Source organism: Dendronephthya gigantea, unplaced genomic scaffold (assembly GCF_004324835.1).
Source record: "Dendronephthya gigantea isolate DGI-Jeju-01 unplaced genomic scaffold, DenGig_1.0 000088F, whole genome shotgun sequence".
Lineage (NCBI taxonomy): Eukaryota > Metazoa > Cnidaria > Anthozoa > Malacalcyonacea > Nephtheidae > Dendronephthya > Dendronephthya gigantea.
The window spans coordinates 577,976-650,064 of NW_021163098.1; the positions used below are offsets into that span (position 1 = coordinate 577,976).

The following is a 72,089-nucleotide window of genomic DNA, read 5'->3' on the forward strand; positions in this document are numbered from 1 at the left end:
AGGAAAATTTCCTGGGACACCGGCGCACACTGTAGGAAACAGCTAAGCTAAGCCTCAATCGTGACTGTCAGCTGAGTTGCTCCTCAATTGAGTGTGCTATGTCGTATTCTGCGTTTTCTGGCAGGCGTGCTATCGGCGTCAGATATTAAACATGTTGAATAATTTTGTGCACGAGTGAACATTTCCTGAGTGATTTTCATAACTTAAGTGGGAGCAAAGAACTCAATAGTTGCTGAATTAATACTGGCGGGTTTACTGACAAACTGATTAGCGGGTTTTGGGCCTGATGATCCCTGTCTACACGACGTACGGTGTTCTGAATAACCCATTAACTCATTTTTTGGTGCCGACGGGAACGGATGCATTTAAGGCCTGTTTCAGACGTCGAACTTTTTATGTGCTTATAACCTAGTATTAATCAGCTAAAGTATTTGTTTAAGTTCATTTGCATTTGCGTCTGAAACGGGTCTAACTAAAAATCACATATAACAAAAATCTTTTCTGTTTTAGAGTTAACAACGTTCCCTTGCGGGTATTAAGGGGTTTTCTGGTTGGAGTCAGCTAACAGACAGTGGATTGCTTGTGAGCAGATTGAAGCTAATTATATCCTAATGTCTGAGATTATGATTTAACATTGTGTCAATAAGTCAAATTTTGTTCTGCATGATCGATCGAGCTTTATTTCTCCCTAGCAATGTTTGTCTCACATACAAATGTAAATATTATACATCAAAGTCATCAAGCCATATTACTTCAAGTTTTATTAGACTTTGTACCCCGTTAATCCATTGCTGTAATGTCATTACTGAAAAGATTAGCTTGAAAAACCCGCCAATATTACTTCGAGTGTTATATAAGTTTATTATGAATATTATATATTTTTAAAAGTTGATGCTAAGACTATTAAACAATGTTCACAATAACTTTATATGATGATGCATATAAATTGTGATCAAACCTTAATGCTTTCTGAGACACTTGAACTGATATTGTATGTCGTGCTTTGTCGTTGCGTAGAGAAGCACACACTTCCAATATCCGATATTTGATAAGTTGATTCTTATCAGAAGGAAAAATTGCTATCGAAGTTACATAATTTAACTGCAAAATGGAAGAGCCAGTAGCATAGGGTAATTAAGGTTGATTAAATAATATACCTGTCATGATTATACGACAAACTTTGATATTGTTTCAATTTATTCAATGTAACAACAATAAAGCTGACAAGAATAGATTGTATGAACAAGTCAATCGTAGTGCCGAGCAAAGGGTGTGTAATACAGCTACAATGATGTAGTTAATAAGTTACTTCAGCTTTGTAAGGCTTTTTAACGGTGTGGCCCCCCCGAAAAAATTTGGCCTCCGAGGGCCAAATATCCTAGCAAATATACGCCCCCATTCGGAAATTTGGCCCACCTCTAAAAAACATAGTGTACCTCAACATTTTAGAGCTAGAGAACCGTTAAGTGTATAAAAGTTTTAAGTGTCTAAAGTCTGTCTAGCTGTATTCTTGTTTGTGTTCCAACTTACAAATAACACTGACGGATTTTATATGGCGCATGTAACCTTGTTTTCGTGTTTGCCGATTGTTTTTAAACGTTTTTATGCAAATTCGTATTAATTACTCCCTAAATGTTAGCCGGACGCACATGCACATTAGCACCTTCGCCAACGCATGTTGTCATCGCTTGCTCTTTGTTATTCTGACAAATTTTATAGTAGGATCAGAAGTGGGGAAAGTTCTAAAGTTATTTCTCCTATTTATGTGTTATGATGTGCAAACTAACAAACTCATTGCTTTATCTATTATATAGCATGATGGAAAATTAATTTAGATATATAAGCATAGTTCACTATACCAAGTCTAAGTGGTTTTACCAAGTCTAGATAGATAGTTTATCAAAGCAATTACATTGGAGCTTATAATCGCTGAATTGCATTAGTTTTAAAGAATTGGAATGAACACTGCACGGGTAGCAGCGCTTTCATTGTTATAAATGTGAACTGAGTCATATAAGAAGCCGATAAACTTATGAAAGCACCGCTCTATAGCTAGGTTGATAATCAATAAATTTTCATTGCCTTGGTGTAAACGTTCATATAAGAACTATGCAATGTTTATGGATGTTTATGCATGCATGCGTATAAAAGCGGAAGGAAATATCGTTGTTCTTAAAATGTCGATATCTTGTTAGATCTTGCCAAAAATAATCGCCACACGGGAGTCGGTGAATTCCAGTCCTACAAATCAATCTAATAATTATTCTCTTCAACAAACTTTAAGTAAGCGAGGTCTTGTGATAGCATGTCTAAATATTAATAGCTTAGTTGCGCATATTGATCAACTTAGGATCTTCCTCGACACTTATAAAATTGATATACTAGCAATCAATGAATCTAAATTGGATTACACAATAACTTCAAATCAGATTCATGTCCCAGGTTATGATATCGCCAGACGAGATCGTTCTATTAACGGCCGTCATGGTGGTGGAGTTTGTATTTACATCAAAAGTAATTTAAACTTCCGATTACGAGACGATTTACATAGTGAGAACCTAGAACTACTTGCGATTGAGATTCGTAAACCGCGTTCAAAGCCATTTTTGGTAGTAACTTGGTATAGACCTCCAAATTCCCCAACGACAGCTTTTACTGCTTTTCAAGATATAATGGATAACATTGATGCTGATGGAAGTGAATTCTATTTATTAGGGGACTTCAACTGTGATGTCATGTCTGCGAACCCCGATTGCAATACCAAAAATCTTCTTAATATATGTAATATCTACAATCTATCCCAGATTATATCGAAGCCTACTAGAGTTACTAATACAACGGAATCACTTATCGATTTATGTCTTACTAACTATCCTGATAAGGTCAAAGACTCGGGGACTCATTCCCTGGGTATAAGTGATCATTCTCTCATCTATCTAATACGAAAATCTAATTGGCAAGCAGTTGGTGTAAATCATTCGGTAACTAAGAGGCAATTTAAAAATTTCAACGACGATGAATTTCTGAATGACTTACGCGAAATTAACTGGTCTGATATTCGCTCATTTGATAACCCTAATAATATGTGGATAGCTTGGCTTTCTAGATTCTCGGTTGTATTAGATATTCATGCACCAATTAAGACAAAAAGGCTTAGATGCAATAAATCGCAGTGGATTAACTCCACAGTAATTAGCAAAATACGTGAAAGGGATTCCTTAAAAAAACGATTTGATAAAAATCCCAATGACGTAATTTGGATTAAATATAAAAAATCTCGAAATAAAGTTACTAAGCTCATCAAGAACACTAAGCGCAAACATTTTATGGATCGTATTAACTCGGCTAAAAGTGATCCTAAAAAAACTTGGAAACTCATTAATGAGCTGTCTTCGCGCAAAGTCCACGACTCCACAAATGTAAAATGTATTAGGCAAAAAGATGTAGAGATAACAAACTCTCACGACATAGCTAATGCATTTAATTCGTACTTTACCACGATAGGAGTAAGTCTTGCAAACGAAATACCTTCCTCTGATATAGATCCTATTTATTATATCAATTCTACCAACAGTTCATTCTCCTTTACCGTTTTAAACGTGGAGACTGTAACTGAAACTCTTAAATCTATTAATTCTAACAAAGCAACCGGCCCGGATAATATTCCTGGTAGGGTTTTGAAGATTGCTTCTGATATTTTGTCTCCTTCTCTAACTGCCATCTTCAACCGCTCACTTAATATGGGAATCTACCCAGACGATTGGAAGATGGCTAGAGTGCTGCCTATTTTTAAAAGTGGCGAGAAAGATAATCTTAACAATTATCGACCGATTTCAATTATCTCTATAATTGCTAAGGTCTTTGGTAGACTCGTACATGATCAATTCTATAGTTATCTATCAGCTAATAATTTAATTAATACTTATCAATCTGGTTTTAGACCATCACATAGCACTCTAACCTCCTTGCTAGAAACAACGAATGAGTGGTGTGTCAATATAGACAGGGGTCTTCTTAATGGCGTAGTTTTTATCGATCTAAAGAAAGCCTTCGATACTATTGATCATGCAATTCTATTGGAAAAACTTAGAGTCTATGGTGTTGACGATCCCGCGCTAGCGTGGTTTCGATCTTATTTAACTGATCGAAAGCAAAAGTGCTTCGTCAACGGCAAATACTCGTCTAGCTCTTCCATATCTAAGGGCGTTCCCCAAGGCTCTATCATAGGGCCTCTCTTGTTCTTGGTGTATATCAATGACCTACCGAATTGCTTGAACGAGGGTTTTCCTAGAATGTTCGCTGATGACACCAATATAAGTTTCAAGAGTAATAATCTTTTTGAGCTCGAAAACCTCATGAATTTTGATCTCTTAAACCTAAAACGGTGGTTAATATTATTATTATTATTAGTTTATTAAAATCGTATCGCAGTACAAACTGAATTACACGATTATCGTTACATAGGGTATTAAATATTGTAAAGTGTTACAGAATATTAATAATTTATAAAATAATCATCAATATAGTCTACATAGGTAGGCCTAATTGAGAAGTTATATATACAACGGTAAAATGACTTATTTACATACTTAGCTAGATTAAAATGGAATTTGAATATTGTAGTTCAATATTATTTTTTAAATATTATACTTAACTGTAACAAAGTTACGAAACCGCTCAGTGCATATAAGCGGTGGAGATCGAATATTGTTTTGATTTCGTAGATAATAATCATGAGCGGGTTCTTGAGATTCTACTTTAACAATAGATTCTAATGGATTACAAAAGTGTGTCTTGGATTCCCTTAACCTATGAACGAACAGTTTGCAAGCCACGTCTCTACGATTTATCAATTTATCAAGTCCTGTAACAACAAGCGCATCAGCATATGACAACGTCGGGTAAATAATTTTGAGAGCACGCCGTTGGATAGATTCAATTTCATCTGACAATGCGGATGACAAGGTAGCCCACGATGGCGATGCATACTCCAGTAGCGAACGGACGAAGGAACAATATACCATGGACAGGTCGGATTGTTTTAAACCAGCTTTCCGTAATTTGCGAAGAGAATATAATCGTGAATTAGCCTTTTTAATTATATAATCAACGTGGGTATTCCATGTAAGATCATTAGACAAATGAACGCCGAGTAACTTGAATGTAGACACAAGCTCTATAGGAACGCCTGCAACGTAGATAGGACTGAAGGAGGTATGGTTATATTTCAAGAAGCTTATAATCATCTCCTTACATTTTTTTGGATTGAGTTCCATTCCTCTTTTCATGGCGAACAGGGAAATCTCATTTACAATTATGGGTAGAAAACTAGGCGAACCCCGCGGAATGATCTCAAAAGCTGTCGAATCGTCTACAAATTTGATACGGCCCTGCCAGTTATTTAGAAGCTGGTTGACGAGAATTGCAAACAAAATGGGTCCAAGTTTGGTACCTTGCGGTAAACCACCATTAGTTTTCTTCCATGAGGAATAGCAATTGTCAATTTTTACACGTTGTTCGCGGCCAGTAAGAAAATCCTTGATCCACCGAACAATAGAAGGATGGACATCGAGACGCTTTAATTCTTCAATTATAATATTATGGTCAACCAGGTCAAAACCTTTTCTAAAATCTGCAAAGAATATTCTAATAGAGCACTGGCCTGACTCGAGAGCTGCTAAGACTGAGTGTAATAGGTAGACCAAGGCATGGGTTGTGGATTTTCTGGAAGGGAAAATTTGTTTAGGGTCCATTTTGTTAGCAACTTGCGACAACAAGGATTTAAGGGTAAAACCTTCTAAAACCTTTGCCACTTGGGATGTTAGAGAAATTGGACGCAGATCGTTCTCGAGGGTTGCTGGGGGTGACACTTTCGGAACTGGAATAACGACAGCACGCTTTAGTTGATGTGGAAAAATTCCTTGTTGTATTGATATGAATTGTATATATCAGCCAGAACAGGAGCAAATTCGATAGCAAACATTTTGAGCAGTATATTAGGAATTCTATCTGGTCCTGTGGACTTATTGGTCTTAATCTGACGAAGGGATGACAAAACAATCCCAGGATTGACGAGGAACTGGTGTGGTACGTCGGGGTCGATGGAGCTGGTATCACGTGTAAGCGGGGAAAGTGAGAGGTAAGGTTGACCAGGAAATCATTAAATGACTCAGCCAGATGTGTTACAGAAGGGTTGTCATCACCTATTAACTGTTGGTGCCATGTATTAGTAGACGACAAACCACCCAAGCTTTTAACTTCTCTCACCACTTAGATGGATTACCGTCTTTCAGTTTTTCTACTGATTTCCCAATAATATTTAGCCCGTGCAATTTTAACATCATGTTGGACTAAATTTCGCCAATATTTAAAGGCTCTTCGACGTCTTCCATATTTGAAAAATGCTTTTTGACGTTTTGGATATTGCAACTTTTAAGGCAGGGGTCATCCACTGTTTGTCTGACTTTTTAATTTTAGTTTTCTTAACTGGAAAAAGTAATCAACTGCGAAAGTAATCATTTCATCAAATTTAGCATATTTCTTCACGAGTCTGAAGTTGATAAAACATCAGACCAATGTCGGCAGTAATCCATTGACCAAAAAGTCGTAAATTGCTATCTCTAAGATCCCTTTTCAGCACAGATTTGTTCGCTTGAATAGGTGTTTATTTAAGTAAGGTTTAATTAGGATGGTGTTATGATCACTAAGACCAAGAGGGGCAGTTTAGAAACATCCAAGGTAGACTTCTTTGCATTAGTTAGACACCAATCCAATATAGCGTTTTCTCTAGTACCCACGCGTATTATTTGAGAGAGACCTGTTAGCCTCTTAACACGATTAACGTCGAAGCCAGTGCTGGTTGGATTGAAATCACCTGTAATCAAAACAATGGCATCGGGGTGGTCTCTAAGAAATATGTCGACGTTACTTTGGATATGATTGTATAAATCCCAGTTCTCAGATGCACCAGATGATGTCGTGTGGTATATAGCAGCCACAAGAATAATTGAGATGGATCTGGGTAGTCGTTTAGGTCTTAACGACAACCACAAGGATTCAATATTGGGGTCCTCAAACTTTTTAAGTCTCGTACAGGAGATTTCACAGCTGACATAAATACAGACACCGCCACCACTCGAAAATTCACGGTCATTACGAAATAAAAAGAAATTAGGTAATAATAAGGCGGAATCAGGTATATTCGGCGACAACCACGTTTCGGTAATACAAATAATATTAGCCTCATTCAATTTCGCAACCTGTTCGAGTTCATCAATTTTAGGGGCTAAGGAACGAGCATTTGATAACAATAGCTTAGGCAAATATAATTTAGACGATTCAACATCCTGTCTTGGGGTGGTGGAAGTAGACATGTTAGGGAGACACATAGTATCATGGGGTGGTGTAGAGCTAGGCATCTTACCATTACCGACCGTGGAGGGTTTTAGTAATGAGGAGGCCTTGTAGGGATTCCCATTAGTGGAAGGGGATGGTAGGGGTAGTCCATACAAGGGTGGAAGATAGGTGGCCTCGTACCGTTGAATGGAGGAAATCCTATTTGCGGTGGAATATATGGGTAGTTCATGTGGGCCCGAAAAAAAGGGGGACTCATTCTTGATGAAGACCAGGTGGGGAAAGATGACATTGGATTAATAGACAGAGGTGCTGTACTATGTGGTTGAGAGAATTTATTGCGCCGATGTGGGTCTAATTGATGGAAAAAATCACACTTTGAACCTTTTAGACAATGGCCTTTTCTGCGAAGGAAGGGACATGGTGTCAAATGTTTCGGTAGGGGAGCAGTAGTGGTAGCCAACTGAGTAGGTACATTTAAGTTGTTTTTTCTAGTTGCGTTGCGACTCGGTATAAACTCAGTAGCCATAGACACACTTTCTTCAGTCGAGTTTGGACTCTCGATTACGTTTTCCAAAAGAGGATCTGGGTTAGTCTGAATTTGTACCGCAGTGTTTTTGATCTTGGGTTCAATAGAATTAGTTGCTTCAATAATTTCTATTGTCTCAAATGTGTTTTGTTCATTATCAGATATATGCAATTCAAATTCGTGAAGCGATTCATGTAGGCTCTTAACAGCGTGAGACTTGTTTTTCGTTTTGGTTCAATGTAGGACTTCCCGTGAAAATCAGCACAAGTCTCAGCAATGAGATCAACAGTTTCTGACAACGCCTGAATAGCCTCATTACTAGCACTTTGACTCGACTTAAGATCTTTGATATCGCGACAAACATCTACGCATTTGCATAAACAAGGTTGCAGATCGGCCGCCGTCTGACATGAAAAGTCTGAGATATTTGTGTCTTTATTAGTGTCGTTAGGTCTACTTACAGCATTTAAACTTCCCACAATTTTGGAACATATAAGCTGTGTGATATCACTCGCTTCGGGGCCATCTATGTAGAGCAAACATTTAGATCTTCGCCAAGAAATCGAAGTATTAGATGATTTAAATACTTTCTTGTCGCCGCCTGGTTGATCCCATACTCCAATTAACTTTAAGTCTTCAGATACAAACTTCTTTAATAGATCGTATTCTCCCGTCCAGGCAAGACACGCATTGTCTGACAACGACATATTACAACTCAGACCAAGGTATATATTATAGATGAGTTATAAACTTGTAAAATCGGTATAAAAACTGTAAAATGCAGGAGCTCAAAAGTACACGTCTTGCTTCTATGAGTTAATGACACGCCAAGTTAAGTTTAAATATTGCTAAAACAGAATTCATGGTCATCGGTTCTCGACAACGGTTAGCAACCTTTGATGATCATGACTTTTGTGTAACTGTGGATAATGAACCAATCGAACAAGTTGAGTCCGCCAAAACTTTAGGTTTGACCGTGGATGAACATCTTACATGGACTAACCATGTTGACGTGATTACTAAAAAAGTTTCGTCTGCAATTAGTGCACTCAAACGTACTAGAGGGCTAATGAATCAGGAAACCGCAATTAAGATCTACCAAGGTTTTATTGAACCTTATTTTTCCTACTGCGCCCCAGTATGGGACGGACTCGGAGTTACTTTAAGTGATCGAGTTCAGAGACTACAAAATAGAGCAGCACGCGTCATAACATGTTCTTCATATGATGTATCATCCAATGTCCTTCTTCATAAGCTAAAGTGGAATAATTTATCACTCAAACGTCAAAAACAGAAGGCCATACTCATGTACAAAATTCTTAATGGTCAAACACCTCAATACCTACAAGAGATGATCGTCTCTAGAAGGGGGCAGTATGCTCTTAGGAATTCCTATGGCAAGTTGTTTATTCCTAAACCTAACACTGATTACTTAAAGCGCTCCTTCTCTTATAGCGGAGCATTTCTTTGGAACAGCTTGCCTGAATCCTCTAGATTATCGCCATCTCTAACCTCTTTTAAAAGTAGACTGGAATCTCTATATTCTAGTTCAACCGACTCCCACACGGCAACCAGGTAGAACAGTACTCCCACGATACTCTCTTTATTTATATATAAATTAGACTGTAAATATTTAAATATCAAATGTACTGATGGTTTTACTTCCGTGTTTAAATAAAGTGTATGTATGTATGTATGTATGTATGTATGAATGCAGTCCAATCTAGTGAAAGGGCTAACGCAATAAGTATAGCCTACCCAATAAGGGATATACTGACTGCGAAATATCCAACCTTGCATGTGGATAGTTGATCCGACTTTTTTAAATTAACTATAATTATAGCTATATCTCTAAAAGTAATATCATTCACGTGCATGCCATGATTAAAAATAATTCACCCTGGCAAATTCTAGCCGGTTCTCGCGGCATAATATAATCGGAATAATTTTTTAATCTTATACAAAATCATTATGCACTTTTTTATACTGGCCAAGTGTAAGGCTTTCGATAGCTTCCCTAACATCGGACATATCGATGGATTGCTGCTTGCGATCCTGCAAGAATTGTTGACCACAATCACACTTGTGTTTAAACAGCTCACCCAGAATCTTGCTTGTCTTGAACCTGGTTATGTACAACGAATTTTTATTCTTTCGCTAGGATATAGATACGTTCTCTGACCTAAAAAGCTTTTCCTCTCCACCGGGATGGGATTAGGAAAAAACAATTAAAATTCTCAGCAACAAATTGTTTAAGGATTCAAAATCACCAGTCCATACAAAGCATAAATTCGTGTTCGGTTTTGTTGAAGTTGCCATTAAGACCCCGTTTACACTAGAACGAAAGTTTTCGGATTTGTAGAATTATCCAGATTCATTAATTGTTACACACATGTATCGGATTCATCAGGTGTTTACACTACACTTTAGTTGTCTCTGTATGCGGATTTATCCGTTTACACTCACATTACTTGTTCTTGGAGCATTGTTTGGTCGTCATATTGAATTTCTTCGGATTCAGCGTGCAAAGCGTTTACACAAGAAAATTTTCCGGATTCAAATGTTTCTGGGTACGAAGTTTCCACAAACTTTTACGGATTCAAAGTTTCCGGATACGGCTTAAAACCGAGTACATTTTCTATCGGATTCGTTGCTGCGTGTGTAAACAGCAACATGAATCCGGTACTAAAACATTCCGCTTTCGTGATGAATCCGAAAACTTTGGTTCTAGTGTAAACGGGTCTAAGAGCGTTCGCAACAACGCTATGTTTCTTAAGGCCAGTTTCCACTCAGGAAAATTCTCCTTTGGATCGGACAGGACAGGAAAGTTTTCTTTGTATAAACGCCGCCTGAGAACTCAACGACAAAGGAAATTTTCCAATCCGTTCCGATCCAGAGGAGATTTTTCCTGGTGTTTAGTTTAGTTTACTCTAGACGGAGCTCAAAAATAGACGTCTGCACCGCATCACAGCACCATAAACTTCACAATCAAAATTGCAGTCAAAACATTACAAGAACTAAACAAGCCATACAGGAGCACATGCCGGTTGTCCAAGCCGGACTTTCCGTCGGGTCTTTGAATTACAATGAAATGGATTTTCTTGTGAACAGTAGTGCCACTTCACCAGGCCACCCGGCGGTGCTGTATTTTTATTCAGTTACTGACTGCCGCTAACCAGCTGATTAATTTCTGATTTTCTGGAAAATACAATCGACTGGCTGTGAATATGGTAATGTTATGCGTAATAAAATATCCGTATAATAAGACTTGAGCGGTGGCCCTACTGTTCATTCCCTAAACTGTGGCTATGGCATTAATGTTTCTGGCAATGAAAGGGTGAAATTGCATGACCAAAGCCCTGTTTACACGGCTAAAATGGGTACCCGTGCCCAATATTATTAGTGCTCAGGCTTCCAAAACAAAAGCCGGGCACGGATGAAATGCGTACTCATGGGGCCGTGGACAAATCTTTGCCTCTTGTTTTATTCCGAACAAAGAGCTTCTAATTCATTACGAATTAAATCTAGGTCGTTTTCATAGTTCACGGGACACCTGATGTATATACATACACCTTCATCATTTTCCAGGCAAAGCCAATCAGAATGCCTAAATTTTTAATACTTGATGTAAAATGGAAGATAATGTACTTTTTTACTGGTCACAATTTATGCATTCTGATTGGGTTAGTAAAAATGTGAACAAACTTGCTGATTGGTCTAAAACGAAATTCCCATTCGTTGCATGCACGACAGTATTTTACGATCAGAACGAATGGAAAACACTAATTCACCAACGCGTATAATGTTTACATAAAAAATCTTTTCTGTTCAAAAAGGAGCAGCTTTTCACTAAAAATGTAAAAAATGTTTCTGCCTTTAAAGCACGTCGTGTAGATGAAAACTATTCGTCAATTAGGGAAAGTTTGGGTTGCGGTTCGTAATTCACTATTTGCTTCAGAAATGAATGGTTCATTGCTTCGTGTGCGTAAGGTCTATCCGTAAGTTTGTGACTGATCAACAATGCGACAAATTGTCGTGCATTACGGTCTTTAAGTTTCTTCAAATTCACCGGATTTCCTCTGCCGATATTCCTCATTCGATCCACTTTTTCTCCAAACGGATGCTCGCCTTTAGTTAATATGAAAAAGGCAATCATACCTGCAACTTGAATATCAGATTTTTTCTTAAAATCACATATTCCCCCATGATTGATTGCCTCAATCACTTCCACACCCATCCAACCATTGGTTCCTTTCGGATCAGTGTGAAATGTGGTTTCTTCTTCATTTAGTACCCGACTCAATCCAAAATCTGTCAATCTCATGTGACCGTTGACATCGACAAGGACATTTGATGGCTTGAGATCTCGGTGCAAAATTCCCTGATTATGAAGAAATTCTAAACCAGTTAAGATTTCTTTCACCATTCGCTGACCGTGTAGCCCTAAAAATTGGACACTTCGTGTTCGAACGTATTCTCTTAACGTTTCCTCACAGAGATCAACAATCAAATACATAAAGGTGTCATCCTTAAGAAAAGTTCGATAACTAACTACAAAAGATGAATCAATTAAACTCAGAATCCGTTTTTCGTTTTCAGCAGCTGTCTGAGACGCTTGTATTAACATCCTCTTTACGGCAACTTCGGTCCCATCTTCTAGAATCCCAACATATACAAATGTTCCCATAGAACCAGCTCCCAACAACAAGGTTTTATTTGGGGAAAATAACTTTAATGGATACCCAACCTACAAAATCGATACAAAAAACTTTAAAATGTTTAGTATGTATAAAGAGAGTAAAAAATCCCTATAATTTTGGAATATAGCCATTAAAATTATTTCTAAATTATTAAAAAAGAAGTATTTGAACCGTCATTACATTTATTCCAAATTTTTAATGCTACCTATAGTATGTTATATAACATTAATATTGTTGCATATTTCTAAAACCAACAAATTACATTTTATTTGAATATAATCTTGGTATTTCGTTTTGCAAAGGAAAAATCCCATTATGGAATTCTTATATTATTGCACCATCGCGGTACTTAAAAGTCAATTTAAACTGAAGTTGTCAATTTTCGTGGTAAAAAACACAAATTGAAATTATTCAGCTAATTCTAGCTTCGAAAAAATCGTACTAGGAAAATGACGACACATAGTTATAATGCAATTGCAAATGGTCGTTTAGGAACAAGTTTAGTTAGAAATATAGTTAGTGTGATTCTGTTTGGAATACCGGGTCGGTTGTGCAAAGGTTAGATAGTGCTGACCGCAGATAGCAAATTTTTGCAACCATCGTAAAAATACTTAAAAAGCAAGGGATAAGGAAAAAATAAAATGTAAAACCAAAATTTGAGAATACTAAGGTTTTTTTAGCATGGGTATACCGAAAAGTGAGCAATCTTAAGTTGATTGAAAAAACACTACCCATTGGATGCGATACCCAGCTTTTGTATGACTGAACATCAACTTGAAACATGCTGGTTTACTGTACCTGTGTCAATTCTTTATCGACCAGTGACTTTAAAAATCGAATTTTCTCGCGATGTTTCAAGGACTTCTTCAACTCGAACTTCAAAATTCGAATAATTTCACTATTTTGACATTTCAAACTGGTCTCTCTTCTTATATCAACGTTGAACTTTATTAATGTTCGAACAACTGCAGTATTTCCTAACTTGCAAGCTATACGCAAAGGAGAAACGGAATCCATGTCGTACCCATCTATGTCTTTAACAGCTTCGCCTTGTAGAAGGTAATCAACGATTAAGTGATCTCCGTTCTTACAGGCCAAAAATAAAATAGTGTTTCCGCCATGGGTGTTTTCACATGTCACTTCAGCACCGCCTTGAACCAAACATTTGACAATATCCACTGAATTAGAGATCACAGCAAAATGAAGTGCTGTTCTATTACTTGTGTCCCTAGTGTTGACATCTACACCCTGTTTAACTAGATATTTAGCAACTTCTAATGCACCTGATCGCACAGCACAGTGAAGAGCAGTCTTGTTCTCCATGTCCGTGGCATTTATATCAGCACCATGATCAACTAAACATGTTACAAATTCTAATGAACCAGGCTTAGCAGCATAGTGTAAAGCAGTCCCATTCTTCCAATCTTTACCATTCACATCAGCACCATGTTGAAGTAAATATTGGACAATTTCAAATGAGTTTGATTTAACGGCATAGTGAAGGGCATTTCTATTTTTTCTATCCTTGCAAGTTTTAATCGCACCATGATCAAATAAATACTTGACAATATTCAATGAACAGGACATAGCGGCAAAATGAACAGCAGTTTTACTCTCCCCGTCTTTACAATTCACATCAGCACCATGTTCAACTAAATATCTTACAATATCCAATGAATCAAGTTTAGCAGCATCATGAAGAGCAACTCCGTCCATCCAACCTTCACAATTTACGTCGGCACCGTTTTCGATTAAGAAAATTACTACTTCCAACGAATTTGATCTGACAGCATAGTGAAGAGGAATGCTCTTTCTCTTGTCTTGAGGATTTATATCCGCACCGTGTTCAACTAAATACTTTACAATTTCCAACGAGCCAAGCTTGGTCGCATCGTGAAGGGCGGTTCCGTTCATCGAATCTTTACAATTTACACATGCACCATGTGTCACTAAATATTTAACGATTTTCAACGATTTTGATTTAGCGGCATAGTGAAGAGCTGATTTTCCCCAAGTGTTTACACAATTCACGTCAGCACCATACCTAACTAAGCACTTGACAATTACGAATGAGCACGAAATGACAGCATAATGAAGAGGAGTTTTACATTCCCAATCTTTTGAATTTACATCAGCACCATGTTCAACAAAAAACTCACAATCTTCTATTGAGGAACGCTCAGCGGCATAATGAAGAATTGTTTTCTTGTATGTATTCATCGCTTTCATTTATATACGCGAAAGAGGTATCCAATCATTCTACTTCCGGAATAATCACTCTTTCAGGTGCTTCGAATAGTTCTGACATAGTTTCGTATCTATATATGAAATAGAAATCTGATATTTCATTTGCTGCAAGTTTCCACCATCGCCACGAATATTGCAATATTCATCTCTGAAGTGCCGAATATTCGATGAGAAGGACGGTTCTTGTATGGGTCACCATTTTCATATATACAGTATACTAAACTTACAGCTGCTTGGCCAAAATATGACAGGAATTTATGGATGGTGGAAGGGCGTGGGAAAGGAGGGGGGGGGGGGTAGCGACGTTACAGTCGAGAATAAGTGTGTTGGGACTTAGCATCCCAAAAATACACGAAAGATTTTGATGCCAACATGCAAAAAATTTCATTCTTAATCATTTTTATAGCCGGGAAGACAAAACGATTATATTTATTAATTTTTTTAAATTCACCGTTTGCAAAATAAAATATGATCTGCCGCCCTATTATTGCGAGGGAGCCATGCAACATCTAAGGCAGGTTTTCCAGGTTTTTAGAGCGAGTTCAATTCTTCAACTAATTTTGGAAAAATGGTGTCACAGCCCATAACTCCCCCTAATATACTATGCGCCCCACCCGAATTGCAGAGCTTGCAATTTCTATCCTTTTGACCATGAAAAAAAATTCATGGAGAAGCGGATGCAATTCCTAGTGTTTAGTGCGTGGTTGAAACATATGTTAAAATTATTAAAAAAATACGAACAAAAAATCTACTAATAATCGTGCAGTTATAGCTCTCCAGAAGGTAATGGTTTTGCTTGTTTCTGCTCTCGCCTCTCTGTACCTTAAAACAGAAGCATAGACTATGTGGACTACATTTTTTAATGTAGCCCCTAAAATAAAATATGTTTCACCACCCCTCAAACCCCCCTATGCTTATACAGTTCACAGCATGCTCATATGCAGGTTCCAGGAATTGAAATTATGGGTCAAGTCCCAAAGCAAGGTATCAATGTATCAATTGTTTCGATAAAATTAGTAAGTGTCACAAAGCACTGAGTTTAAAAAGTAACCAATCAATATAATTTTTTGTGTGAGAGCTATAAGCTTTAATTGGCCCTTATAAATTTTAAATATCAGCAAACAAGTGCTTTTAAACATAGAATTGGAGCCATGCATGTCCATCAGTGGTAAAAATCCATTTTGTTGTACATACAGTAAGTAATAATAGAAGAAATTGCTAATTAAAAAAACAACAAGAACCGATTTTACAAATGTAAATAATAAAGATCTATTTATCCTGTGGAAATATAAGAGAGTATAACATGGATTTACATGGTTTACTTGGAAACGTGTCACTGTCATATGTAATAATTGTGGCAACATCCATATTGGATTTGGAGTTGAGTGGAATTAAAAAATATTGCAGATTTAAATCAGAAATTAATTCATATTCTACAGGTAAATTACAGTTAATTAAAGCAAGACTGGCAAATTACACTATATGTACTTTATTACATAAAATTATTACTTGGTTTATATAGATTTTATTGCCAAGAGAAGTGCTTGTCATGTAAGGGTTGCTAAAGCTATTGACATCACCAATGGAATAATTAATGTGGCACAGAGCCTTGATTTTCCATGAATAGCATCAGGGGCATTCATGCATGTTGTTCTATTCACAAAATGAGGACTTGATCAAAGAGTAAATAAAACTATTTCTGAATATATGATTACTTGTCAACATGCCATAGTGTAGTTAATTTTACATAATTTTTTCATAGGAACCAAGGTATGCTGATGGTCTTTGTCTGTTTGCAATTACTGTAATTGATCTAATTTGCCCTTAAAATATAGTTGAACAGATATTGAAGCTTTGTCATTACATAGTGTTGCACCATAAATTGCTTGCAACCAAAATATGAAGTCCTGCTACTGGTTATACTGTATCACATAGTGGTCCTGCCTTAGCTGAGTTAAAAAGGCTGGGACTTGACCATCCCTAAACAATGTTCCTGCCCAAGTTATAGACTAGCTGTCACTAGCTATATTTATTACAGCAGGGATACAAATAATCAGCCTAAAAATAAAATATGTAAGGAAAGCCGGTCCATTTTGCCCATTAGCTTATTTTGAAAGCAATTGTTTGTCAGAATTAAGTAATGAATATACACCAGGGTTGATATCCTGGGCCCTAGCTGTGCGCATCAGTAAAATTGCAACGTGGGAGCCTGGAAGGTGCTCAAGCTGTAGAATCAAACATAAACAAATTACCCCAAACAAATTTATTGGGATTGATAAGCCAATTGGCATAGTAATACAACAACACTGGTACAGCTTCCGCACAAAGTGAAAGATCTGCATATTATAACTATTGGTTTTAATTCTCACCTTTCGTATTCACGATCTCCAACACATTTAGTTCATGTAAAAATTTGTATTGATACATTCACTTCGAATTTCGACATTTATATTTCAGCCAAGCAGGATATATGTACAGCAACTTGCTCAACTTGCTACAACTAACAAGTCGACTCTTTAAACCCACACGCGAGCTTGAGCGACCGAGCGTAGCGAGGAAAAGGAACGCGCGGAAGCGCGTAGTAGAACCAAGCGTAGCGAGGGAACGGAACGCTTCCGCGCGTTCCCTTCCCTCGCTTTCGCGACCTCGCTACGCTCGGTCGCTCAAGCTCGCGTATGGGTTTAAAGAGTCGACTTGTAGCAAGTCTAAGCAAAGTATTGTGTTGAGAACACTGGTTGAGAACAGCATCACAACAGCATTCATGTATGTATATTTCACTTGACATTAATCATTTTAATAATTATATTATATATATTCCTAAATATTTAGACATCATTTACGTGGGCAGCGGACGCGCTAAAAATTGAAGATGTGTAAGGTTTGGTTTGATATCGTTGATATTTAGAAAGAAGTAAAGGGAATTGTAGTTTTATTTTTTATAGATAACTTTGACTGCATCGACTTTGTCTTATTCCACAAAGCAGTGACTTGAACTTATTTTTCCGCTTCTACGTTATGGATTTCTGGCGAAATCATGATCATCCACCTCGTATTCCTCTAACTATCCGGCTTCGCTCTTATCAGATATTTTGATTTCTTTTCCGTTTGTACAATGAATGTTGAACTGTTGCTGCTGGTCTAAGCTTCTTCGGTATCGCTTCGATTTATTAACATTGTGGCGTTGTCGATAGAGTCTTCGAGAATTCAGCATTCAACCATGTCGTTTTATCAGCTAAAGGTCGACACAGACCGGACGCGATGCGGCAACGCGACGCGAATTTCGAGTTTTCAGAAGCATATAAATTAAATTCTGGAAGCAAAATTTGGAAACAATGGACGCTAGAGCAGTCAAAATGTTTTATTGTTATGTAATCTACAAGAATATTATGATAGTTTAAAATTTATTTGATTCTGAAAAATTAAAAACGTTGAAAATTCGCGCCGCGTTGCCAATTCGCGTCCGGTCTATGTGGGCCTTAAGCCGGTTTTCCACTAGCGATATTTTTCGCGCGAATCGACATTTTACTTTTGTTCCCGAGCTCTCAACTGCAACCATCTAGAACTAATTTCTCAAGTACAAAGGAATAAAGTCGCTTCGCGCGAAAAGTATCGCTGGTGGAAAACCGGCTTTAAAGGTTTGACATGTGTGACGTCATAACGTGTGATACGACTTTTTTTAGCGTAATAAATAATCGTATCCCACTTCGACGTCACATCAATGGCGAAGACATCAACGTCTCAAAGGAGCGGGAATGTGAAATCACTGTTGATAGAATAAACATGGTTTGGAGACCTAAAACTACAATTAACATATTTATCATGTCAAGGTTGTGGAGCTCAGCAAGACAAATGCTATTGGTTAGTTTGGCTAATATACAATAGACTCGTGACGAGAAAGGAACCGTTTTTTGCATAAAGCTGGACAATAACATAGGTAATGAGTTTTTTTATATATTAACTTTATTTCCATATTTGCCTCAAGAGCAAAAGCAATTCCATATTTGCCTCAAGAGCAAAAGCTCATCAAGGAGGCTCACATTGTTTAGAATTACTAATTTTTGAAAAAAATATATTTGCAAAGATACAAGCACAATCATCAAAAACCAAGAAGACAAACACAGAGACAATTTAGTCATAAGGCTAGGAGAAACGACAAGTGTCCAGAATATACCGTTGAACTAAACTAAATATCATACAATTTTTTTCATAACTCAATTGGGAAGATCCTTTCAACATGCACTTAACTTTCTCATTGTCACCAATCGCTAGCCAAAATTGACCACAGACTTGTGCAGCTGAGGTAAGAAGTTTAATACGTCGAGCAGCAAAACGGGAACATGATAATAGACAATGCTTTACAGATTCACTTTCTGAACCACACGCACATAAAGGAGAATTACAACAATTAATAGTATATAAATAGTCATTCAGGGCACAGCAACCCAATCTTAGTCTTGTATGTAAGACAGAAGCTTCTCTGGTAATGAGTTGTATTGTACTTTTATTTAGTTTCCAAACCATGTATATATTCCGTTAACTGTGGTGAAATCGACACAAATTAAAGCGAACAAATTAAATTTGTAATGTTCATTCTTTTAAATAAATGATAAAACAATTATTGAATTCGGTTTTCACATGATAATGATGATATGAAAAATTATCAAGCCTCGGTTTGTCATTATATATCAACCTCAGCCTTCGGCTTCGGTTGATAATCACAAACTTTGGCTTGATAATTCTTCATATCATGTTCTACCTCATTCAATAATTGTTAATGGCCGATTGCTGTTGAACTTCGTGGCCGTGGGATGTCCTGTTTTCTTGGAAGATTAATTTAGTATTCCATGTAAAAATGAACTTCCTTTTGGAAGGAAGTCACATGACGTACGAAAGACAAGATGTCATTATTACAAATCCTGTTTGTATATATGAAGTCCACCGAAAAAACATTTTATCATGTCTTTGAATCCTGTCTACTAGAGGGATCGCTAAGATATTCAGGTATATAAGAGTTAATATATTTTTTCAAAGAAAATCATTCATTATGTATAATTCGTAGGCTGCGTGAGACAAGATCTACAAAATACAACTCACAATAAAATAAACACAATGACTTCGCTCGCATTCACATCAGTATATCATTACTAATATGATATGAGGCGACTCTTTATGTTGCACTGAGGTAGATGTTTAGTACAGCTTGCATATTCCAATATGGCAAAAGCATTGTACATGCAATAGCACAATTTTTATCCGTTTGTTTTAATCTAACCGTTTTCGAAACGAACGTCGTAGATTTTAGAAAGCCAATATCGTTTATTTGAATGTGACGATGAGGAAGGCTCGTCAAGTGAGGAATAATTTAAGCGGATAAACTCTGCAAAAGCCAAGATGCAGTGATTACGAGGCAGTGGTATTCGACTCTCCAACTAAATTTATTCAGAAAGGGACTATTAATTTATAACGTTCGCCATAATAGTGTATTCTATCGAATAGACTAACTATTCTTCTATAGCATAATATAGCCTATAGTGGTAGAAACGATCAAACTCGGATGCTTATTCCTAGTCGTCTATAGTTAATAGCCTAAAAGCAGCTAGGAGGTGTATGTCTGTAAGGTTCAAATTTGAAACATATCATTCAATATTTTGTGATAATATATCATTAATTAGAAAGATTAAGATACCCCGGTTTTGGTATACGGGTACGGGTAGGCTTAATTTTTTCATTGGAATTCGTTTTTTTACACGTTCCATGATACAAGTTATGCTTGCCTCAAGAGTTTAAAGTCTATTGGAAAAGAGTTGTCAATTTAATATTTGAAAATATTGAGAAACACTGATGATACAATTTTTTGTACAAAATTTTAGGCTATTTTTACATTTCAAAACTTTAATTTCCTTTTTTCATTTTCAAACTTTTATTTCACATCAGTTTACAATTTCGATTTTAATGAGTGCGGTGACAAGTACGGAAATGCCTTAATTGCTTCCTGTAGTCTGGAAAAATGGCCAACGCGTGGCCTAGTATACCTAGTGTTATTTCTGACGAGATTGAAAATGATAACAACCTGACTATTAGAGAACATTTACGGTATCATAATGCAGGAAGGTATAAATTGTTAAATGCCATAAATTAAATTTCCAGTAACGAAAAAAAAATCCAATAAATTGAATCTAACAAGAGCAGGCACTATATCTTTCACATATCCAGCTTTTACAGTTCATACCTACCTGCATGAATTATGATAATTCACATGCATTATTCCGTAATTATGATAAATGTAGTCTAATTATCATTGTTGTGATTAAGAGCAGGGCCACGAGTTGGCAATTTTTCAAGACCACTTGGAGGATATCAAATATTTTACGTACTTGTCACCGCACTCATTAAAATCGAAAATGCAAAAGTGTAAAATAAGAGTTTGAAAATGAAAAAAAGGAAATTAAAACTTTGAAATGTAAAAATGTGAAATGAAAGATCGAAATTGCAAAAACGTAACAATCTAAAATCGTTGGGCTTCCGTACTTAGCCAAGCCTTTGAATTATATTAAATATTAATACTCAAGCCTCATCTATAAAAGACCTTGTTTCTGAGGACCTTGCAACTTCGATATGGATCCCTCGGAAACCATTGCGGACGTTAAATAGTTCAAAGTAGTCGATTTCTTTATATGTAAACGGCGGTTTCGATGAAGTCATCGGGTTTTCGAAAATATATAGATGTGGCCAGACGTTTCAATCGCGCAATTTATTTTCAATGAAAAGAAATAGTCCGGTTGTAAGTTTTTCTTTCTGTTTTATCTTCTTGTATTGAAATCATACAATGTTGACGGCACACAAATAGAAGTATTGTATCACATAAACCATTTTTACATGTTCATGACAATTACGACTAAATGGAAACCAGGCAAAGAATAGTTCTTACGGTACGTCTCTCCTATCTTTGCTGTACCAGTGAGAAAACGTTCTTCAGGCCTGACAGCTGGTGGTTGAGGTTCACCATAAGAATAAAAGTTTAGCTATTTTACTTATGCTGAACCAAATACAATTCTTTTAGGTTCAACTCCAAGACAAATTTCTTTAACGCAGGTATGAATATTCTGTCTACGTATGCAGTATAGCTTTATTATCTACTATTTCTAATGTATATTATGAAAACTTTATTTACGTGGCAGAATTTTTTAAATCTTTGGCAAAAGTATGGGGAATCTTGGAAATCCTGCATGGGCAAAGTTGTATCGAATTTTACCAAACTTTGGGCACTTTTTTGCTAAAATTGCTTAAATTTTAAATTGAATCTCGAATTTTGTATTCGTAACTTGCAGGTTTCATCCCCTTGCCCTCCAAAACTTTCGTCCCTATCTTATAATAAGCTCATATTTCATTTTATTTTCATTTAGAAAAGAGACCAAGCAATTCATTATGGATGAACCTGGCCCAAGTCATGCAGGTTATAGCAATGGTATGAAATTATGTTGTAGTGCTATCAGAATTTACAAACGTAGCAGGAAGAGGTACAGTTGCGAAAAGCGGCAACAATTGAAAGTTTGCGAAATCACGACAGCAAGCTTTTTATGTCACGCAAAATTCGAAATCAAGAAGGCGTCGCTAGATGAACTTAAATTCGCGTTTTGGGTTTTCTTGAGGCTCCTTTGCTGCATTTTCAACGTAATCTGAAGCAATTTTTCAACAAATTGCAGTGCAGCCCTATACAAATTAGAAAAGCATCTTCACCCCACTTCCAGTTGCCTCTGCTGTACATGTAGTCAACGCAGCTTTCTCCCCATTTCCGGGGTCTGTGGATATTTGCATGCTCCGCGCTTTTGAGGAACCCTCTGTATATCATTATTTGTGAAGCACTTGTTGTTATTCTCATTAAATGTTATGTTCAATCATTCAGACTCCGTCCACACGATGCCGGAAAAATTTGAAAACGCAAGAATATTCTTACGCGTATCGTCCACACGTATCCGGCGTTTTCGCCCATTGAAAACGAAAGAATCTGAAAACGCTCTCCAGAGTGGAAGAATTTCAAAACGACGGCTAAGCGGATACGTGTGGACGGCTTTGCCGGATAAATTTGAAAACGATGACGTCACGTATCAAGTCGTTTTCATATTAATTTATAATGAGGTTTGTTTCAAGTCTGGTGGCTTATGCTCAACTTTATATTACTGTATTAGTCTCAAATAAGCCTTATTTAGGTTATTTTCATGGTGATAAAATCTTCGGCAATTCTTGTAGCATTTGCGGAAGTGTTTTACCACAGAAAATGTCCAAAATGCCGGAGTATGGTTCAGTGGCGTAACTAGAACGATAATTGGGTGGGTGAATATTCATATATCCAGTTCTGCCCTACGGATTTCTTTTGTAATTGCAATAGCTTACAATAGAAATCTGTCGGGCAGGACTAAATATATGAATATTCACCCCCCCCCATTATCGTTCTAGTTACGCCCCTGGTATGGTTATACACAATTTCTTATACACGACATGCATTTAATAGATACTCAACAACAATATTTATGAGTTTGGGCTTGTCGTCTGCCCAAAAAAGGTCCTCATTCTTGTTTTTTACTTTGGATTTGGTAGATTTTGCTTTGAATTCGACATCAACCTTGACACGCGGGTGGAAAACATGAAGGTGTATTGCGGGATCAAACAACTTTAGCGTTTTCGGGTCGTTTTTGTGTTTATATACGTGTGGACGAGGAAAAATATTTTATCGGATAAATATTTTTGCGTTTCCAAATTCTTCCGGCATCGTGTATAGACAGGGCCTCATTCATGGCCAGGGACGTAGCCGGGGGAAGAGTTGTGGTAGCGTCGTAGTAGCTACTCTCCCCCCAAACTGAAAAATTTATTGTTATTATAAACTTACTTTGAAATGAAATAATTTAAATTAGGAAGATTTATTTCTACTTTGAGTACTTTGAGTATGGTAGTTTTATTCATTCCGGGCTGAAACTCCGTGTTGACTGATGTTGTCATGCAAAACAAGCTGAAATTCTAGCCTCACGGCTACCGCCACCTCTTCCCCTCTTTAAGGTCTGGCTACATCCCTGTTCATGGCTACCATTAACTTAAAATACAGAAACTGAATGAGAGATCCTGTAAATTTGGCAACTGGATGTTATAGTGTAGGATGTCAATTGGGACCATGGTTCTGTATCCTTCATCTGCCATTTTTTATATTTCATTGGCGAATTTATTAAATTCAAATTCAAATTCAAATAAAGGCACATCAAGAGTCGATCCTGCGAAAATTTGATTATTGTGTGTATCTATAATTTATAGGTTTAGCAGGATTGCTGCAAATGAGATATGGAGATAAATATTTCTTACACTCCACTACAGAAGGTAAATCATTAATAATTAAACCATTGCTTTCATAAAATAATTTACAATCGCAAAAGGGTTTAAACAACTGATTATATTAAACTTAATAGGCTTTCATCATATGCTTGATACACTGAAAAATCAAGGAAAAAGAAGAGATCATATTCCAGAGGTACCGAAATATTAATGGCTTTTTACAACAAGGACTGCGTTGCTTTTTCTATAATTAAATTAATACTTTTTCGCATAAGGCGTAACATCAGATAGCTATTGTGTATTTTACGGCATTAATCGTCATTAACAAGTCTGTATAATTATGGATTTTTATCATCGGTAGGCGGTGGGGTTAAAAAAGGAGGTTTCATCAGTTTTATAGCAGAAACAAGCGTTGGAAGCTAAAAAGCTTCTAATGAAAAAAAAGGAAAATTCGAGTAATAAAGGGCGTTTTCAGAGATAACTGGCTAGAAGCCATCCCCGGCCACACCCCCAAATTCAGAGGGGACACCCCCAAATTCAGATGTTGTAACAACGCAGTTATAACTAGGGCATCATAAGTATATAATTGCAAATTAAGATATAATGAGATTAATAACTCGTGCATTTGATTGGTGGAAACTTCCATCATAACATTTCAACAAATTATAAAGTTATCCATATCAAATGGCGTCAATCGAGCGTTAATTGAACAGGACAATATATTCATATATTCTGCTATCCCTGGATAATTTTTTTTGAAAACAATTTCATTTTCAATGGAAATCAGCCTGGCACAACAGAATAATTATATGAATATGGCCCCCTCAATTAACGTTCAATTGACGCCCATGTCCTTATATGTTCTTCGCTAATTAGGTGATACTATTTGAAAGTTCTTATTGGCAGTGCCGGCTTTGTATGAAAAGACTGAGGTTCGATATGTAATGTTTATTCACTGCGTTTTCCTACGTATCTAATTGCTTTCTTAGTATGCTTCAGTTAATTTTTTGAAAATATTTTCCTCATTACACTTATAATTTAGCCTATAGCTATTAAAGTAATAAAGTAATCCTTAAAATTTTTTATACAAAAAAATATAGCTAACATCTAAAAAATATACATCCTTAGTAATGGAACTATGTGCACAGGAGCTAGCTATGATGTAATAACTGTGACCCACCGAACACTCGTCTGATATACTTGTATGTTCCCTTCATCGTAAGGTTTATTTTCCAGTTTAGTTCTAAGCAGCTCTTGGAGATATCAAAACGAGCATTGAAGAACGGAGAGATAAATATTGCAGAACAATATGCTGGAAGAGCAATACGAAAAGAGAAATATGAAGATGCATCAAAAGAGAGAAACCCAGAACCTTATTATCATTTAGCTGAAGTCCTTCGAGAGAAAGCATCAGACGAAACCGTGGAGTTACTTCAAAGACAAAAATTCTTACTGCAGGCTGCATCGCTTTACAACTTCGTAAGAAATTGTTTTAATAAAAGTACTGTCGAAAGTGAATTTGCGACGACTCATGAGAGTGTTTTACCAGGAAAAATCTCAAATATTCAAGAACGTCTAATCACAGCGACTGAAGGAAACAACCAACGCTGTAGATTCAATAATGAAACTAAGAAAGCCGCCTTAAAACAGTTACGAGAGGAGTCTAGGAGAGAACTTGGAGTTATAAATGTCAAATACGATGCTGAAACTGGCAATGAGGAAGAACATCGAAAAATATTTATCAAGCAAGCCGCGGAGGTAAGAGATCTATACAAAAAGATTGCATCAAAAATGAAACAGTTCTTTGCAGAAATCATTCAAGAGTGTTTAGAAGTTCTGGGTGAACCGCCATGCGAATACGAAGTAATTCTACTTGGATCATTAGCGAGAGATGAGATGACGCCATATTCTGATCTGGAGTGGGCTATACTAACCAGCTCTGATGACAAACAAGCTAAGCCATTCTTTCGTCATTTGACAATCTTGTTCATTTACAGGTAAAATATCAGATTCCGACGCTAATGGTCATGAACATGCAGAATTGAATGAGAGAGAAAATTAATTATTGTCGCTTGCTGTACTATTTTATCCCTACTTAGGGGCCGATTACGTGGACCGGGCTAGCGCCCGCATAAACGGGCTAGCCCAACATATCGTTGTTGTGTTTCTAGTACAGCATAAGAATGAATAAAATACAATAAGGTTAAAACTCAGGTATTGAAATCACTAGGCTTAAAGACATCCCTACAGTTAAAAGTTTCCCGCCAAACGCCATTTGCGCAAAAGTATCGAACTCATGTAATCGTTTGCTAAATTTCAGCCCGGCAAACCGAGCTAGCCCGGACAATTTAATCGGCCCCTTAATATACAATCGTGTTTTTTTCGCAAAAACCCATGAAAATTGTGGTTTATTCAAAAATGACAGCCTGCAGCGAAGCTTAGAACTTCAATGCAGCAATCAATGAACTCAGATTGCAAATAATTTTTTCAGAGCTACCCAGATCTAAGTAAATATTATGAAATTACTCAAATAAGTCGAAAGCTACACCCTTAAGAACTCTTTTTGAAGTTAAAGTGATATTTCATATGGGGTTATGTCTTTGCAAGTCGACATGCCAAGCTCAAAGTTATGCAAAGAGAATGCAATTCTTACAGCAAAATAATACGGAACAATCAGAATTTCTCCCATTATATAGAAGTATCACGCAAATTTGAGTTGCCTATGATCAAAATTGACACCAACCACTTCAAAGATTATAAGCTACGAGTTATTTCTCTTTTGCTGCTGTAACTGTGTTCATCTGATAATCTTGTCCCAGTGTTTATACACTCTTATTTAATTCCACATTTTATTTGGATTGAAAAGTTTACAAAATTTTTTGAAGAATAGTGTGTTTCCTGTGTTTCATAGAAAGGCACTTGTGGGAGTTTGGAAGACTCGGAATAACGAGAAAAAACTCGCCCTAAGGGCTCGTTCTCCTAAATTCCCAAGCCTGTTTCTGTAACTGTATAGAAAGACGGAAAATGTTCTGTATTTCTTAATCATAAAAGCCATGAGGTCAACAGTTTTTCTTTGATCTTCAATCATTTGCAGATTATCAACCTTGGAGAAACCATCCTACCTTGCATGGATATTAAAGTTTTAAAAGGAGAATTCGAATGGTTTTATGATGATGTAACTCCAAAAGGAATTTCCTTCGATGGCCTTCTTGATCAGGCAAGCAAGACTCCTTTGGGCAACACAAAAGATTTTGAGCTCATTCACAGCCCCACTGAAATGGCAAACTTTCAGAGCAACGTTTGGTACAATAAGGATCCTCGTCTCGGTAGGGTTCATTTCATTCATTGCCGTAAAAAGCAACTTAATCCCCGAGCCGGTGCGGAGCACCGTGCGAGGGTACTAATTCCGCTCGGATATTTACACCCACGATGTGCAAATGCGAAATCAAAGTCGTCCGCCATTATGCAATGGACCTCACGCCATGGACGGTCTTCTACGTTATGCGCATGCGCCAGTGTGAACTACTAAGCTCTTGATTGGGCGAGACAAAAATTTGTATTTTTAAACGTCAGTGATTAATTGTCATTTTGCAAAATTTTGATGAAATTTTTAAATTTATGTTTTCATATATATGGAATATATGTATTTTTATTCAAATTAGGGGAAAACTCGAATGTGGTCAGGACTTTTCACGTTTTAACAAATAACAAGACCAAATTTTCGAGTTTCAACCGAATTCACCGTGTATAATGAAGTCGGAAGATTTTAGTTTTTTACACTTGATAATATTTCATCCGGCACAGCTTTAAAAAGTAATTCTCTTGTGGTAAACACAACTTTAATATTCTCAAATGTATTTCACTATAAATCTGAATGTGTTATGTGATAAACGACATTATAAATTCATTTATAAACTCCGTTTTCATAATGACAAAAACCGGTCGAAGCGTAACATAAAACTTCGGAAGTTGTATGAGACGTCTGATGTTATATTTCATGGTAATTAATAATTAAAACAATTTACCATAACACTGACTATAGATGAGTGATTTAACTTCCAGAAAAAGGTAGAAATCTTGTCGTATTTTGCCATTTTTTCACAAAAATATGAGGGTATTAAAACGTAAACTTGGATTCTTTAAAAATATACGGCCGTTGCGAGTTGCTATGACTACAGTGTTTCCACGTACAGAAAAATATTTCCATACTTTTCTCAATTTCTTTTTCTCTCTATACCATGTACTCTCCAAAACCCCAACCCACATAAATTTTCTAACAATCATGTTACCATCCCTCTGCTTAACTGATTTCGTTCAACCGAGGCGAGGGGTTGCTGCATGCATGTATTTCTAGTAACTGCAATATGTTATAATGAACGCCGCCACCGTATAAACCCAGACTTCTTGCTTCTGCCGTTGTGAACAGTACAAAATAGAGATTTAATTTTATAAACTTTATATTTTATGTTATTATATCATTATTAGGTGAAATCCTTTTGAATGTTGCGCCACTCGAAGAAAACAGACATGCTTTACTCGATGAATACAACATGGGACTTGAAAAGATCTTGCGTGAACCATGTGACTTGAATGGCTGTGCTCACGATAGCTTAAATACCAAACCGACAAGAGGAACTTGCCGAGGACTGCGCACGCTCCGAGAGGACATAACCAGATATGAACCACGTCTATTGGGCCTAACTTTAGAATACGAGGGGTATGTAAGTTCTGAACCTGAGGCCTTGGTAATGTTGTCAGTTTACGATGGGAAATTGTTTGATGTAAAGAAAGAAATATCGTTTAACTGATCGCGTGGTTGTAGCTCTATTGAATGTCTTTGGAATCGAGGGTAAAGGATCTTTCGAAGCTCTGGACAAGTTGTGTGAGAGAAATGTGATCAGTGCAAGTGCCAGAGATAACGTAGCTAGTGCTGTAGCAATTGCCCTGAAAATGAGGTTGAGTACTTATCTTTCTGCTGGGAAACAAGAAGAGGCAATAAAAGGAAAAGCAGAGAACGCTACATCTGCTTACCATATTCCAGGAGAAAAAGAGTTGTTTCATTTTTTCTATGTGTCCACTCCACTGTTTGAATCATTGCATGGGTTGTGTAATGACGCTAAGAACTCCCCAGACGATTTAGCACAAAGAATGTTCTTCAGTTTCTCTGATGCCATGAAAGGCCACATTTATTGTCGTCTCCTAAATTACAACGCCGCGTCAAAATGCTACAAGCGTGCACTTCAAGATGACCCGGGAAATATTAGCATACAGATGCGACTGCAGGAAATTGAAACCATGCTCAGTCCGACCAAAGAAGATTATAATGAATGGGATGACTTCACGAAGTATATTATACATGGCACAGGGCGCTCTTTCAAATATAAAGATTATAACAATTTAGTTAAAGAAGGAACTGAAATGAAAGAAATTTTTATCTCCGCAATAAAGCACATGGGAATAAGTGTCCAAACGATTATTATTTTAAACTGTCTTTCCGATTTACTCATTCTCCTCATGAAAAAAGGCGAGGCATACAAATGTCTGCAACGCGCTTTTACAATGGGGCAAACCATTTTTGGTAATAATCCCAACTTACATTACGCCATAACATCGATGTTGCTTGGAAATTTGTGTATTGATTTAGGTAAGCTGGAGGAGAGCATCTTCTATCTTGAAAGATCGATTAAACTCCTTCCTTTTTCCGAAGCAAACGAAAATTTCACGCTGGGGAGAAGTGGAATCTACCGGAGATTGGCAATGTCCTATGCCGCCAGGGGGGATTACGAAAAGGCGATATCGTATGCCATGGAAGATTTCTTTTTGGATAAAGGTTCAGGCGTGAGATCTGAACCAAGAGAAAATTGTGCTTCTTTATGCCAAATAGCATTAATTTGGTCATGGGCGGGAGAAAATGAAATGGCAATGGAATGTTTAAGAAACGCGAACGAAATTCTAAAAAATGCTGAAGGAGTGGAACCGAGCAAACTAGCAATGACATCTTACGTTGCATACACGTACAGTCGGTCGGGTAAAATTCACGAGGCGAAACTATTACTTTATCGAGGACTCGAAGAAACTCAAAACGAATTCAAAATCTATTATCTGGAATTGCTCGGAAAGTTATGTTGGGATCATGACTTCACAATAGAGGCAGAACAGCATTTTAAGGAAATCATAAAAATTCAGAGAGAAAGTCACCCTGAATTCGCCATCGTATCAACACTGTTAATTCTCTCCAAGATTGTGATTAAGAACAACAAGTCTTCTGAAGCCGTCAGCTATCTGGAAGAGGCTGCAAAATATCTTTCCGATCAGAACGACAACGATGGAAAATTTGATTTCCTAAACGAAATCGCAGAGAGGTGGGAAAGTCTTGAAGACTACAACCGAGCCGAGATGTACCTGACGAAAGCCCTCGAATTGTGCGAAAAATCTGCGTTAAACTCGGAAATGGAGTTACGACGTGAAATTGATCTACACGTTAAACTGGGGGATCTCCTTGAAAAAGTCAACTCGTTGAAAGGGGCTGAGGAGAGTTCAATAACAAAGGAAAAAGTGAAAAATGACCAACGAAAGCATTATGATCAAGCCTATGATTTGTTGCAACAATATTTAGTGACAGCCAGGTTTAGCCGCAGTGTCGGTGATCTGGTTATTCATCTGGTAAAGAAGTTTATGCCTTTCGACGTGTTAAAAAGTGGGGAGCTCTTGGCGCTATTAATGAACATGACGGAGTTAAACGAAGAAACTTTGCAAGTTTTGGAAAACCTCAACGAGCAATTATCGGATTTGCTTTTCACTGAAGGTGTGATCAAACTTGAAGAAGATCATTACGACGAAGCCCTGGAATTCTTTCGCCGCTCACTTAAAATAGAGCTTAAAATACATGTTTCAGATCCATTTCACTCGCATATTGGAAGAATTTTTCGCACGCGTGACCTTTTGCTTGCAACTATAGACGACGCGTGCAGGGGTGAGCTGGAAACCATCAAACAGGATGTTCTCGAAATCTGGGAACAACATGAGCAGAAGAGAGAAGAGCCAACTACGAGTGTGGATAAAGCCAACTGCTTTGTACGCATGGCATATTTATGTGTCTATTTACACGATTACGAAAAAGCCGAAGAATTGAATCACATTGCCTTTGACATTTTTGCGAATGCCAAAGAAAGCAAGGATCGCCAAATTGGAGACTCTGGTGTAAAATGGTGCAATTTGACAAATCTGACTTTGGAATTCGTGAAGCAAAGGAAAATACAAAACAAGGCTGTTACGACAGAGAAATTGATATATTTCGGCAAAAAAATGCTTCCATTTATTCGTGATGGCGCGAAAATAAGTGTCAAGGAAATAGTTTTCAACTGTTGCAACGCTTTTGATGATTCAGAATTTGAAAACAAGAACTGTAGGTTTTTGTCAGAAGAAACGAAGAAACAAATTTCTCAATGCTCAAGACTCTTACGCGATGAGCAAGGGGGGAACCAGGACACAGAATACTGTACAAACGCGCAGAATAAAAGATAAAATATCCCCTTAAAGCAGAATACCATAAGGCCTGCTTGTTGGCAAGATCTATTCTGCGTAACAGTAATCAGAGTTACTCTGGAACAAAGGAGAACACTTTTATTTCTTTGATAGAATCGTTGTCAGGAACGCGCTCCTGCGTCAATTTCTTTATTAAAGAAGCAGAAAACGCTAGAAATAAGAAGGACATACACAAGATGATTGTTTTTCTGGAACTAGCTTCCAGCCAGGCTTTGGTTCCCGAATGTGAGGCAAAAATTTCCAAATTGGTTGGAGATTGTCTACTGCACTTGCAAAGTTACAGAATGGCAGCGATCAACTTCAAAAAAGCAGCAGATTTTTATCGATCAGTACATTCATCTAAACTCAACCATAAAGTCGTTTACATGGAGAGTTTAATTGGTCTAGCCAAAAGTCGAGTGCTTTGTAATGATTTGGAAAATGCATTACGCGCATGCGAGGAAGGTTTGGGGATTGAACCTGAACAGACGACATCTGCATTGTCAGAAGAAAACCTTGAATTGCTTTATTTAACTATGAAATGTGCGTTTCTGCTAATCACGCGTTCGTCTTTACCCGATGAACGCGTTCATCTCAAACATTGCTATGAGAGGTTCTATACTATATTAGGCGAGGTCGACTATTTCAGACCTAAGGCTGATACTGGGATGGAAGATGATGAATTTTTTGCCATTCTGAAACAATGTAAATTTTGTTTCGTAATTTCGGTTATAAGAGAATGTATTTCCTTCCACCTTGCAAAATCAGAAGAAGAACGAATGAACGCACGACAGAGAGCAAAAAGTCTTGAAAACTCATTTAACGTGAACATATTTAATACAAACACCAGAGAATGTAGGAAATCAGATGTTGAAGAGATCCAGCGCGTCCGTCGTCATTGCCGTTCCTGGATAGGTCAGCTTTTAGTGATCATTGGTGAAACTGAGAATGCAGTGATTCATTTAAAAAAATCTTTGGCTGGCTTTTTCGTTCCAGATTTTACCGGTTCCATTATACCGTTGGACGAGATCATCCCATTGTTGGATGCAATTACGGCAACCAATGCAGCCTCGTCATCCGCACAAGAATCACAGAGCCTGTTCCAGCAGACCCTGGAGTTATGTAGGGATGAATACCTAAAGGTAAACGACAATCCATTTCCACTGTTGAATTTTTTCCGAAATCTGGGTAATCACTTTGTTGACGGAGGACGGACTTGGGAAGCCACTCATGCTTATAATGCTGGATTAGAGGTCGTCCAAAACCTGATCTCAGACGCTACAGATCAAGTGAACGCTCGGAATGAAATGATGCTGCACCTTGCCAATGTCCACAGACTTCAAGCTTTAGAAAACACAGGAAAAGGCGAAGTGGAAGAAAGTCGCTTGGCAGAAAAATACTACAAGTTTGAAAATGGCAATGGAACAGAAAAGAGTAGTATTCATAAAAATATCATGTATGCCAACTTTTTGTGTGACAAAGGGCGCTTTGAAGAAGCCATTGTCGTGGTGAATAAAGCAATTGAAGCAGACGACAAGCTGTGGTCAACAACCGTCATTTGTTCATTTTCAGAACGAGTTCTTTATGGATCAGATGTTAAAAACTACATTGAATCTGACGGTGAACTTCTTACAAAGATGGGAAACTTGGCGTATACAACACTAGTTTGCGCGTATGTACAACTTGGAAATGGAAGAGAAGCATGCAAAGCGCTAGACACACTGTTAAAGAATGGCGAAGATTTGCCTCCCAGTGCAATCTACACAACATCCTGTCTTTCACATCTTATTGGCTTCTGCCAGAAATATTTACTGTCGCTTGTTAAAGATCGCATGAAGTTATCATTTCCCGATTCAGAATTTACACTGTCACCTGAAAATTTGGCAAAATTGTACTACGAGTTGGATCCAACTAGGAAGCTTTCGAGTTTGCGTTTTATAGCAGATGCATTGGTTATGATGGGGAGAGGTGATGAATCTATTTCTTATTACCGTGAGTTTCTTCTGTTGATGGATAGGTGTGAAGGGGTTCTTGATAAATCATTTGATGAACAACATGCTATTATTTCTCACCTCTCATTTCCGGAATCAAGATACGTTTACCTGGCACTGGGGTCGGTGATGCTGGAACACCAAGATAAGATTGATGATGCAATAGCCTGCTACCAGCATTGTCTAGTCTTGGCCATGGGTCTTAGTGACGACACCTACCAAGACTCTGTGGCAATTCTGACGGCTCTTTATCAAACAAAAGCTTTGACAAATGGTAAGGAAGATCAGACGATCTACCAGAAGTGGATGGACAAAGCTCAAGGAGTGTTTCCAGAACCTGGTCAGTAAAAACGTAAAAATGACGTCATTCGTTCAGACCACCTTTGCCTCATTTCTTCTCCGAACTGAACAATTTGCCGAAGCCATTTCCCACTTCGAGCAGTTGCTTGACATTGAAACAAACTCTTCCATAGCTTACTGCCAAGTCGGCATACCTTTGTTTGGCGTTCACATGGCGAGAGAAATTAAAGCAAGAGGGAAAGTTTGTGTGCAACTGAAGGTCCACATTTACTATCTTATTGCGCTGGCGTATTTTCAATGTGGTAAGATTGAGAAAGCTCAAGAATCTGCGCTGCAAATGGAGGAATATGTCGAGAATATATCGTCTACACCATATTACCTTATTAGTCGTTCCTTACTTGCGTATGCGTACAAAGAGACTGGAAACGAAAGAAAGGCAATGGAAATATTAAAGACGGTACTGGAGAGTGAACCAGATAACGTGGCTGTGAAACTGGCGTTAGAGGAATGTGCAGCTATTGAAGAAGCAACATCAAGTTGCAATCAAATTTAGCGGATGTAATACTTATGATTAAGGTAACAATGTAGATAATTCACCCTTTATATAGACGAACTTTTGATTTTGACTACAATACAGGATTTCCGAAAAGGCACACAGGACGATGAACTGACTTTAACCAGGGCGCTATACAACAATTCTTTACTGAAATTATTTTGTGCCACAACAGATTGAATTGTTTAACTCTAACAGCCACAAGGGCATGATGAAAGAACTTATATTTAAGGTTTTAGTTTTTAGAAAAAATCCATTTGCAATAAACTTGCATTTTGTGGGTTAGACTCAGCAAGCAAGTCTTCACCCCTGTTGGGGGATTCGCCTGCCGTTTTGATCTTCACAACGATATGACGAGAAATCTTGTAAAGAAGGGCAACCCCAGTGAAATCAATTTCTTTATACAGAGTAACTAAACATACAGATACAGACCTGGAACTAGTGTACCTACTTTTCTAGTTTACGTATTAAATTTAATAAACAATCCTGCAATTTATCTTAAGTGCCCGTGTAAGCCTCAATGGACAACTTGCATTTTAGACTAACTTTTTATCGAAGTAATAAGAAGAAAATAAATCACCACAGCTAGAAGAACGTACTTAAATTAGTGCAAATGCAAAGTTTGGCTGTGAAAATTTGTAAAATGCGGAAAATATAGCCACGCGAAGTTGGCATATTTTGTATACTGTATTACGCACGGATTGTGTAACGCCCCTGTCACTAATTCTTCCGGCCGTAATACAAAAATATGCCAAATTCGACAACTTCGCATGGCTATATTTTCGAGCACTTTCCGAGCATGCACAGTGGGTCACTTTTAGCTCACGCGCACTAAAAAACGCGGTTACAAAAAATGCCATATTTACGTCATCTAGTTCCAGCCCTGTATCTATTGTTTTCTATGTGATTTGTTTATTCCAACGATAACTGCCAACACGTCAGGTCATATTTGGATGACGCCAGACCACGTCGGGCGTGCGCAGTTCAATGGCCGTGCGTCAGTTTATTCTTAAATAATTATTGTATTATTATTATTATTTTTTACCAGACCCATCAATGGCCACAGACTTCAAGCTTTAGAAAACACAGGAAAAGGCGAAGTGGAAGAAAGTCGCTTGGCAGAAAAATACTACAAGTTTGAAAATGGCAATGGAACAGAAAAGAGTAGTATTCATAAAAATATCATGTATGCCAACTTTTTGTGTGACAAAGGGCGCTTTGAAGAAGCCATTGTCGTGATGAATAAAGCAATTGAAGCAGGCGACAAGCTGTGGTCAACAACCGGACAAATGCTGGAAGATTGTGCAATTACAGCGCTATATCCTTTTTCGCTGATAATTTCAGCAAATATATAGAATGAAAGTTAATCCGAATAATAAATGCATATTAAAATGCACCAAAATATTAATAGACCTTTCTCCCACAGCTTTCAAGCGCGCAATGCGTGACGGTAGTTGATTATGAGTCGCGATTCCTCTCTGTTTATAGAAGCAATTTTTTTCTAAGAAAACTTTGCTGATTCTTTTTGGTTCTTTGTTAAACTAAATCGCTTCTCAACATGGCGAAATCACAACTCAAATTGACCTTGATAATCAACTACCGTCGCGCATTGCGCGCTTGAAAGCTAAAAGGGGAAAGGTCTATCGAAACTGTGTATTTCAAATAAATTCTGATTCATCTTCATGAAGATGTTAACGATGCATGTATTGTTCTACAAGAATATGTATGGTTCTACAAGAATAAAATATGAATAAACAATAAGGATAAGCAATATGGATAAACAAAAAGGATAAACAATATGGATAAACAATAAGGATAAACAATATGGATAAACAATAAGGATAAACAATATGGATAAACAATAAATCCTGTTTAGTATTGAGCAAACTGAAAAATTCAAAAGGCAACGAATTTCACCTGTTCACATGAAACTGTTCAAACTCGGACTCCTTATATCCATGCACCGTTTAAGCTAAAAGGCTTTCGAACAACCGACCCCTGGTACTCATCATCTCCTGTGCTGAGGAAGGTTTAATGTTTCAGAGATATAATAAAGACTACTTCAATTATTCAATTAACTGTATTTGGGTAAAAATCAACTCGCCTGGTTTCAGCTCTGTCTTTGTATTTCCCAGCATTGTTTGAGGCAATCTCAGAGTTTACTTCGTGTTCGCTATTCTACAAAAACGCGACACGTACGTATTCCAGAGTTTATAGACTTAGGGCTGCTTTCCAGCTACACGTTCTTTATACGCAGGTATACACGCACGAAAAATTAAAATGCCTCTAAATGTTTATTATTTAACATCTAGGTCTACAAGTGCATACTAAAACATGCGGAAAACTAAGTTCTTTCGATTTATTTACTTAGTCCTTTCAAAGATAACATATATAAGGATTTAGACTTTTACGTGCGTGTACGTGCGTATGAAAAACGCGTAACTAGAAAGCAGTCTTTATAAATGATAGTACAAAAATCATTCAAATTTTTCTTGTGTTTGGGCTATTTTCCTGTTCTGCTCGCGAAATATCAAAAAAAACAAGGCAATTTTGTATGAAACGAAGAGAAAGCTGTCGTTTCCTCACCTCAAGCATGTATCTTTCTTTAATCTCTTTAACTCTTTCTTTCTCAAAGCCTCTGATTTTCCATCACTTCTTGAGCTCACAACGCGCGTAATCTGAACTGCACAAAAGTAATAAATACAGCACACTGAAAAAAACTGTTTATTGCAATTTCTTTCCACTCTTAATTCCTATCCGACCAACAATACGGTATACATGCAGGGTAGGCAAGCCTTGCTGTGTAGATCACTACACCGTAGGTTGAACAATGCAAACATAAGTCTTTGTGATCCTGAATACCAATTAGAAAAGACATGTGATTGGCTAAATCATTTAGGTCACACTCACACGGTGCACGTGATTGGACATTATCGACAGCCCTAAAATCCTGGGAGCAAGTACCAACACCGCGGAAAAATGTCTGCGCACGCGCTGAAATATCAAAATATGATGGTAAATCTAAATATCAACTTTTGGAACAAAACATGCCCATTATTTGATAAAATATAAGTTAAGAAAAGGCAAAAATATACAAGACGGCCAGACAGAACATAAATTAAAAGCCTTCTAGCATGTAGAGTATCGAACGAACTGGAATTCACGGTAAATTTTCCTTTTTTTACGGGGTGGCTTTAGAATTTTTCGAAAACAAAAGTTTAAACCTAAAAGTTAAGAAAACCCGTGGAAAGTTAAGCATTCTAATCTATTTAAATTGTAAAATACATCTTAATTTTCAATCATTGAGAACACGCAAACGTCTCGTATCTGGCGACATATTTTTTTTTAATAAAATGTGTCTCAATTAATAGTTCGGAAACTGTCGTTGCTTATTTGATAAACAAAATGTTTGAGACGAAAAATTTGTTAACAGTCACCTTTTACAGGTGTTTTTGTAGGACGCCACTTCTAGGACTCTCTGGACGTTTTTTCTCTTAGTTTCTGTAATGCAGTGTTTATTTATGCCCTGGAAATATGGATTTGAAGACACGAATGAAATCACTCCTTTTTGCCGCCATTTTTAGCCTTCGGAAACGTTCGGAACCGCTTTTTAATTATTTTTAATCTCACTTACAGGCAGAGTTGACGCGTGCGCAGACATTTTTCCGCGGTGTTGCAAGTACCCAGCATATACGAGTCTTTATGCAAAAAATAGACTCCCTGGTTTTAAATTAATGCTGCTGAACATTTTTAAGGCCATGTTTAAAGCTATATATGTGCAACCGAGCGTTTTCCAAATCGTTTTTGTCTATTTTATTGTTTAGACGCCCTGTCCACACGATCCAATTAGCTTCAACTTCTATTGTAAATTGACAGTGTTTGAAATCGTTTTCGCGTGAAACGAATGTGAAAACGCTCGAAAACGTTACCGTTCCACATAGCCTAAATCATTTAAACACAATTCCTTTTCAAGGAAAATATGTGATGCATCCCAATTATATTTGTGAGATATACATCCCTATATATATTTACAGTTCTCACCTTCGTCTTCAGACTCTTTTGCCTTCAACTGTGCTTGTACTTGGCCTGGTTCACATTCGTCACATGTTAATCTACCAGGATGAATATGTAATAAAAATGTTGTTGAACCAATCTTTAACTGCTCTCCATGACTTAATTTATGTCCTTCACTTTCTTGTTTACTCTAAACATACAAGAAGTACGGATTACAGTCAAAAATTCAAACAAAACGTTTTTGAACATATACCTTATTTTAAAAAAAGGGTCTTTTGCTGTCACGTATTTTAACTCGGCTGTCAATAGTGGTGATATGGTGACGATTTGTGACGAGAATTTAATAAAAGTTTGTTTCTTTTTTCATTATGAAGTTTATATATATTATTAAAAAAATCATACCATTTGCCCTCGTCATATCTTCATCATCTCTTATACAAACCGAGCTCATTGTATATTTGTTAAATGTGCAATAAATATACAGGGCGGGTAATAAAAACAATGGTCGTTGAACAAGGGGATATTTTGTTTTAGACCTCTCAGCATATTACTCGTTTACATTTTCACTAAGCCAATCAGAATGCATAAATCTTGACTACTTACTTCCGGTATGAAATATTTAGGATTCTGATTGGCTCTGCCTGAAAAAAATGAACAAACATGCAGATTTGTTCAAAACGAAATTCCTCCTTGTTTGGCGTTGTAACATATAATAAAGAACATAAGTACCATGCATATTTCACTAATTCTGGTTCCATTAATAAATGTTCCACTTTGACTTCCAAGATCTTTAACAAAATACTCATCGCTTTCTTTATCAAAATAAACTTTAGCATATTCCTATTAGTAAATAAAAACTATTCTTCCTGAAATACAAAAAAATTTTTAATTTATCATAGATAAATTGATATATATTGATATTGATATCATAGATAGATTGTTATCAGGATAAGATAGACACAGCATTTCCTGTTTTCGTAAGTTTATTCAGTCCAATACGGACACTTGAGAGTCACTCGCTGTTTCAAATTTTCATCTTCACTCCTCGCATAACGATATTGATGTGCTAAATAACAACTCAGCAACGATATGTCTTTGCTATTTTATACATTGTTCATATTCTGTGGTATGTCGCTATTGGTGTTTGAAGGTAAAATATTTTACTATCTCGTTGAAAATCCTGTAAAATGCATCTACTTTTGTTGAAGCGGCTTAATTCAAGGCAGATTTCCACGAGGCAAATTTTTCGCTTTTCAATTTTTATCTCATGGCCAGAAATTGCGGACATCGAATATGCAGATTGCCGTAGCAAATTTGCATATCTGTTCAAATATTATTCGTTTGCAGAACTATAAATTATATTGCGCATTCTTAAATTTCGCAAAATTTAAGAAAATCATTGCATCTTTGCAATTTGCCCTGGTTGTTTCTTGTAATTCGTGTCATATTAAAGATCCTGAGGTAATATTTTGCTGGTAAAGGTTTATGTTGGCTCTGCATTTTTATTTTATTTCTACGCTATTACGGTTTTTGTTTTATATGGTATTCAACGTGATAAATAATCAAACTTTTTTTTGAAAATGCAGGACGAATACTGATAAAATATTTTGAAATACTATATAAAAATATTAAGATTAACTTGCTCTGCAACGAGTAATTAAGGCAAATTATAATTGACCTACCTAAAGGTGTATTTTTAGCGTTTAGTACTGTGCACATTACAGTTTACTATAAACTCACGAAGCTTTATTTTGACACCATATGCAAATTTAGGCGGAAGTAGAATGTTAATTATGTCCGAATTTTCTGGCCATGTTTATATGGATTCGCCTCAGAGACTTCCCACATGCAATGCAAACAAATTAAGCGAAAAATTTCATTAGATTGATAAAATTCCACCCCGGCCAACTTTCGTTTCATCAAGGAAGTTAAATTCAAACTGTTAGTTATACAACTATTAAACTTATAGCCAAGGTTGATAATATCAGTGATACCTCGCTTCTATTCGAGTTCAATGAGGGAAAATTACAAAATCGTAATGTATTGTAGCGACCATATCTAGTGGTTTTCCAATCATGATATTTAAACTTTTCGTTCCAAGAAATTTTGCAGTTTTGTTAACGTAAACAATCTTGCTCTGCACTCATCATGCAGGCCCGAGTTTTACAACCCCCCCCAAAAAAACTAAGTGTTAATTACACGCTTAGCAGTTAGTCTAGATTGCTCAACGTCTCAACTAAGGTAACAGATCTTTTAAAGCCGTTTTACGCGCAAGGGCCGTGCAGCGATCATGGCAAACAGATATATCTGAGAATTCACGCGGTTTCGATTTTCACTGACGGATAACCTAAATTTTATTCTTCTCCAAATATCAAAAACTGGTCATAACATTTGAGTTATTTTCAGTTGTATGGCAAATTCGCCTTAAGAGAAAAGCAAGGCAACATGCTTATTTACCTACAATCCTTTGCGTGCATCTTACATAGATGCATGAAAAGAAGTGCAAAAAACACATGAACGTTTTCGACAGGAGTTCGTAATCCCTCGGATTTCGTTCGAACTAAATAGCAACCATTTGTTTCAACTCCTGACAGCAACAGAAAGTATGACGCGACAGCAAGTGTCAAAACGCGGTAGAACAATTGTGCCGAAAGCAACGAATATGTCATTATCATGCATGACATACTAATATCATCATTCTAGAATAGTTAAAATTGGCAATAAAATATTAATTATGAAGTCGTTTTGGGCACGAGTGGCCGACATCCAGGGCATATTTTTCAATTGCATTTGCTTCCCAATTGTCTTGATCAACTGATGGTGATAAAGTAATGCAACAAAATCTACGACTGTATTTTTCAAACGTTCTTACCAGCATACGTTGCTTGCTTCAATTCATTTTCTTTTAATTTCTTGCATAATAACTTACTTTGCGTGGTGGAAAACGGTTTTAATTTTTTATACATTTTTTCACTTTAATTTTTTAACGGATTCAATAATTCAATTCTTCTTACCACCTTTCTTGCTTACAGATTGTCAAAGTTTTTTTATGCGGCAAAGTAGTGCGCCCAAGAAGTGTATAACTCGAAGACACAGTCTGATATACAATGAACCTAGTCATGCACTTCCTTACTGGGTCATAATGACTGGCAACTGCTTGGACGATAAAGCACAGTTTCGTTACAATGATACAGAAATATTGTGGCATATCGAGTCGGGGGATCGTTTTTTCTATCTCAGCAGCCAGATATCAGAATCGTTTAGCGATATATATAGCAATATCAAGAAGAGCAAAAAACAGCCAAAAACTCAGTAGTCAAAATTTGAAACAAACTGACGCTGGATCTTTATACTTTTACAATGACGGGAGATGCGCTGAGCTTTCTGGAGATTATCTGTATAGAAGAACATATTGCGACACATCTGACCAGACGTTTACTTTTGGTAAGTAACTAATAAAAGATATGCAACTTATAGCTCCCCAGTTTTAAATCATATGTGCATGTATAATTTATGCCCCTCGCTGAAAAGGTCTATTTCTGTTATGTCTATTTGATTGATAATTTGATCTAGTTTGTGTGATCAAGAAATATGCAAAATTATTTGTATTTTTCTGTGAAACTCGATTTCAGGTTCAGTGACAAAGTACGGCGACAAAATGAAATATGTTCATTGTTCTCTAAAACAACGTATGGTGATCCACAAAGCATATTATGGCAAATTCGACAATAGCGGTACATTTGACAGCAGAGCCCACAGTGATGCACAATGTACTGCAGTGACAAGTTGTAGGTTGAAATCTCTTTGTGGTGGAAAGAGATCTTGTGAACTGGTCGTTGACAATAATTTACTATTGCCAAACCTCTGTTCTAACACAAGGGAAGAGCTTTATACCGAGTACACTTGTGTGGATAACTATACAAGTCCCATAACAACGACAGGTAAAGTGCACAACTTCACTATCATCTGATTTGTGAGGGTATAATTAAATGAAGACATGGCAATATAATTAAACGGATTTAAACCATATTTATTTATTATACCTATGAATAAATTCGCCGTTGAAAGGCCGTGTAAAACATTGCAATTCTTCTTTTAAGAGATGTAAATTTGGCAACTACGAAACCTCTGTGTTTATATCAACTAGACCTTTTCTACCCACATTTACAAAACTCACGATTTACATCGATCGTTCAAGAGTATATTACTGAGGTTTTTTAGGGAAATTGTTCATCAATCATTCCCCACGTCGGAAAATGCCACTGCATGCATGGCTCTTACCAATACTGTGATTTATAAATAATTTCAATAAATCAATACTCTCGCCACATCTTGAGGTCATCTTTTAAATAAATCTAAATAATCTTGCTTGCTAGCGTTGTTATGATGCAGGAAGATCGCTCGAAAAGGGCAATAATATGTGAGGTTCCACATCATTGTCCTAATGTCCATGTTATTGTTTGATTCACTCAAGTTTGATGTTGAAATATTCCGAAAACACTGGTTGGTTTTCGGAATGTATGAAACAAATAAATTCTGTAATTGATTCGTCTAGTTTCAGGACTTCAAATTAGATTATCAAGCGGCTACAGAGGCTACCTCTACATATACGAAAAAACATGGTTGAGAGTATCTGAAGAAGATTTGGATGAAAACAATGAGAGGTGGTTATGTCAACACTTTGGATTTCAAGACCGTCTCAACAATAAAGTTGGTTTTGGAAGAGCTCGCAATGGTGAGAGTATCGTAGCTGGTGACTTTGTTTGTTATAACACTACGTCCAGAGAAACATCATGTTGTGTTTATCTTCAACCAAAAACAGCGACATCAACTGATAAAATACCATTTGTTGAATGTGAGTATGTCCAATTGTTGGGATTGACATGTTTTATAACACCCGAGGTGCCTGCCCAAAAATCTACTGATTTGTTTTGCAGTCAAAATATAGGATATTTCTTTCGCATTTCAGCAGAAAAGCAGTAATTTTACGACATCATTGTTACTTGTTTTTATAATTTTTTTCCACATTTACTTCTCGAGGGTTACAACCACCCTATTTTCTCTTCTGACTACGCCCTTTGCTACCTTTACATTAATAAGCATATCCTTGATTCGATCATGTCATCTATTTCTATCTACAGGTAAGATTTGTGACAATCAGTTGCTAAACAACTTGAATAAATTTCTTCATAACATATTTGGTGGCAATGGAGGTAATAGTTTTCACGAAGCAAGGTTTACTAAAGGTGGCTGGTGTTCCTCGACGCCTGGCTCATATCTCACCATCGACCTTCAAAAAGAATATCACATAACACGAGTTGTGGTCATGGGTGATAAAGATCAGACAAAGTGGAGTGAATCATATTCACTGAAATACAGTCATAATGGAAGTTTGGTGGATAGCAGTCGTGTAGTACAGGTATAGTTAAAGGAATAAAGTGATGATAAAATAATATGAGAGTCTTCGCTACTCGTTAATTTCCTGCAGGTGTTTTAACTTTACATGATATGGCGCCCAAACTGCAAACATTGTTGTTTTGTGTTTATCGTCATACTTTAACGGAATGTTATCATTTTTATTCAATTTCTATAAAAGATTTCAGGAAACCAGAACGGTTATCAAGCATCGACTACAGACGTTGATATTTATAATGTGAGATATATTAAGATAGAATCAACTGGAAACACAGACGTTTGTCTTAGAATAGAACTCTGTGGAGTGGGTGAGTTTATATGTTCATTTCGAAACACTTGGTATAAATATCTGTGATTTGTTTTGATGTAGCCACTTTCTTATTAAAAGATGTGCAGTGGAAATTTTGAAACACTGAGTGAAAATATAGAATGGTATCCTGAGTGTTTTTTTTCATCCGAATTTAGTTCAGCGACCAGCTTCCGTGAACGATGTTCGAATTAATCCTTCCAAGAATTCAGCACTAGTAACTTGGAAATTACCAACTTCCTCCAGTTCAAGTTATATAAAAAGAATCAAAATATATTTGGTCGGAAGGTATCTCGTATCCGTTCCACGAGAAAATGAGTATAATATCAATAGTCTCCAGCCATATACTGATTATCAAGTTGGAATTGAAGCCGTAGACAATTACATTCCGAGAAGCGGAGTAGTATACAAAATATTTAGGACAAAAGAAGCAGGTAATCATAAACATAGCAGAATACACCAATTCAAAAATGAAATTTATTTATGATTTTTGGCACTTTACTCGATGTAGGTAAATTTTGGAGGTTGAAAGGGTTTTAATTTCTTGTGGTATTGTAAAACGACCCTTTTTGTGTGGCTTCGTTTAGGCTCTTCTAACGTCCGGGATCGTCGGGTCGTTTGGGGAGACAGCTCTTTACAAATACTCACAGAACACACACATATATTTATAACTCTTTATTCGTGCTTCGGTGCTTGAGATGTGCTCTTCTCGTGCTCCTGTATCAACTAACTGTTTTGTGCTTAATCATACTGTGCTATATCGCTACATGATTTCCCTTTTCAATAACTAATTGTGCATTGTTCATTGTGCATATTACGTGTATCATGTTTCCTATATTACAGTATTATACACGCTTCAAATTCAAGCCAGAAACAGTTGAAGGAAAAATAAGTCAACTATAGGTCCTCCGGCAGGAAACTGACCTATACGTACGCTTTTGCGATGCCGGTGCAATGCAATTTGAAGTGTGTATAATTCCACTCAAAATTAAGACCCTTTAAACCCCTAGTTTTTATTTTGGTTTAAAGAAACGGGTCGCGAGTTTAGCGCTGAATTTTCAGTTTCAAACCTTGCATTTTTAATCTAACTAAACTTCTTATCTAAATCTAACTATAATCCCTAATGCACATATATACTGGACGTAAATCCTTAAATCTAAGATTAATGCAATAAAGCATGCAATAATAAACCTTTCTCGTAATGACGTCAAACGCGGAAAGCCTTTGACGTCAAATGCGGAACCAATCAAACTTTGTGTGACACCAGACCTGTATCACAGAATAGAAATTATACCAGAAGTCTCAATCTTTGCATTTTGCTAATGTTTTCGTGTCGGAAATTTTTAAGAAGCGCACGCGTCATTCTACGGAATTCTACGCCATCCTGGTGTGTGCAGGAACTTTGTACCCCTATGAAAAAGTTCCTAGCTGCACACACTAGGATGGCGTGAGCAAGACACAAATTGGATACAAAGCGCCATCATGGCTCTCGTATTTGGCTTGCGTTAGGTGGCGTCACACTCTCAAAAAATTGCCAAATGCGAAAGCGAGGCTTCTGGTATAATGTCTATTCTGTGCCTATATTGTTATCTCTGTTTCAGCTCCCAGTGAACGCCCTTATTCTGTTAAACTCACAGCGCGTAGTCAAACCTCATTGAATATAACCTGGACGGCTCCTCGTAAAAGTTCATGGAATGCTGGGAAGCTGACTGGATTCAAAGTTTGCCGTTATATTCATGAAAATAAAAATAGTCTGACATGCATTTCCGCTACGTCATTCGCCACCACGGCATGGTCGTATAAATATACTATAAATGGACTTCAATCTTCTACTAAGTATTTCGTGACAATCTCGGCTGCTACAGTTGGCGGTGTTGGCCCGAAAAGTACAGCAGTCAGTGGAATAACAGATGGAGGTAAAGGCCAGATTTTTAATTGGAATTCGAAGCAGTTAAGAGTGTTTTCAGGCAACTGATAGCTAAAGTGTTTCCTGATCCGTAATCACAACGCGCGCCTGGGCTGGTTGTAAAAAAACAATTGTGGCACTATAGTTTTAACTATTATACTGTAATTTCGATTAAACTGTCCAAAATGTGTTGTTAAGAGTTTTATACGACTGACCTCTGATAGGTAAAAAATAGGAATCTTCAAGCAATTGCTGCATGGGTATATAAGGTCAGACAGTTTGAAAACCTAGTTACACGCGCTCTCCCATAGCAATGTTGCGTATCTATATCTATTAAAATGAAGCAGTTAAGAGTGTTCTAATGCAGGCAACTGATATTTAAGTAATCTGATCCGTAATCACAATCGCGCGCCTGGGCTGGTTGTAAAAAACAATAGCGGCAAGATTCAACTATTATACCCAGTGACGGAACTTCATGACCATTCAGGATGGTCAAGTGTTACTGTAACTTCGATTATTGAACTGCCTAGAGTCACTGTATATACGACTGACTTCTGATAGGTAAAAGATAGGAATCTTCAAGCAATTGCTGCATGGGTATGCATGCAAGGTCCGACAGTTTGAAAACCTAGTTAATACGCACTTTCTCATAGCAATTAATGCATGTTGCCTGCTTTCTATATATTAAATGTATATCATTTAACATTTTCATAGGGCCTGTTAAACTTTTCGAAGATACCTCCTCAACTCTAAGGATAAACATTGAGAAACAAGCAGATTATATCAAGTAAGTTTACACACAGTTAGGGGCTTTTTATACCTGTCACGGGTCACGAAGCGTGAGATGATTTGAGGTATTGAAATAAGTCGTTATGAAACAAAACAAAACAAAACAAGCACAAGCTATTGTTGTTTGTGCGACTGTTAGCCGGGATGGGCTACACAACTGCTAGGATCACGTTTTATATACTCATTTCAACACCTCAAAATCATTTTGCACCTTCGGTTGAATTTCAGCTAAAAGCAGGATAATCTAAACAGTTCCTTAATAACTTAGCATCAAATGTGGTATAACAACTGCCTAAAAAGACTTCTCGACGTTTTGACCTGAGGGCCTTCGTCAGGAGAGTAAGTAAGACTAAGACTAAAGGCCCTCAGGCTCAGGGGCCGGTTGTATAAAACTACTTTTTAACTACTTTTTAACCACCCAACTGTAGTTAAAACGTAGTTAACTTTAATCACGTATTTAAGCCAGTTGTATAAAAACGTAGTTAGCGTTAACTGTAGTTAAAATCTAGTTAAAGTTAACTATCCTCAAGGGCACAGTTAAAGTTTCAAAACATAGTTAAAAATGGCGTCTTGAGCTTTTGAGGAGTGAGAAAACATTAAAATAAACACATACCAAGGATGTCAACCGTTATCCACTTAGAAAAGGCCCCGTCGAAGCTTGTAAACTTTCAATATGCTTTTATTTTTGTCCTTTGGGCAGCAACGGAGACGTTTGCTTCGGGAGACGTGTCGATGCCAAATTACGATCCTAGCAAAGATTAGCTATCTCCATCTTCAATTGCAATATATCTGACTCAAAGGGACCTTTTTATATTAAGAGCGCCGTTTTCGTTGAATTATTTTGAACATTTTCCTTGTTTTATTGCATTTTTTTACAATATTTTAGATCAAAATACCACAGAATACCTAACAGAAGTAGAACTCTGTACTATTTTTTCGTAAGTGTGATTCGTCATGATTCGTCACTTAGCAAGTGCATTTTTTTGAGGCTGTCATCCCCCTGCCAATACTAGAAATGAGCTGATTTTAGACATTGGCAGGGGGGTGACAGCCTCAAAAAATGCACTTGCTAAGAGTGACGAATCACACTTACGAAAAAAGTACAGGAGTTCTACTTCTGTTAGGTATTCTGTGAAAATACTGTCAATTTTTGTAAATACGAGTCCGCAGTCCTGTTCAAAATGAATAACAGCGGTGAATAATTTCGTGATACTACATGCTATTTCTCTTTTTAACAACCCCACGCAAACTCCACGCAAGTTAACTACGTGATTAGTTAATCATCCGACTAACTACGTTTTGTGCAACGCAGTTATGTCGTGTAGTTAACTAATCATAGTTAAGGATTTAACTACAGTGATTAGCGCTAATCATAGTTAAAGTTAACTACGTTTTTATACGACCGGCCCTCAGGTCGAAACGTCGAGAAGTGTTTTGTCTATTTTAGGCAGTTTTTATACCGCATTTGATGCTAAGTTGTTTGCAGACGCTGCCACGCTGCTCCCTAGTTAATAGTTTGATATTGAAACTCAAATTAAGTTTAACAATTCTAGTCGTCCTCTCTTTTTTGTAGAAGTGTAATCATCATTGTAAAAATGGACTCAGGAGAAAGGACACCGGTTGAAAACATCCAAACCAAATCTCTCAGATCTTACTGGTCTAGAAGCTATGACAAACCTTATATCACTGCCTATTTGAAAGCTGATGTTTTACCCAAGATGTTTGTGATCGGCGATGGCAAAGAATATAATTCTAAAACAGAAAAATATTTGAACCAACCGTTAAGAAACAACAAAAGATATGTCGCGTTCCTAAGATATTTTGAAAGCGGGGTACGTTTTGTGGAAAAGCAATCATAATGTGTATATCTTTATATTTCTTTATTGAATTGATATTTATTTCTCTTAAATATGACATTCAGTACTATGATCAGTACTATTCGACGGCTTGGAGCAAAAGTGTTAAGGCTTCTGCAAAACCTCCAGGTAAGCTGTTGGATAGTTCGATAATAATAATATTATAATAGGTACGTAGTCCACATTACTAAATAAAATCTTATGCATGGGAGCAATAATATGCATCAGTGTCAGCTGTGAACTTAACGCTGACATGCATATACTATCGCTCCCAAAAGATTTGACACAATGGACATCAGTTATTTTTCAAAATATAATCAAAGTTATGCCAAACAACGGGTAATTATGGAGCGATTAAGAAAAACACTATCCAGTGGGTATAGCGCCATCCAGCTTAATAATCCTTTATCTTCTCTATCATTTCCAGCTCCATTTTACTTAAATGCTAAATCAATCGACAAAGGCAAGTACAAGATATCCTGGTCAATATCACTGCGTACTGGCCAGACTGTCAAGAAGTACTATGCAGCGCTGGTAGCGGCAACAGTTGGATCAAAAAAGGAACCAGTGGAGATCTCGACGAACGAAAAATCAGTCACAGTTAATGTTGATTATGATACGAAGTACACGTTTGAAATTGGCCTTGAAACTGAAACTGGAAAAAGTGGATTGGGAAAAATAACCTGGTTTTCTCATTCGGGTATAATAAACAATATCAAAAATACAGTTCATAACCAGTAGCGTAGGCAGCCTGTCGATTTTCCCCGCTATGCTAATACTTTGGTGTTCACTGACTGTGAAAACAATAGATTTCTAAAGACATGGGTAATTACAATAGCTCGAAATTTACATAGCGGGACAAAATCGTCAGGCTGGCTACGCCACTGTTCATAACGTCTATGCACTCACTCACAGTCGAACCAATTGAGTGGAATATTTCCACTCAATTGAAAGCAGCCTCGTAGCCAGGCGCTTTAATAGTAAAATATATAACATTTTTTTGCTTTCACAAAAAACCACCCCAAGCACCCCCACGCGCTCGCCTTTTTCAGCTGACCTGTATATAATAACTGAATGCAACGTTTGAAAATTTTATCTTAAATCTTACCATTAGTTAAAGACCATTTAAAAGACTATCTAATTCATAAGTAATAACACAATCTCTATGTCACACTGAGTGAGTGTGAGTGAGTTTTTTGAATACAGGCGTAAATTCCTCGAATCTCTTTGGATTCACATGTTTACCTTAATAAGAAACCAATTATCACCACATTAAAATGATATGATTCAGAATAGAATAGAGGTTTATTCAAATTACTTTGCAGCAAAAGCTGAATTACGTAATGATTACAACCTTTGTATTAAAATTAATTATGATACTACTGATATTACTTACATCAAAAAGTTTAAAAAGCAGAATAAAATTCAGTTAAAATCTAAAAGTCAGGTAGACCTAAACCTATTTAATTTTATTATTGAATCTGTTGCACATAGCAAAGATAAAAGAGTTTTTGGTCCTTTCAGTTTTAATTAGAAGCAAGTTAAAATTATTTACATTCATTGTTCACATTATTGTCTTTCCCATTTCAGAACCTATGGCCCCTCAAAAGAATAATGATAGTACTTACACAGTTATACTGAAAAAGCCAAAAGTCGAAAACATAAGGTAGGTCTTGTTTTTGGTTTGTACTCATTGAAGCTAGGAATAAGAGGATTATCAATCTCTAAACAGTGGCATTATTCACTGTCTCGGTAGAATTCAATTGATTTATGTACTCGCTCTTTTTCTCAGAACTGTTTCATTGGTAGTCCTTCGGCTTCCGCCAGCCTCAGCCCAAAGCCCTGCACCAGAAGATGTGGAGCTAAAAGGTCACGACGAGGCTGCTGGTGAAAATGGCGCATTCGTTGCGAAAGAATATAATATAAGTGACTTTAAAAGTTCAAATCCGATAGAAATCCAGCTTCGAAAGTCGTCGGAGAAGAAAAAGTGTAGAGAAAGAGATGCCGATGAGGTTTATGAACTTAAACCAGATGCGACTTACAGATTAGCCCAAATGAATGAAGACAAATCTGGGGTGAGTCGTCGAACATATCAACCTATCATCTTTTCATCACTGAAGGTGGACAGGGTTTTGAACAAAGGACAAACAGAAATGTTAATCTTATCAAAATCCTGGCAACAGCCGTGATCTCACTATCACCAGTCACTGAATTATATTTAAACTTCTGTAAGTTTTCTTTTAGAAACGATTCTGGTCATTTTGGAGTGCGCCAATGACTTTCAACAAAGATGAAGGTAATTTCATCACATTCACGCCATATCGCCCTGATTCGGGCATTTATGAATTAAAATTCGTTAGAACTTCGCTCAAGTTTACCAAAGCTGGCGCAAGATCAAAAACTAGGGTGTTTGCAAAGCAAGACACGAGAGCAAGGGAAATGCTCTTTTCTATTGTATTTATAGAGCCTGTGAGTTTTGTTGTGATGAAAGAAATTTTATTCATGTTTCCTTCATGGAACGAAGTGCTAAAAAACCTTAACCAATTGATTGTGTTTTGTAGACGGCTTGAAGAGGAAAAATTCTCAAAAAACCAACGAGGATGACACACGTGTTGAACTTCTCATACCGCTGGTTATTTTGTCTTTATGTTTTCTGGTCTCACTGGGTGTTATTGTTTATCAACGTCGTCTGATTCAAAATAACAAAAGAAAAGATAACGAAGGCCATGAAACGACCCAGATGACGGATTCCGGTAGGTGTTGAGTTCTTTAAACCAAATCCGAGCTTATCAAAAGGCAACATTTCTTGGGCTTAATTTTGTATGTTCGATTCTAAACTTAGGTCCGGAAACCCGCAAAGGGGCAATTAAGTATGATCAAGAACCAGGTACGCCCATAAATGATGAGAGAGTATACGAAACTACAGATGATGTTATTGAAGAAATTGAGCGAAATGATGGTGTACGTGGGACAGACAAAGGAGAAGATTCATCGGATTACATGTCGTTGAAAGAAAACAAAGAACCAGCAAACGTTTACCAGGCATTGCAACCCTCTACCAGCGATGATGTTCGGTACCATATTAAGGAGGATTTGCACCAGAAAATTCCACCCCGACCAACTTTCGTTTCATCAAGGAAGTTAAATTCAAACTGTTAGTTATACAACTAATAAGCTTATAGCCAAGGTCGATAATATCAGTCATACCTCGCCTCTACTCGAGCTCAATGAGGGCAAATTACAAAATCGTAATGTATTGTAGCGACCATACCTAGTTGGTTTTCCAGTAAATGGTGATATTTTAAACTTTTCGTTCCAAGAAATTTTGCAGTTTTGTTAACGTAAACATCTCAGTGCTTTGCACTCATCATGCAGGCCCGAGTTTTACAAACCCCCCCCCCAAAAAAAAAAAGTATAAGTTTTAATTACACGCTTAGCAGTTAGTCTAGATTGCCTAACGTCTCAACTAAGGTAACAAATCTTTTAAAGACGTTTTACGCGCGACCTCGAGGGCCGTGCAGCGATAATGGCAAGCAGGCATATCTGCAAATACATCCGGTTTCGATTTTCACTGACGGATAACTTAAATTTAACCTTCTTCAAATATCAAAAACTGGTCATAACATTTGAGTTATTCTCAGCTGCATGACAAATTCGCCTTAAGAGAAAAGCAAGGCGGCATGCTTATTTAACTACAATCCTTTGCGGGCATTTTACATATATGCATGAAAAAAAGTGCAAAAAACACGTAAAGGCATGAACGTTTTCGATAGGAGTTCGTAATCCCTTGGATTTCGTTCGAACTAAATAGCAACCAGTTGTTTCAACTCCTGACAGCGACAGAAAGTATGACGCGACAGCAAGTGTCAAAACGGTAGAACAATTGTGCCGAAAGCAACGAATATGTCATTATCATGCATGACATACTAATGTCATCATTCTAGAATAGTTAAAACTTGGCAGTAAATTACGAAGTCGATTTTGGCACGAGTGGCCGACATCCAGGCGAAACGTTGGAACCTCGATTTCGTATTACACAATTTTCAATTGCAGTTGCTTCAATTGTCTTGATCAACTGGTGGTGATAAAGTAATGCAACCAAATCAACGACTGTATTTTTCAAACGTTACCAGTATGGGTAACTTCACACTTCAATTAGTTTTCATTTAATTCCTTGGATAATAACTAACTTTGCCTGTGGTGGAAAATACATGCATCATTAGCATGCATGCTGAGATCAAATTCGAAGTAGTGCGAGTTACTCTCTCACCATTGATGTCTCAGTTATGTTTTTAAATTGTGATAACTAGAGGGAATATAACAACGATAAACCATGAATAACGTCTGAAATTAAACAACTTATCAAAGATCGACAGAAGGCGTTTCATAGCCACAACACAATTATGTGTCAACCACAAACCACGATAGCATGCATGTGCTACACCGCACTGTATTGCGTAGGGAAATGACTTGTAGTTTTAAGGCTGCTTTCCACTTACGCGTTTTTTATACGCACGTACACGTACGGAAAATTTCAAATGCCTTTAAATTTTTATTATTTAACATCTAGGTCAACTAATGCACACTAAAATTTGCAGAAAACTAAGTTCCTTCGATTTAGTCACTTAGTTTTTTCGAAGGTAACATGTATGAGGATTTAGACATTTACGTGCGTGTACGTGCGTGTGAAAAACGCGTAAGTGGAAAGCAGCCTTTAGTGTAGGCAAGCGTATAAGGTCTGAGAGCAACCAACCACGGGCAGAGAAATGCGTACAGCATTCTTCGTAAGACCTCAGTGACTAAATCTTATATTGTAAAAGCAGAAGTACTAAACAAAAGGAGTTAAAGTTGAAGACAAGGCTTTGTGCAGTTGTGCTCAGACAGAGATGAGTCTATAACGTTTAAAGATATATTATATCAGTCTTAAGGTCATAATCTTATAAAGACGTTAATTACTGTTATTGGGAAGTTAAGGAATAAATAGCTATATAGATGTAATTGAATCACACTGTGTTTGTTGCGAGTATAAATAGAACCAAAAGCGAGTATTATTAAAGTTTATAGGACCGCGCGCAGGTATCATATTATCATAAAAGATTATCAAATTGGGCTACTTACTCGTTTATATTCTGGCGCCATGGCCCTCTCATCCACGGTCCCTTTTTGGATCTTTTCGTTTTTTTCATGTTTTTTTTTGAGCTCATTGAAAAATTCTATTGAAAATGATATTTGAAATATAAATTAAATAATAAATATTCACTTTTTCATGTTTTGAAAATAATCTCTGTGGTTCATATTATCGAATGATGATTTTTCTAAATCTGTGGTTTTTCAACTGTTGTTTGTTTAAACGAGCAGAAACCGTACCTTGCAATTTGTCTGATGAGTTTCCCTGTGAAGAAAAAAAAAACATACAGTTGGCAAAAAAATGTACTCCATTCCAGGGCCGTAGCTAGACCGCTCAATTGGAGGGGGGGGGTGTATATTCATATATTCATGTTTATTATACCATAGGAACAATAGTATACAAAAGAAATCATTCGGGCATAAGAAAAATATATGAACACCAGCGGTCAAAAGAACTGCTTAGACACGAATTCTTGAGAAAGAAACAAGTATAGGGGAGGACTTCATAGGCATTATAGATAATTCTCTTATTTCAAGCAGTATTTCAATAATGTAATGCAACCTAACACACCTCCAAGATAATCAAGCAATGGTTTCATGAAGAGGGAGTGACAGAAATGGATTGGCCTGCACAGTCAAAAGACCTTAACCCTATTGAAAATCTGTAGAACAATGTCAAGGCCTAGGGATAGTGCAAGAGATGAATTAATTCATAAAGCGTCCATGATTTATGGTTTGCTGTAAAGATTGTCCATAGGATGAATTTCCTTTAACTAAGATTACCACCTTAACAGAAAGTATGCCACGCAGGTGAGTGTAAGTCTGTCAAGGGAGGGCAACAAAATATTCATATTTCATATAGTTTAGCATGTAAACTAGTCTAGATTTACTCGTATATGTTGTTAGAAGGACATGCATTTACGCTCACGATAATTTGGGAGCATTTAAACTTGTTTTGAGCAGTTCTTTTTGATCGCAAGTGTATTTTGGCAGCAAAACTGTTTTTCATTTTCAAAAGGATGCGACCATGCTTGACTACGTGACTTCATCCAATCAGTCTTGGTCAATAAATATTTCCTCCTTTACAACAGTAAAACAATGAGTGGTTCTCGCCATCTTAGCGCTAGTAAATTATTGTTTTCGACCGTTGAAGATCCACTTGCTTCACCTAGCGGCTCATATGAGTTCTGGCGCTCAGCCTGTTCTTTTTCAACTTGCCCTATTGCTTCGTTATATTTTCTTCGCAACGCCGTGATGTAGTGTGTTCTCCCCGGTTATAGAATGGCGTTATGAAACAGTCGCATAAGACAATAATTTTGATCTTAAGTACGATCTAAGTCTAAATACATCCCTACATCTTTAGCAACGTGCTACAAAAAGGAATTTAGTCTTGTTTGGGTTTATTAGCAGTTGATGTTCCAGCCACCATTTTGCGGTATTAAACAATTTATTTTCTTATTTAAGGATTGGCTGTTGTATGTCTTCGACTAAAAATAAGGTGGAATTTTATTATCAACGTGAGCTTTGAGATCACTCGAGATCGTTATAGCCTGTAGATTGTTGACATATAGATTCCAAAAAGAAATGCCGTCAGAATAAAACCTTGAGGCACTCTATGGGTGAATATGATAAATTATTGTAAAAAACCGAGTCAGACAGCTTTTACAGGAGATTAGTAAATTAGCGATTCAACTTAATTAAAACTTTAGTGAAATGGCGTTCCTACCGTAGCATGATCATTGGAAGTTGAATCTTCCTCCTCTTGTTCTTCTTTTTTTATGATCTATTGGAAAGAAAAGATTAGTGACGAAGGAATTTTTCAATATGGTCCTGAATGTAGCAAGTGATTTTTCAGGTTTGCCACATTTGCCACAGAAGGAGTTGGTATCATTCTTGCAGTGGCTAGCATAACTATAACACTAATATCTTAATATGCCGTAAAGTTATTACCCATCACGGTAGGGTCTATAACAATTTCATATTTGCAGACAGGGAGCGTTTAAAGTGGCAAAGAAATGTTCACGGCCTTCGTTCAGTTGTTGGTCGGCCACAAATCCATCCTGATATAAAGGCAACGAGCCCTGCATTGACTGTTTGAAAAAGGGAGTCGCATCAAAATTTCGAAAAGGTGTTGTGAAAACCGAGCCCGGCAAGTTTTAAAACATCAGGGTATATTAGCGACTTATCGAACTAGAAATTTTAATAAAATAGTCCTCAAGACATACCATTATACTGCCTGAAGTTGAGGCATCGTTATTTCGTATTTCTCCCGGGCCCTCCAGACGTGTTCTTTTAGCCATCTATTAGAAAAAAAAGAATAGTGACGAAACAATTTGCAGTATGATGGTGAATGTAGCAAGCGCTTTTAATGTTAGCCGCGCCTTGCTTGACCGCGTTAAAATCGGTATCACCTTTGCAGTGGCTAGCAAATCTATAACGCTACTAGAAATACATGCATACAACAACCCTTCGCCTCGGTTAAACGAAATTAGTTAAGCATAGGGATGGTAAAAATGATAGTGGGTTGTGGGTTGGGGGTTGTAGGTGCATGTATATAAGAAAAAGAAATTGAGAAAAGTATGGAAATATTTTTCTGCACGTGGAAGCACTGCAGTCATAGCCACTCGCAACGGCCGTACATTTTTAAAGAATCAAAGTTTTCCCTCACATTTTTGTGAAAAAATGGCAAAAATGCGACAAGATTCTTATATTTTTCTGGAAGTTAAGTTACTCATATATAGTCAGTGTTATGATAAATTATTTTAATTATTAAATACCATGAAATATAACATCAGACATCTCATACAACTTCTGTAGTTTTATGTTACGCTTCGACTGGTTTTTGTACGCTAATATTTTGTTTTAAATCAAATTTGATTTTCTTTTTGTCATTATGAAAACGGAGTTTATAAATGAAATTATAATGTCTTATATCACATTCAGATTTATAGTGAAATACATTTGAGAATATTAAAGTTGCATGTGTTTACCACAAAAGAATTACTTTTTATTAAAGCTGTGCCGGATGAAATATTATCAAGTGAAATAATTAAAATCTTCCGACTTCATTACACGTGGTAAATCTGGTCTTGTTATTTGTTAAACCGTGAAAAGTCCTGACCAAATTCCAGTTTCCTTCTAATATACTAAATTAAAAATACATATAAATTCCATATTTATGAAAACATAAATTCATAATTAGTAGTTCACACTGGCGCATGCGCATAACGCAGAAGAATGTCCATCGCGTGAAGTCCATTGCATAATGGTGGACGACTTTGATTCAGTGAACTCAAACTAGAAATAAATGCATGCATGCAACAATCCCTCGCCTCGGTTAAACGAAATTAGTTAAGCATAGGACTGGTAACATGATAGTTAGAAAATGTATGTGCGTTGGGGGTTTGGGGGTTACTTGGTATGTAAGAAAAGAAGTATAGGAATATTTTTCAAGAGGTGGAAGCACTGTAGTCATGGCAACTCGCAACGGACGTATATAATTTCAAAGAATTCAAGTTTACCCCAGTGAGCTCCACATATATCAGGAGTAAGAACTTAAGACTTACGTGAAGCCAAACGTGAAGCCAAAGATGGCGGATATTGAGCAACTAAATTCGTATTTTTTAACTTTATTTCTTCCTATTTTTGAGCAAAAAATGAGAGGAATTTCAGTCGAATTAAAGATGATGTGAAAACCGAGCCCTGCAGGTTTAAAAAATTCAGGGTATATTAGCGACTTATCAAACTAGAAATATTAATAAGATAGTCCTCATACCATTATGCTGCCTGAAGTCGAAGCCTCGTTTTCGATCTCCTCTTTAATTTCGTTTCCTCGTGTCCTTTTAGCCATCTATTGTAATATGTAGCCACCGTGCTCTTTTAGCCATCTATAATACCGTTTGAATTATTACATATAACGGTACGTTTAACACGATATCATAATTGGAGAAAAGCGGGCTAAAAAGAAATGTATATACGACGACCTTCGCTCAGTTGCTACAACTACATTTAAAACCATAGTCAAACTCGGGAAACTGTTTGAGAATAGGGCCCGAAGTCTCCATACGTTGCATTGGTTCTCAAGATTATTGAATGCTCAAACATTTCCATTCAAAATCTTGAAAATTCAATATTTATTGATTTTTTTATACATTTTCCACACTCTGTTTTAAACTATAAAACAGCAATACCGAAAAGTACAAAATCCTTTACCAGCTGATAGTTTTAGCACATATAGAATTTAAGTAATTCGGAATTACTTTAATTGAATAAGTACAACTTTACCCATATGTTCATACCACTTCATAACAATCTAAGTGTTTACTGGAAAACTTTATTTGCGAGTTTTAATAAGTCTATAATTATTATATAGTTGATCATTATATCACCCGTTTTGACTTTTTAGGTCATCTGTGCATAATTTTTGCGCAACAAAGGCAAGTTTTTAAATATTAGTTGAAAACTGTCATTGTCTAGTGTATACAATAATCGGTTCTGCAATAATAAAAACAGGCTATCAATAAGGTTATTTATATATCAGTAGCTTTCAAGATCGAAAACAAAAACCGATTCAAGTAACACCTGATTCATATAAACAATTAAGTACAAAATACTTGCAAGTAATTCTGTATATATATATGTAGGTAGTATACTGTTTGTGCTTATTAGCAGTAGCGAACCCAGCGCAACAATTTACTTATACCACGTGCACTTCTATGCAAGAGATTATTTAAAGAAGCGTATTTGCTGCGAAAAAATTCCCCGGATTGTGAATATATTTTAATTAAATATAAACTATGTCGTTAAGTAGCTATGTAGCTACAGCGGTGAAATTAACCGTGGCCAAAGATGTGGCAAATTTCTTGATGGCATTCATTTTGAAGCTAATTTATATTTTAATTATAGGAATGATTTGCACAATGTTTGACCTATTATTATTATTATTATTATACTTATAGTACAGGGTGTATAAAAAAAATTCGAATCAAAATTTTGCGTGTAATAATGCAAAATGTATTTGACAAATTTGGTTGATTTTTACACCATTGTTAAGTTCATTTATTTTTCTTTCAAATGACACGTTGTACGTGTAATTTAGTTGAAAAATGAAGAAGTACTGGTTCGACAAAAAAGTTCATAAAAATCACCATGTTCCGCAAAAATTCTGCTTATTCAATGTTCAACGATAGAAGTTTGAAGAACACAATGCCTCATTAATTAAATTTGCATTTTCTTTTGTCTGGAGGTTTTCATTTCGAATTCCCATCGACGGAAAAATTTGATTTTGAGCAACAATTTTTAAAAGACGATAACTCGGCCAGTTTTGGTCGTGTCGATATAAGAACGGTATAATCGTAAACTAAATAAGCTAATCTTTGTTGTCATATAAAAATTATATCGTTTTCTTTAGTATTTTATACACAGCAGCTTGTCAAAGTTGGATTCGAATTTTTTTTATACACACTGTATATTAATAAATCGTTTAAGGTGGCTCAATACAGTTTTAAAGAATTCCATTGTTCATCACTTTGACATGTTCAAACAACGCATTTTTTTGATTTATTCCAGAGATATTCGGGTTTTTATACATTTTGATGTTTCTACTTTTGAATCGTATTAGTTTTAGTAACAGATCGTCCGTTGCTATGGCGACACACGTGTACAAAATTCACTCCAAAATGGCCAATTGCCTCGGATAGTTGGAAAACAATCACGGTGACCCCCAATTTTTTTCGTGCATTATTTTACTTGGAAGAAAAACTAACAATTAGCAAAACATAAAAAAATTCTATAATGGCAAAAAAAAAATTATCAAAAAAAATGTCCTTTTTACATTTTTCAAAAATGTGGCATTATAGAATTTTTTTATATTTTGCCAATGCTTAAACACGTATTTCGCTCATAACGATATAAACTTAAGCCCCGTTTACACTACACTCGATTTATTGGCACGGTACGGCTAAAATGGGTACCCGTACCCATTTCATCAGTGCTCGACCTGTGTTTTGGTACGGTGAACACTAATAAAATTGGGTACGGGTACCAATTTTTGCCGTGCCGTGCCAATAAATTGACTGTAGTGTAAACGGGGCTTTAGCATAGCGAGTAAAGGCGAATTTTTAAACCTTGAGGCCTAGCTACAAAATACAGATGTATTGATTGTAAGGAGGTAGTCTGTATATCGTTCAGAGTGTTCTTTCCTAGAACTAGACGAGAAAACTGACGGTTGGATTAAACAGGCTTGCGTATCGCCGCACTGCAACGATTGTTTTCTCACACCACAACAACAACCGATCAAACAAATTGACGGGGACAAAGATAAAGACGAAGTTGAAGTTGAAAGCCATGATGATTCGTTGCAACATCCGCCAACCCTTAAACGTAAAAGCGAAAGTGGAAAGATCAATTACGGGAGAAGACCAATGTGGACGCAAGTTGTGAATGTTTTGGAGGCGATGGTGAAAAACGATCCAACCAAGGAACTTCTCGCATTCATGAAGGAAGATGCTGAGAAATCCAGGCAAAGTGAGATCGAGCTACCGAAGCTTCTAGCCGGTCAGTCTCAAGGACCATATGCCCAAAACTCATTGCACAGAACTCTTCAACAAGAACACCAGCAGCAAAAACAACAGCAGAATTTTCCACAACAGCAGCAGAATTTACCACCACAACAACAGTGTTTATCACAACAGCTGCAGAATTTACCACCACAACAACAGAATTTACCACCACAACAACAGTGTGTATCACCACAACTGCAGAATTTACTACGACAGCAGCAGAATTTACCACCACGATAACAGTATTTACCTCAACATGTTGTAAAATGTTGTAAAAGGAATTCACATCGACTGAAATGTTGTTTAATTATTATCTCGAATTGTCATCCCAACAGAAATCGGAAATCCGGACGAAAGAATCAAGCCCCGTTTACACTACAGTGACTATACACCAGATTTATCAACACGGCACCTCTAAGATTTATCAACACGGCACCCGAGCAGTAAAAATTTGATACATTGAGTGATTCCAACTTACATGTGCTTTTCTAATATTCTTGATTAAACTGTCAGATTTGGGACCTTTGTGGTTAACTATTCTCACTGGTAATTTCTAGAATAACAATACGATATCGATTCGGTTTAAAATAAATAGAGATATGAATTGAAGAAGCTGCATGGTTACAATGGTATAGGATAAACTTTATTTCTTTTTACTAGTGTCGTTCACACGATGCATGCAATAACCCAAGTTATATATGGTTTAACCCTCACCGTACAGAAAATAAAAGAGAGGACAGTTCTGTGAAAAAATAACCTAGATAAATCAGTATATATATTTCGAAATACCTGAAGGTCGAGTTGAATCAAGCAGATGAATAATTATACGTTTAACTTCTAGCATCTTGTCTGGTGACTTTGACTGCATCGACTTTGTCTTATTCCACAAAGCAGAGGCTTCAGGCTTGAACTCATCATTCCGCTTCTGTGCTCGGAATTACTGTCAAAATAATCAACATCGTACTCTTCAAACCATTCGCCTTTGTTCTTTTCAGATTAGTTTGATTTTCTTTTGCGTTTTGTACAATGAATGGTGAGTCAGGTTTAAGCTTCTTCGGTTAGGCTTCGATTTATTTGCATTTTGGCTTTGTCAATTTATTCGCATTTTGGCTGAGTCTTCTAGCTGGACATTCATATAACAATTATCTTCGTCTTTCATAGTCTTTTTGCTTAAAGCGGCTCTCATTTTATCACTGAGCTAAATTGTTAACCTATAGAAACAACACGCCGACCATGCTTGCTCTTCGGTTAAAGACACAAATATACCGCGTGGAGAAGGGCAAGTGCGGCTACGCGTGTTGCATTGCTGCGCCTAATTTGCATCTCCCTCATCCAGTACTTCGGAGGAAAATACATCTGCTGCTATAAATTGTTCCAATGGGTCTAGTTTCGGGTTAAGTTTGTTTGTTTCTCAAGTATATAAAAATACAGGGTGTCCCAAAAAAAACGAAAACTATTGAAATCACTCATTGTTAAAATTTGAATGCGGTGTTCACGAATTTCAGCCCGTGGGGATTTAATTAATGCAACTTATAAAATGCTAAATGCTTTGTGTTGCTAGAGAAAGGGGACCTGTCGAAGGTCATGGTCCTTGAGATGCACATTTAAATAATGTTATCCATATTTGTAAATAGTAAATATGGTTAATAAATATCATTTGTGCAAAAAAGCAAATTTTAATGCATCATATGCATGCATAAAAATGAGTATGGTAAACATTTACACACCTGTGGGTCCCAACAGAGTTCTTAGGCATTCAAACTCTAACAATTAAATTGTTATGGGCGATTTCAATAGTTTTCGTTTTTTTTGGGACACCCTGTAGAATGTGAAAGCAAATTTCATAAGCAGTGAACTGTTTTTAATTATTACTAGGTTACCTGCAAGGTAGGGATTGCTGCGAGCATTTTAGGGTCCAAGTGAACTGTTATATGAAATGTTAGTAAACTAAATCCGTTTGAACTAATAGTAATAGCAGGTTTAAAACACGTAAAGTGAACCTCTATTGAGCGTTAACTCGCTGGGGCTGTACATGAATTAATACCTGTTAGCGAGAACACTGTCAATGACGTCAATATGTAGGTCAATATATGCTATATCAAGTTCTAACTTTAATCTCGAAATTGTTTTGAAATAGGCTGGTTTATATTATGATTTCGCGAGTAAATTTGCTATAAAGAAAAAAGATTTATAAATTTTCAATTGCCCAAAGGATTTGTAGATTGCACTGGGTAAAAACGAATCATCTGAAAATAACCATTTTACAGTGTAATGAATACAAATTCCCCCGGTGTTGGATAGACCCACTGAGGATAGACCTGGGAGTGTTTTTCCCGCTGTCAAGGGTAAAGGAGAGAACGCTGTCTTGCGAGTTGCAGCTCGTTGAAGTCAAAGTCTTTAGAAGCAGCTAGTTTTAAAAATATTTTAACATACGAATCACAACAGGAATATTAACAATTATAGTAATATATAATTAGGTAGAATTTTGCGCGCGTATATATAGCGACATTTTCCCCGCAACAAACTTGAAAGTATTGTACTTTTCAGTTTCCGCGCGGAAAACATTGTTTGGGCGCAAAATTCCGCCTAGCGAAAATACGGGCCCTGAGCAGTAGCACATGTTTAACAAAATAAAACATTTTTTTGTAACATGGATATTTGTTTTTGAAATATGCTATTTGTCTTTGTTGTAAGAGTCCATGTAAATGTTTGGCTTCATTTGAAGAGTAACAAAACATCACTTAATACTTTGAACTTTGAACGCGCTCGAGAGAAGACGTGTAATTGTTTTGGGAATGTTTTAATGATATATTGAGGAAGGAAAGTGGTAAAAATGATTATAAATTTAATCCTCGCGGTTGGATTACAGATATGGCTGGCTGTAACATAGAAGGCTTAAAGCGGGTTTTCGGAAATGATGTAGTGGATCGCATTAAATCCTGCGTATGTCATTTTAAAGAGTCTCGTAATCGCCAGGCACGAAAGCTTGACAATGTTGATCGCAGCAACGTTTATGTAACAGCCTACTAGAAGCCCCAACATCGACAAGTTATGACAAAGCAAAAGAGGATATGAAATTATTCATTGCCGAAAATCCTGAACGTCAACGTTTTACCTGTAAGACTTTGGCTGGAATTGTGGCATAAAAGAAGAGCATTCGTTTTTCCAGCCTTTCTCAATGTTTCTGATGGCCCTAGCTACGATGAACTTAGCTAAAGTTATTCACGCCAGTTGGGTTAAACAAGACAAAGGAAACGTCACTATCAGATGCGGCATATGGTGATGCTCGTGATAGCGTTCTACTGGAAGTTGAATACGAAGCTTTTCGCGCTTGAGAATCGCGGGGTGGGACGGGACCTTCATTGCAAGACAATGCCTTTCAAAAAAGTACCAACTATTTACAAGCAGTTAGTTATACTTTGCCAGCATGTTTCCATAACTGTTTACTATTCATTATCTTGCATTCTGATTGATCACTTTCTCTGAAGTCATAGTCACTGATTCAGTGGTTGGTGAATATAGTTTTTTTGTTGTTTTTTCAAACAAGAAATTTGAAGTAATTGAATTTTTTTAGGAAATTGTGTTGACTAATAAATATAAACATATTGAAATATATACACAACATGTATATAAAATCTTTTATTATTATTCGTCGCAGCAGGGGAATGGTTTCTTGTTCTTAAACTAGAAAACAACAAAATGAACATTTCGTACTTAAAAAGTGCACAAATTTTAATTCAATTGATTTTGATGACGAAATACTTACGTGATGTTCTTCAATGTGGTAGCGTAGACCACCTTTTGTTGTCTTTTGTTGTCTTCCCGCACACTTCGAATTTTCCACCAAAACGTGTTGAGCGGTATCATTTCGTTATTTGCATGTCTACTATCTGAAGATTCCAATACGGATGAAAAGACTGTAGTGGAGGAATTTTAGTAAGCAATATTCATTTACATCTGCTCTATCTATATATGGTTTCGAGCACACTCTGGTATTTCGCTCACGCGCTTTTTGATACGAGAACATAAATTCCATATCTTTGCATATCTACCGTGTAATGTTCTGTTTATTATATAGCTTACAATGTTATTCAGAATTAATATATAATTTTCGTGCATTACCCTAAATCTGCTCACGCGATTGGTTAAAACCAATCACGTGGTTTCTTATTGCCCGGGGACAGATCATGGTAATCATAATTTATTCGCAATAACCCATGAAAATCATGCGAAGAATTTGAGAATCTATGCGATTCATTCATCGAAAGTGACATTATAAAGGCAAAGAAGTACTTGAACAAAAAGCAATCGTGTGGCATTCTCGAGACGTCTAACAAAGAAAGGACGGCTTTTTAAATGAAACCAACAAAAATAATTTTTTATTGTATCACTGGACGTGGCCCAATCGGCCTCAGTGGGGTTTATATATTTATTCCAAAAGACAGGACGGGAACCAAAAAGTGCAATACGTTATTTGCATAATTATCATACTTATGTAAGCAAGTTTCTTATTAAGAAATTACATATATTAATCTGTTATCTGCCACTGGTAAAAGATCGATTTATAAAGTGTGTACAGGCTAAGGTAGATTCACTTTGCATAGAGGAGATTATTAGTTACCCGATTGTATCATTAAAAACATCCCGTGACAAGTGTCGACAGTACTTAGCACGCTCACATGCTACCGTCACATATGTATGGAACCGACTTTTTTTCATAATCTAGACCGAATGACAGAATATCTCAATGTGGTCAGCGCAGATCAGCTCAACACAAAAAATTTAGGCGCCTGTAAGAATTAGATTTTCTGAATTCCTTGGCCTGGCCAGAAATCAAAGTGAGCAACCTAGGTAACGCGATGTCCCAAGGCCAAAATTCAACGGGCGACGTCCGGAAAGAAGTCCTGCTACCTAGAGTTTTTTTGGACTTTTTGTGCGACTTAATTTAACGAGTTTTAATTCCGTTTTGGCATAGAAGCGATCTAGAAATTTGATGCTCTCCAAATGATAAATTTTCACATCAAATTTCAAAGCAAAGTTATGTACTTTTTGCATTATCTCAAAATGATTCTTCCTTTTCCATGTTTTCACCGAGCGCCTGCACGGTCTGGATTATCTAGCACCTTTTTTAATAAATTTGATAAGTCACCCTACCTTAGCTTTGGTAAATATGCTTGTTTCACTGTTGGGTGTTGGATCTTGGTGGTAATAAAACGAGATTCCACCAACAGAGATATTTCTTAAATAAGAATGAAAACTAAGGATAAATTAAACAATTAATGGAAAAGTCAAAACGCCTACCTGTACACGCATAACTGTTCGGATTATAATTATATAGAAATGAATTGGATAAGCGATCTCAACTTACATGTTCTCTTTTAATTGGTAACCACAACACGAGACTTTGCAAGACTGGTAGTATAATTTCTGGAATAAGAAAATCTGGCATAAGACACGTAAATCAGATGAATGCGTTATTGGTTACAATTATTATACAAACTTACTTAATTACTGTTATTATATTTCATATTTGAAATTCTCACTCCAACAGACAAAGGAAATCTTGAGCAAGCGAATCGATGTCAATTAAAACATTTCAGATAGGATTCATGAATTTGCAGACTTTGGGGTGATGTCAAAGAGCAACTAGTCGGTTTCGACACAAACTTTGATGCAAACTTATGTCCATTGCTGTGTTTCTTTCCGTGTTTCCTTCATGCAGCTTTTAAAACTAAAAGATCGTCTCCCAAAAGCCTTGGCAAAAATATAATGTCCTCATGACCTACATACTTCTAAAAATTCACGCGCCAGATGATCATACAAATATTGTCAAACCAATACGAGAAGAGAATTTAGTGTATTTTTGAACAATTATGTTCAGTTCTATAAACTAACCATGCACTTTACTTAAGTTTGTTAGTATAGATAGTCCGGGAAAGCCATCGCCAAATTGAGGGTTTTTCAAAGGCGATGACGAAAACTGAGTTAGCGGGCTTTCAAGAAGTTCACAGCATTTGAACGACTGGAGAATATTAATAAATTGGCACTCTTACCATTTTCAGTTCTAAAGCCATGCAATCTGCAAACACGCTTTTCGAGAACATCAGCTGTGGTTGTAACGTACGTTAGCTTTTGTATTTTCTGTTCCTCTCCAATTTAATTTTTTAGATATTAGTTGCGGCTTTTTCAGGGTGTAAAATTGTGCTTTTCGACAGAACATCTGTTGAATTACTCGGATGGCTTCTCTTTCTTGTGTTAAATGAATTAAAATAACAATGATGAACTTTCTGGCATTGAGTGACTAGAATAAAATGAAAGTTTGATATGATTATAAATAGGCCAGGTTTAAATTGTTGAATAAAAATTATTGTATTTCTGATATTGAAGGGTCTCGTTACAGAAAAATATATAGTCCAAGGTCAAATTTTACCTGTATATATTATTTCTGTCTGGATTAGCCAGGTGTATTGCAATGGATATCAATTCGATAAGTGTCCTCAACTCTCATGAGCTTTTCTAATATGCTTGACTAAGCTGCCAGATGTTGGACTATACATATGGTTGCCAACCATAAATTTCTGGAATAAGAATAAAATCCGGTTCAAAAAGATAAAGAGGTCTGTACAAAGAAAACCTGATTCTGTCAATCGAGCCTGGTGTTATTTCTGCCAGACATAACCACAAAAACAATACATATATACCTCGATGTAGTTGAAGATTATGTTTAATACCAAGACCGATGATAAGATGTACTTCTCGCATCTTGCCTGGACGACATCGACTGCCTCGACTTTGTCTTATTCTGCAGAGCTGTGGCTTGAACTCATAAGCAGGGCTCTTATAGTTAAAGTGCCTTGCATTAATCTGCTTTTGTGCTCTGGATTATTAGCGAAATGAAAAACGTCCAACTCCTTCACTGCTAATCTTCCCGCTTTGCTCTATCAGCTAGTTCAATTTTCTTTTGCCGCATGTCAAAAGATTTTTAATAATAAAATAATTTTGTGTTAAAAAAAAAGGTTTAGAAAACTGTGCCTTACGTCTCCAAGGTCCCGAAAAATGTTACTTCGTAATTTTTTCATTTTTTATTTACTTTTGTTATCTATAAAAACAAAGAAGATTAGATTACAAAAATAATTTACGAAACTGTTTTTCGTTTTCCTCAAAAATCTCTTCTCATACAGCATTTTGTGCACTTAATTTTGCTGGCCATGGATGATAACCTTTTGTTTTGCCCCAGACCAAGTCATTTACTTTATATTCAACCGTTCTTTTCGTTCTTGCCATTTCTATTTTCAAATAAAGAAACACCACGACTTTACCATAGTTCTAAAAGCGATAGTTAAACCAAATCAGTACAATAGCTACGAACAATTTATTTACACACGAAATTTTCAGTTGCATTGTGAAGCATTACGTGAAACCATTAAACCATATTGTCGACTAAATAAAATGAAACTTTGATACGATTATAAATATGCCAGGTCCAAATTATTGGATAAAAATTATTTTATTTCCGTTACTGAATGGTCTCGTTACTGAAAAATATATAGTCCACTCTCAAATTCTACCTATGAATATATTATTTCTGTTTGGATTATAGCCAGCTGTATTGGAATGGATGTGACCCCAACTCCAATGAGCTTTTCTAATATACTTGATAAAGTCAGATGTAGTCAGATGTTTGATTGCCAGATACTAATTTCTGGAATAAGATTAAAATCCAGTTCAAAAAAATAGAAATATGCATTGAAAGGGCTGGTTACAATTGTAAATAATTAAACTCATTTTTTACTAGTAGTGTTAGCACGTTGCTATTGCCCACCGTACTGAAGATGCAAAAAAAGTGAAGTGGTCTGAAGAAAGAAAACCTGATCCTGTCAATCGAACCTCGTGATATTGGAGAATGACGTAACCACAAAAATCAGTCTATATACCTCTATGTAGTTGACAATTAAGCTTAACATACCAAGCCGATGATAAGATTTACTTCTGGCATGTTACTTAGACCACTTTGTCTTATTCCGCAGAACTGTGGCTTGAACTGATTATTACATTAATCTGCTTCTATATACTCTGGATTACCCGCGAAATCAAAAACGTCCAACTCCTTCACTACTGATCATCCCGCTTCACTGTATCAGCTAGTTTAATTCTCTTTTACCGCATGTATACAACGAATGTTGAACTAATTGCTGTATTTCTAAAGCTTATTTAGGTGTTGCTTCGATTTATACATCTCTCAAAAGTAGAATTGGATTTCAAGTGGCGAGAAAAATTGCCGGGAAAAGCCGAGTTAGCAAACTTTCTGGAGGTTCACAGCGTTTGAACGTCTATTCAGAAAATATTTATGAATTGGCACTCTTATAGCAAACATTTTCTGTCCCAGCCACTGGGTCCTGCATTTGAGAACACGTTCTTTAAAAACTTTCGGCCAGGATTAATTGAATTGTTGGATAAAATTGAAATTATTTCAAAGGGTCGAGTTTCTGAAAAATACATGCAGTGCCATAGAACTCTAATCTTCAGTTTGAATTAGCCAGCCCTGTTGGAATGAATTTGATAAGTGATCCCAACTTACATGGATGTGCTTTTCTAATATGCTTGGTTAAACTGTCAGATGTTGGACCTTGGTCGCCAGCCTGGTAATTTCGACAATAAGAATGAAATCCGGTTAGAAATACGAATTAAATGCGCCCGTTACAATGGTAGAATAAACATATTTCCTTTTTTACTAATGGCGTTCGCACAATGCAATAGCACATGCCACATGATGCATGTATATTTTAGGCTACGTGCATTTAACACTTGCCCATCGCACTGAAAATACAAACAAGGGAAAATATGTGTGTAGATATAACTGTGACATAACTTGATTTAGTTGATCGAGCCTGGTATATTCGAACAAGACCTTGATTCATGGTTTATACCAGAAAAATCAGCAGCAATATTATATATATGTGCAATACCAGAAGGTCGAGTTAAAACAGGCAGGCGAATTATACGTTTAACTTAATTCTGGCTTCTTGCCTGGATGACTTTGACTGCATCGACTTTGTCTTATTCCACAAAGCAGACGCTTCTGTGCTCAGAATTACTTGCGAAATCATTCACCTCATATTCCATTCACTATCCGGCTTCGCTTTGTCAGATAGTTTGATTTATTTTGACGTTTGTACAATGAATGTTGAACTGTTGCTGCTGGTCTAAGCTTCTTCGGTATCGCTTCGATTTATTAACATTGTGGCATTGTCGATAGAGTCTTCGAGCTTGGCATTCAACAATGATCTTCGGCTTCGAAGGCTCTCGTTTTATCAGCTAAATTGTTAAATAGAAACAACACGCCGACCCTGCTTGCTCTTCGTTAATACATAACTATACCACGTGGAAAAGGGTGAATGTGCTACACGTGATGCATTGCTGCTGCGTAACCTTACACAGAAAAACAAATTAGTGCCTGATTTGCATCTCACTCACCCAGTACTTCCGGAGGAAATATCATCTAACGGTATTGTTTATATGTTCAGAGGCTTTATCTTGAAGACGTGCGCAGCACGCAAGAGTTAACGCCAGAACAGAACGGCTTGTTGAATTAAGCCCTAACCCTGACCTAACCCTGCCTCTATTGAGGTTAGCCCGGCTTCTATTGAAGTTAACCTAGTTTAAATTCAATAGAAGGAGGGGTAAATTCAATAGTAGACGGGCTGTAACTGCAATAGTAGCCGGGCAAACTTCAATAAAAACCTGGCTAATTTCAACAGACTGAACCGGGCTATGCCAGATTTTATTTCATTTTACCCCAAATATTCCTTTTTCGCATTTTATCCTGATGCTCACGCATGCTACTGTACTTAGACACCACTGCCGAAATTTTTCGGGTATTTCAAAGTTTGTAATTATTTTATAGGTAGATCAAATTGTATGCATCGGGCGTGCCAATATAACGGGGAATGAACCTCTGTTACAGAGACTTCGATTCACTCGATCTTTTTACCAAATAGTTTAAACTTGCATAAACAAGTATAATTTTTTACAAATTATAGCTTCACAAGGGCATTGTCATAACACATTACTTTTCAAGCCCAAATACCACTGATCATACCCTCGCAACGCCTACTTAATTATATTCTTAAAAGTATAAACTAAATGTTAACTTTAATAACTTTATGAGTCATTAAAAAAATTTTCAGTCTTCTCAACAGCCTCAAATTTGGAGTTTATGTCCAATGCTTGTAATGGATAGTTTATATTGATTCGAGCGATCGCCATAAAAAGGATTTTTTTTGTAATTGATTGAGTCTGCAGTTATGCAGTGTTTTACCAAGGATTATTTTATATTTGGCTTAAAAAAATAAATTGCGTTAAAACTTGTTTTTTTATTGATTGAACTGGCATCCCAGTACAATGCTCTGGCTAATGGAAGTATGCATACATGCGAATAAATTATGTCGAACGTTACAAGAATAAGAATAAGCGATGCCAGCCAATTGGGAACTGTATATTGGATGATTGTTTCGTTCGGTGATGAGACTAAATATATTTTAGATAAAAAATTTTGCTCATTACCAGTAATTAGTTTAGTATATTTTATTTTTCGTAAATGACATATATTTGTAGCAACAGTATAATATTTTTATATTTTAATATACCAACTATTTACAACAAAGTAAATTAGCTTGTATAGGTACAACACGTTAGTATTTAATAATTGCAAAGCTTTCGGTCGTTAAAACGGGCCTTCATCAGTGCAATAAAACTGCTGAAGTCCCGGGTTAACGGACCGAAAGCTTTGCAGTATTATAATTATATACTTACGTGGTGTATCTACAAGTATATTATGTACAACTAGTTGCTTATAATCTACACCACGAAATTTTTAATGTAATTATTTAATAGTGCAAATTACAAATTATTATTGTAAATTACAAATTATTGCATGGTGTATAATTGCACTAGCGCCGAGAGAAATTGTGGGGCCCAGGACAAATTTTTTTCTGGGGTCCTATGCAGGGGCGTAACTTGACCCTAAGCGTTGGGGGGGTGTGAAGCAAATTTGCCCTACCAAAGGGCGTGACCTGCAACAAATACGCGGAAAAGGGCGTGGCAACCAAATGCAATTATAGCTCTTTTTGATAGGCTGTGAGACAGTTATATATTTATTACGCAAACCTGGCTGCATAAAACTGAAAGCGAGATTTTGATATATATTTTGGAAATTATTGAAATCTACGAGGCGCCACCATGGTTGGCGCCGAGAGAAAGATTTTCGAAAATTCGGTCCTCTAGATCGTCGGAAACGGCCTTCTCAGACTGGCAACTTTCTCTCGAATTGTAAGTCGCACCCACGCCTAATTTTCAAGACTTCCCGCACCCGAACTGATTTTCAAGAAGCGATATCTCCTGCAAATTAAGTTAACTGAAAAATCTCAAGTTCTGCGCATTTGCAGTCTCTCTAACCAGCGAACCCTATTTAGATCGATTTTACTAACTTACAATTCTTATAGCTGAATGTAAATTTAAAGTTTCGTTAGTTTGTTTAGTATTCGAATTCATATGGTTTTTTTTATCAATTTGGGCAAAAATTGTCCAGCCTGAACCCAGCG

At 36.6% G+C, this 72,089-nt stretch overlaps 5 protein-coding genes and 1 long non-coding RNA gene across 7 annotated transcripts in view; 5 read left to right on the top strand and 1 right to left on the bottom strand.

Moving 5' to 3' along the window:
- Positions 1 to 1,219, top strand: part of LOC114533275 (cytochrome P450 27C1-like) — a 2,843-nt gene extending 1,624 nt beyond the window's left edge. The window contains exon 2 of the mRNA XM_028554777.1: positions 511 to 1,219. The gene's annotated coding sequence lies outside the window, so the exon portion shown is untranslated. The remainder of the gene's footprint in view (positions 1 to 510) is intronic.
- A 9,523-nt stretch (positions 1,220 to 10,742) lies between these two features.
- On the bottom strand, positions 10,743 to 17,356 carry LOC114533282 (putative ankyrin repeat protein RF_0381). Its single transcript, XM_028554786.1, has 3 exons — positions 17,199 to 17,356; positions 13,381 to 14,900; positions 10,743 to 12,629 (listed from the first exon to the last, which is right to left on the bottom strand). Exons 2-3 carry the CDS (start codon positions 14,809 to 14,811, stop codon positions 11,784 to 11,786), a joined length of 2,277 nt encoding a protein of 758 aa, XP_028410587.1. The 5' UTR covers positions 14,812 to 14,900; positions 17,199 to 17,356; the 3' UTR covers positions 10,743 to 11,783.
- A 4,228-nt stretch (positions 17,357 to 21,584) lies between these two features.
- LOC114533285 lies at positions 21,585 to 28,906 on the top strand. Of its 2 annotated transcripts, none has more exons than XM_028554789.1 (8): positions 21,585 to 21,610; positions 21,890 to 21,921; positions 22,233 to 22,294; positions 24,130 to 24,192; positions 24,282 to 24,343; positions 25,384 to 26,144; positions 27,242 to 27,473; positions 28,633 to 28,906. In XM_028554789.1, the coding sequence occupies exons 3-7, from the start codon at positions 22,255 to 22,257 to the stop codon at positions 27,291 to 27,293; spliced, it is 978 nt and encodes a 325-aa protein (XP_028410590.1). In that variant the 5' UTR covers positions 21,585 to 21,610; positions 21,890 to 21,921; positions 22,233 to 22,254; the 3' UTR covers positions 27,294 to 27,473; positions 28,633 to 28,906. The 2 variants fall into 2 exon arrangements, with proteins under 2 accessions (XP_028410590.1, XP_028410591.1); XM_028554790.1 differs by having other exon boundaries at positions 22,233 to 22,282.
- Positions 28,907 to 41,714: 12,808 nt separating this feature from the next.
- Positions 41,715 to 44,948, top strand: LOC114533243. Its single transcript, XM_028554745.1, has 7 exons — positions 41,715 to 41,973; positions 42,162 to 42,470; positions 43,085 to 43,384; positions 43,671 to 43,948; positions 44,126 to 44,252; positions 44,410 to 44,685; positions 44,839 to 44,948. Exons 1-7 carry the CDS (start codon positions 41,715 to 41,717, stop codon positions 44,946 to 44,948), a joined length of 1,659 nt encoding a protein of 552 aa, XP_028410546.1.
- An 881-nt stretch (positions 44,949 to 45,829) lies between these two features.
- LOC114533297 lies at positions 45,830 to 48,557 on the top strand. The gene is made up of 3 exons (XR_003688038.1): positions 45,830 to 46,167; positions 46,872 to 46,944; positions 48,520 to 48,557. It is a non-coding gene; the product is annotated as an uncharacterized LOC114533297 (long non-coding RNA).
- A 107-nt stretch (positions 48,558 to 48,664) lies between these two features.
- LOC114533244 lies at positions 48,665 to 51,961 on the top strand. Its single transcript, XM_028554746.1, has 8 exons — positions 48,665 to 48,778; positions 48,868 to 48,931; positions 49,230 to 49,502; positions 50,393 to 50,468; positions 50,595 to 50,877; positions 51,047 to 51,098; positions 51,364 to 51,555; positions 51,645 to 51,961. The coding sequence occupies exons 1-8, from the start codon at positions 48,665 to 48,667 to the stop codon at positions 51,959 to 51,961; spliced, it is 1,371 nt and encodes a 456-aa protein (XP_028410547.1).
- The last annotated feature ends 20,128 nt before the right edge of the window (positions 51,962 to 72,089 follow it).

Excerpts from the sequence above, each read along its gene's own strand:
- LOC114533282 (XM_028554786.1), bottom strand. The coding sequence starts at position 14,811 with ATGAAAGCGATGAATACATACAAGAAAACAATTCTTCATTATGCCGCT. Across the intron at positions 12,630-13,380 it reads TCGATAAAGAATTGACACAG|GTTGGGTATCCATTAAAGTT; the intron begins GTACAGTAAACC and ends TCGATTTTGTAG.
- LOC114533285 (XM_028554789.1), top strand. The coding sequence starts at position 22,255 with ATGGATGAACCTGGCCCAAGTCATGCAGGTTATAGCAATG. Across the intron at positions 24,193-24,281 it reads CTTACACTCCACTACAGAAG|GCTTTCATCATATGCTTGAT; the intron begins GTAAATCATTAA and ends TAAACTTAATAG. Across the intron at positions 24,344-25,383 it reads GAAGAGATCATATTCCAGAG|TTTAGTTCTAAGCAGCTCTT; the intron begins GTACCGAAATAT and ends TTTATTTTCCAG.
- LOC114533243 (XM_028554745.1), top strand. The coding sequence starts at position 41,715 with ATGATACAGAAATATTGTGGCATATCGAGTCGGGGGATCGTTTTTTCT. Across the intron at positions 43,949-44,125 it reads ATAGCAGTCGTGTAGTACAG|ATTTCAGGAAACCAGAACGG; the intron begins GTATAGTTAAAG and ends TTTCTATAAAAG. Across the intron at positions 44,253-44,409 it reads AATAGAACTCTGTGGAGTGG|TTCAGCGACCAGCTTCCGTG; the intron begins GTGAGTTTATAT and ends ATCCGAATTTAG.
- LOC114533244 (XM_028554746.1), top strand. The coding sequence starts at position 48,665 with ATGTTTGTGATCGGCGATGGCAAAGAATATAATTCTAAAACAGAAAAA. Across the intron at positions 48,779-48,867 it reads TAAGATATTTTGAAAGCGGG|TACTATGATCAGTACTATTC; the intron begins GTACGTTTTGTG and ends TATGACATTCAG. Across the intron at positions 51,099-51,363 it reads GACTTTCAACAAAGATGAAG|ACGGCTTGAAGAGGAAAAAT; the intron begins GTAATTTCATCA and ends TGTGTTTTGTAG.